Below are 72,089 nucleotides of genomic sequence, written 5' to 3' on the forward strand. Positions count from 1 at the left end.
TCATGGCACAATACAACTGCACTACAACATGTCATGTAATGTATCATAGTCAGCCTGTGCATCAGACACATATTTGCATGTCCCTGCATCGATGGTATGGATGGCACGAATATGGCACAGGTATGATCACATGCACAGGGTGTGATGTGGGGGTGCTAGATGCCTAGGCTGTGCCAATTAGTTGACATTGTGTGTGGAAGTCAGGAAGGGGTGCTGGTTATCTAGACCATGGAGAGGTGCCGCATGTGCCTGTTGGTGACCTGCATGTGAGAATGATGTATGATGCGTACACAATCAAGCCATGTGCTTGCCCTACAAGTGGGTATGTTGGACAGCTGTGGACTGTACATGGCAGAATGGACAGTTCACCATCTCTGGCCATAAACATGGGAACTGGCTCTGCCAGGAGTGGCACTGGCACCACCATGCCCAGGGTCAGATGCAGTACTAGTCACTGACAGTAGCTGGTGTCTGCTGGGCCTGTATCCCTCATGGAACTACCCAGGACCATGTGCCCATAGCCTGCCATGTCATGATGTGTACAACACCCTCCCTTCTGTAGTGCTGGAGCTACTGCTAGATGGGAGTGTGAGTGTGCACGGCCATGTGGACTCTGAATGGATATTGTTGCTGACCTATGGCCACATGGCTGCCCTATTCCCACCATATGTTCTAGTGCAGACAATGTGCGGTCAAGGACTGACAATGTCCCACCACACCATCTGTCCACTACATCAGTCAAATGATGCATGGCATCACCAATCTGATGGAGAGAATCACGGATGTCAGAAAGTGATGCATCCATGATCCTGAGCATCTGTCTGGTGTTGCATTCATAACATACCTCTGCCTCCATGATGGATTTAAACATGCATCGAGTGACTCGTGATGTGACACATGTGACAGGTGATGGATGGGCAGCATTCCCCCGAGAATCCCTGATAATCTGCCTGTGTGAGACCGCTGGTTATGGCAAGTGTCTACACTCACTGATGCCATTGTTGCCATAACTCTCTTGTTTGATGCCACCACACTCTAACTGTCTGATATCTGTGGTTGCAGGGCACTGGGTATGTGTGGGCATACTGACTCTGTGCAGGGACAAATGGGACACACACACACACACACACACATACACACACACACACACACACACACACACACACACACACACACACACACACACACACACACACACACACACACACACACACACAGGTGAGGTGCCACAACTGCATTACACATACCACATCTTATTTCTGATCTTATGCACAACACACAAGCAAACTACAACATACACAGACAAGATGGCCAGTTAAACCACATGCACTGCAGCTACATCCAGTTAATGTTGCTACTACTATACAGCTGTAAGATAAGCAATATGTCAGTGTATGTGATAGACCTACATCTAAAACACAGTGCACCCGTCTTGAGTATATTATTACCCCCTGTATAGCAGACTGCATAGACCTTCACAAAAATAAGTGTAAATATGTTACAGCTCCTGCACATACACTACTGTGACTATCAATTCAATGCCCTTCAGTAGGGAATATCAATTGTGTATACAGCAAAATGGCAGCTGTTAACATTCGTAGGCCATATATGATCCATACAAAATCAGTATCACACTCACCGGGAACAGGATGTTGGACTACAGCCACACCTGACATACCTCTGGAAATGTGAGGAAGAAGTATTCTTAGCAATACCAAATGTGTCATCGTTACAGGATATGTGCATATATCAACATGTACAATAGGTACTGTGATACTGCCTACATTGCTGATATTTTGAGTATGTGTGCACAGCTGTCCATTACAAACAACTCCCCAATGCAGACTGACCTGACATCTGTGTAATGGTAGGCAGAGGCTGCCACCATGACTGACACAGTATTACAGTGATGAACATAGGAGGCTTACCTGGACACTGCTCTGCTGTGGATGCTGTGGCACTCACCTCCATTACAAACAACTCCCCAATGCAGACTGACCTGACATCTGTGTAATGGTAGGCAGAGGCTGCCACCATGACTGACACAGTATTACAGTGATGAACATAGGAGGCTTACCTGGACACTGCTCTGCTGTGGATGCTGTGGCACTCACCTCCACAATGTATGGGGTGATGGATGCTTGGGAGCTGGTGGTTGATCTCAAGTTCGCCAGGAATTCCGCTGTGGCTGAGAGTAGTTCTACTGCTGAAGGCCCTCTACCGGTGGCAGCACAGTCCCTGGCCACAGCATTGGCCCTCTGCTGTGCAGCATTTACCATGTCTGTTACCTTGTGGCAGACCTGCTTGTAGCTTCTGTCCTGTAGCCCTACATGGTTTACTACTGTGATGAGGTCAGCCCACAGTGCTGCTCATTGCTCACAATTCTGGTGCGTCCTGGACAGCAGAATGTCATGATGCAGTCTGAGGTCATCCAGGATAACATCATTTTCCACAAATGAAAATGGTGAGTGCCTCCGTCTATACATCCTTTTGAAAAACAAGAATAGGAGAACACATCAAAGGACCACATACATTGTTCTCCCCTATGTACAGACCCTGCACATCCAAATCGGCCTACACTATCCACTGCTTCCTCCCACTTCATACCCTGCCATCTATCAACACAGTATGTATGTGGCTATCAGCAATATAGTAGCAATACCGATTATGTCCTTGTGTGTCATGATGGAGTATGCTGTATGCCTCCACTCCCATCAATGCCATCTACTGTGGTGTCTATAGGCAACATCCAAGTACCATGTCAGACAGCCACTGTTTGAAAAATTGGTGTATGTTATTACGAGTATATGGGGACAGTCCTGCAATATCCATGTGCCACAATGACAGACGGCAATGCACATGTGCTGTAGCGCATATTCTCTGTAGGTGTCAGACTTCCCCAGTATGCAGATATTTGCAGAATGTGCACGTGTGCTTGATATGTGTGGTCCCTTTGCCAGAAAAATGTGGATGTCTGGCAAATAGTTGAACAATAATTGATGATTGTTCTTAGAATGTGGAGAATCTGGCTGTCACATGCCAGAACCCTCAGAAAATAGTTATGCTACATTAATAACTGTTACTATATTCATACTCTTACTTTGTATGATCAGTACGTACACTCTGTCACTGAGGTTGGGCCTGTGTCCTCCACTACTAATGGCTATGACCTGCAGTCCTGTTAGCTGTAAAGAGATGAGATAAGAATGCCAACAAACCAGTGACCTAGTCAGAGTACATCAGGAACAGTCAGGTGCAATGTGTGAACTATTCTGGTGTGACATTCACAGAGTGAGAGGAGCTGAATGACCGTAGGTCATGTGATATGCCAACTCTGTCCACCATTACTTACTGTCACTATGTCTAACACACAATCCAGTACATTTGTACAGGAGCCAATCATTGTAGAAGGGAGTAAGAGTTGTGATCTAAGTCACAGCAGGTAGAGTTAAATGGCATGCCTGTACCTGTTGAACAGCAGACTATCAGCAACATGTCATTCCCAGAGATGTACTAGATGCCTACTGTTGTAATCCTTACTCCCAATAACTGCATCCTCCCATCTTTGTCCCATTATATGGGGACTTGTGCTACATAACTGGTAGAGTGCTGTAATCCTTTTGTGCAGAACTCCTGAAGAAAAATGCTTCTGAAATCAGTCTGTCTTGGTAAATCAAGTTACAGACCTGTTTGCCACAGGCAGCTGTTTGCCTTTTTTAGGTAATGCTCAATAAGAGGTGATTATTTGTGCACCAATCCATGACTCAGACTTGCTAATTGCATCAAGAACAGCTGGGTTGCACTTTCAATAACCAATGACATGGCACAACATTGCAATATTTAAGGCCTTCATGTAGGCCTTGGCCCCTTTCTTAGTCTTTGAGATGGACATTACTGAGGTGTGGAGACTACAGCATCACAGAAGGTAGGTACAAATACTGTCCAGTGTTGGGATTTATGTGGTATGTCCACAGTTTTGCATGCTATGGTTGGGCATTGTCAAATGACTTTCTTATTATGTGGCAGTTCAGTGTTAAACAGTGTGGGTTGAGGTCAGTAAGAGGGAAGACACATGTGAGTATCATATGTCATACACATCAGAATATGCATGCTGCTGCAGTAGCTGCTGGTCTATCAGCTGTGTACATTGTAGGGGCAGACTGTGACAAATGCCCCTGTCCCATAACCTTTTCCCCATCCCTTTATGTATACGTGTTGTGTGGCTCCCTTGTTCTAGGGGGGTTGTGAGGTATGGTAGGTCTGTAGCAGGTAGCTGAACATACTGCTGCATATGTTGCAGGCTGCAGCTGCTGCTTTTTGCCCAGGACTGGTACTGGGGAGTATGAACACACTAGAGGACAGCAAGCTGTAAGTGTTAGTGAGGGATCAGTGTCAGCTCTGACATTACAGCAGAACCAGGGTGAAGGTACTCATAAAAGTACAGGTGATGCATGTGCTCACGGTGCATATGTTATGTAACAGTGCCAACGGGAGAGTTGTAGGAAACCTATAGGTAGCCCATACATATTTGTGCAGTGTTTCCCTACCTACAGGCCTTTGATGTCTTAACATGGGTAGCAGTGAATGCAGTAGCAACAACCTGTTTTTGGTTAAAATTGCAGAAGTCAGTCATTATTTGTTGTATTCAGAAGCATGTAATTGAAGTGCAACATACTGGATTCAAACCTGGGACTGTTGGTGGCAAAATGTACAGCATGCTAGGCATTTAAAAGTCTGAGCTAGTGAGTCAATACTGCAGCAGGTGTATTTGAAAGATATATGTGTATGCATAAAGTCTTTTACACAGGATTCACATTAGCATGTATGTTTGGATGGGTATGACGTGTAACACTGAACTGTCTGCCATGATTTTCAAACCTGAATCCGCACTGACTTGTCAGTACTTTAGTGCACAAAAAAGGTTTTGTGAAAACCGTGCCAAAAGTATGAGGTACAACTGTGGACATTCTGCAACATGCAACAGTCTGTGCAGTTGGCAGCTATACCTACTATCTCAGGCCTCACGTACATCCATCATTATTTATTTGACTGTGTACTGGTTTGGTGTCTGCATCACAGTCCCAAGTGCACTGCCAATTTTCCCATTATATGTACATGCAGTGTGTCATTGTCAATCACGATATGTTTATGGAAATACCTAGTTTACTTCAGAGCTGACTGGCCTAGTGGACTAATGCACTATACTATAGTTCACAGGGGCCTGGATTTAAGACTTGGCCGGGGGTGATTATTTTGTAGATGTGCCTAACAGGGTCAACAACACAGAAGATGATTAAGGCACTTTTAAGCAGTTTTAAGCGGGTTTGTGTAGGTTTGTGCAGCACACCACTCCACTTAGTTCCACTTAAACTCATGCTAATTATAAAAAAGAAAATAAAAAAGGGGTGATAGAAAAGTGGTGAAATGGGGGAAAGCAAGGGGAAAACATACTGAAAGGCAGGTAGAGATGTGCATGAAGAGTTTAGGAAAGGACCATAGCTCTCCATTTCTTGTACAGCAACAGCTGTGCAGGTTGTAGATAATTTGGAATTTGGAGCCTCCCACCACAGAGAGAGGGCTGAGGGCAACATAACTTTATTGATTGATTCATTTAATAATTGATTGTGTCCACTGGACACATGTGCAAAATGGAGAGCTATGTATGGGACATTTTTTTTTGGGGGGAAGGTGCCCATTTTTTTTTTTAGGTGAGATTGAATGTTGAGAAAAGGCCATAGGTACATGTAGAGGAGGTAAGTTGGATAGGTGATGATGCATTTTCAAACAGACAAGACAGCAGACAGGGGTGGTGTGTGACACATGAGGGGGAACACCTTCAATAGAAAGGGTGTTGCAGAGTTCAAGTCCCATGAGCCTCCAGATGGCAGCAGTGTGACCTACATCCCTACCCATGGGACTATGAGACTACTCCTTCACTGCCCCAGGGTGGCAGTGCTGGAAACTGGGCACTATGGTGAAGCAGCCCCATCAGATTGGCCAGCATGTCCTCAATTCCATCGCAGGTGGCGGTCATTGCCATCATGGACTATTCTGCACACCAGGACTGGCAGCTCAGCCCAGGTGACCGGTCCCAGAGGGGGCTCCTGCCCCATCCCATGGCTGGCACTACCCGATGCTGCAGGTATTGCAGGGGCAGCAGAGGGAGCACCATCAGTCTGGGTCCCTGACATGCTGGGATCCGGTGCTGCAGCCAGTTGAGGCAAGGTAGGAGGATCAGCCAGAACCAGCCTAACTTGATGTTCTGTGGGAAATGAGGTATAGCAATAAGTTGAGGTTAGTTATGAACCAAATATTATTAGTATTAACAGCATGGAACATCATATTAACTCATTACATCGAAGTGACACCTCCAGGTGCATCTGCAGTTAACCCCTACTGGCACCTCTAGGTGTTAAATATTGTTTGTTTATATTTGCATCAATAATTCCAAAGCCATACTATGTACAATGTTTTAAAATATTTTATCTTAAAGCTTACACAATGGCAAACTGAGTGCATTAATATTTGATCTCTGTCTAGTGAAGGTAAATAGACATTAACTATTGTTTTTATGATAATTTATATAGATATAATTTTCACATTTGTCTAAATATCTCAACAACCCAGTATTGGAGACATAACTCCTTGGCCTCGTATGAAAGGGCTCAGCTAGATGAATAAAATCCTGCTAGCAGTATATGTGTAACTTGAGTGGTTGCTGAGCTATTGTAAGTTGTTTACAAAGTATTACAAATGTAATATTTACTGTATTTACTGTGAGTTATAAAATTTGATTTTAGACCTAGAACCTAAATGCTGCCACTGTAAAAATAGTTTGTGCTGAAGAGTTTGCCATTTTATACTTCTATTATAATTCCTATGGTTTCAGAGATATGAACATTTGTTTGAAATGTGAGGACATAATTTGATTCTGTAAAAAGGCTTAGGCTCTGCCCATTGACTTTACAATGCAAACTTCCTGAGATCCACTGGAGTGAATGAGATAATTAACCCAAATACATAGCAATGTATATTATGTATGACACAGCATGAAATAACAGAACAGTCATTATGTTAACACAATGCCAGTAACAGTTAAAGCATAAGGGCAACCACATGGTTAACTTAACAAAATATGTTAATACGACAGCATAATAACACAATAATAAACTGCATAAGGCCAACAAAATGGTTAAGTTAACACGATGCATCAATATGAAAGCATAATAATACATAACCATAAACCATATTTCCCATACCTCTCAAGTTGTTTCATGGGACAATATGGGCCATTAGTTTTGCATTCCACAGCTATTACAGCATCACACTTGACTGCAGCAACATTACCATAGACAAGCAATGCATACAGCTCTACTGCCATGGTTATGACAATACAATCCTGCTGAACTCCATTTTGTTTACTGTTATTGGTATTGTTTATTGTTTATTGAACATCAGTTAGTTTTGTTCATGTATTGCACTACAGCTCTAATTGTCCATTTATTGCACTACAGGTCTACATGCTCATTTATTGCAATACAGTTTTTCTTGTGTATACTTTATTGCAGTAAATGCTTTAGTCTTTCTTGTTTATTGCACTACAGTTAATAAATTAATTATGCACTTACCACACTCATGGTGCAACCTGGTCAGGCGTCCAGCATGGGACTTGACCTTGCAAGCTCTCTCAGCTGCAGTTGTTAGGAGAGAAGCACACCATTATGCATACCAATTTTGTAGACATTCATCTTGCATATTAGTAAAACAGAGGAAAAATTACTTACATATTTGTGGGGCATTCCCTGCTCTTGCCTCTTGGACTTAGGTGTCCAAGGTTCCCCTCTTCCTCCTTTCAGATCATCATAATGGTGATGACACTGCTCACCTGTGCAGTGGATACCAGTAACAATGGTGAGTTCCCCTGGTCAAAGGTACCCAAGCCTTAAACTTTGAGCACTTGGCTCCACCCTGCATCAGCCAGGGTTCATGGTTTTTAACAAGGAGCCTGATCATGAACATGGACTCCTGAATACCCCACCTCTGTGCTTGAAAGTGCACACCTTCACCAACAATGCCAGCTGTACCAACGGTTGACTGAACTCCAATGACTGTTGCAGAACTCCCACTTATTGGGCTTAATATACACTGCTTTTCCACCCTTACACATCATTCAGCAACATTCAAAAAAGTGCTGCATCACTTAGCACTCAAACCAGCTAAAAAAAGCCCAGCAGTGCAGAAACACACAGAACCATAGTTTTAGTGAGGCTTAGCACTGTGCAAACATTGGTGGCCATACGCATGTTTATGCACTGCTTAGGATGAATGAGCAGTGCTTAGCAAAGTGCAGCAGTGCCAAAATAAACAATAGTCTAATAAAATTGAAGAAAAATATTACATTAATTTACAGATATATTCTGCCTTTTAAGGACTTGAATCCAGGACCTACTACACATAAGACTGTAAGTCTACCCATGTAGCTAGTTGAATATTATAAAAACTAGTATACCTTCACATATACTACTAGACTACCTGTTAGCATTGCTGAGCACTGCTCTGCAGCATGAAAACACACTTAAACACACCTATACTTAATTAATTAATTACATCCAGTTTCTATTTTTAGATGTCTGCCAGGTGTTGGCCATGTATGTATAAGCTCTTCTGCACTCTGTACCTCACAGCGCAAACGAAAATTAAAAAAAGAAAAACATTTAATTATGATAATTAATTACATCTGGTTTCTATTTTAAGATGTCTGGCAGGTGTCAGCTGTCTATATGTGAGCACAGCTTGGCATTACTGTGTTTCATGTAGCACCACACAAACATGCAGTTAAAAAAAAGAATATTAAAAAAAAATAACACATCATAAAAATTACATATTATAAATTTGACACACTTCACAACATTACAAAAGTGGTAGGGAGCATTACAGAAGCTTCAGACTCACCTACAGCCATGAGTAGCCACTACACTTCTTCCTACACTGATTCAAAATCCATGTTCCATGGCTTTCCCTCAGCAGTGCACCATCATTAGTATGCATGGCATGCTGCCAATGGGGAACTGTGGCTGTGTACATGGATACATTCCATGTAGGCTCTACACTGCGCCTACACAGATTTTATTAAATCCTGGGGCCAGTCTAACAACCAGCCATGTTCAATGCAGTGGCATCCCTTTTGTGTATCATCCATATCTCCCCAGAACAGAGTCTCTGTTTCTCAGTCCTGATAATTTTTTACTAAATATATCTATCTATCTATCTATCTATATATATATATATATATATATATATATATATATATATATATATATATATATATATATCAAATACTAAGTGAAGGTCATAAATGCATTCATCTGGCTGTCTCATTTCAGTTCACCATTCTTATATTTTGCCTTGTCTCTTAGGATTTCCAGTAGTTTTGTTCACATTTCTTCCACTTTCCTATAGAAAGTGCGCTCATCTTAAAAACAGCTAATGTTTGGTTTATTTATGTGCACTTCTACTTTACTTAGCACATTTGATTCACAAGAAAACATTCCCTGTTATTCATAAACACAGTGTATATTTGCATAAATGCATTCAGTGGGCTGTGCTTTGTACTCTTACCTGTCTTTATCATGATTCATAAACATGGATTATGATAATGATAAGTAGCGTCAAAAGAACAGATGTAAGTTTAAAGTGTGCACAGATATGCATAGGCATACGTTACCACAAACTGAATCACTGTGTGATATATCAGAACAGCACGGTACAGGAGAGAACTCAGTTGGAAGAATGTTAGACCTTCTGGCTTTAAAGTGTTGGAAGCATTGCAAATGAGTGCTTAACAGGGATTGATTATTTCTTTTTCTTACTTTTTAGGTTCATAGCTATATCAGACATTACACTTATTGATAATTGTATTTCATAGAAATTTTGATAAGAATAAGTTAATGATTCAAATGTCAAGGAAACAAAATTCACATAATTATTGTATTTCCTAATTTTGTTTATTTTTGCGGTTATAAATTTTTATGTTACCTTATTCTGTTTTTCCACCCATTTTCACTATATTTTGCAACATTTCCATGCCAGTTTCTTCTTCTTCCCATCAATCCTTTATCATGTTGATTTACATTCTTAGTTCTTCCACATGATTCATCCAAATTTAGTTCTTTCCTCCATCTTTTATTTCTCTGCTTATCCCATACTCTTCAAATTTAGATTTTCATACACTTTGTATGCCTTTACTTTGTTTATTTTTAATAACCCCTATCAATAACAAAACCATAATGATATAAAAAATAAAACATTGACTATAACAATTTTGAACCATTCTTAATATTCTTTACACAGAAAAACGTTTTTGCTAAAGTTTAAAAGAGATTCCCAAATTACATTGCAAAAAAAAAATCTACAGTTGATCTACAACTGATCTAAAAGTTCTGAGAAATTATATACATCAGCAACGTATTTAATAAATATACCAGTCTGTTAAATGACACTACATACATTACCAAAACACCATATATTTGCATCATTTTAAAGCATACTCCTTCCTTGGATTCCCTATGTTTCACACCCCCCCCCCCTCCAAAAAAAAAAAAAAAATCACAAAATCTGTATTATTTTATGATTTCTCTACAGGTGGCTGAGGTGAAATTCCCTGAGTATCTATTGACTGAAGCATAAGACTCTGAAGAACAGAATACTGATCTCTGTTCTGCATAGGAACTCACTGCTAATGCAGTTTTGAAATTTGCATTGGCAGTAGTTCTTTTGAAAAAATGTACTTGTCCGTTTGCTAAAAAAAGTTATTTAACATCTTAAACAGGTGACCCCCAAACCCCCTAATTAAATATACCAACTCAGAGATTGCACTATAGGGAAGGGAAGGAAAGGGCAACTCTGTGAAGTTGGCCAACTATCTCCTTGCCCTATGACATATTCATGTGATTCGATGCAAATCGATGAATATGTGTCGCCCATTCCGTATTCGCTTAGAAACATTTTTGTGCTTCAAATATAGACCCTATATATATATATATATATATATATATATATATATATATATATATATATATATATATATATATATATATATATATATATATATATATATATATATATATATATATATATATATATATATAAAGAGAGAGAGAGAGATATATATGGGTCTACTTTGAAACCTCAAAAGCTCACAACATCGAGCGTTGCAACGTCAAGATCACAATGTTGGAAACATTAAATACAGAGAGTACACAACAGCGAGCAACAGGACATTAAAATAAACACACCACAACAACGTAACCCATAACATCGAAAAGTACTGTGCAGAAATCAGGGTCTATATTAGATCATCAAAACAGCAGAATTTCGAATGATCTAATATCGAACCCAATATCGCAAATGCTGAAAACAGCAAAGCTGCACAAAACCAAATTCTTTTCTAGGGAAATAATTTGGTTGGCCGCTGTTGTGGCTTTGCTGTTTTCAGTGATGCGGTGGAAAGTTACGGGTTGAGTTAAGGTAAGTGTGTTATTATGCGGACATTCTGGTTAGGGCACGGGTTGGGTGTTAGGGTTAGGGCGCGGGTGAGGTGAGTGTGCAATAGTGAGAATTTGGGGTTAGGGGAGGGTTAAGTGAGTTAGGGTTAGGGCACGGGTGAAGTTAGTGTGCGATAGTGACGGACCTTAGGATTAGGGTCTGGGCTAAGGTAAGTGGATAGATAGTAGTGTATGTGCAGTGTAGTGTAGGGTTAGATGTAACTTTTAAATGTATGTGTGTGGACTGTTGCTTTTTAGTGTGCTTGTGGTGTGTGTGTGTTTCTTGGAACAGCAATTTTTTTCCCTGGGAAAAAATTCACTGTTTTGAGGTTTCGACATTGTTAGGGTTCGGGTTTTGCAGTTCGACATTATGGCATTCGATAATGAGCTGTTTCGATGATCTGATATAGACCCCAGAAATCACTCCTCTGGTGTGCCAAATGTGCACATATTGACCAAAAATAAGCAGACCTCCACAACTAATAGTCTGACACTACAGAATCAGTACGTCCGCCTCCTTTTAAATATACTTGCAGGAAAACAATAACCCTGTGCCACTCTGAAACACATAAACACTCTTCCAGTGCATATCATAATCACACATCGACTTATGCATACTGTAAACATAAACTGTACTTGTAAATAAGATAGTGACATCTAAACTACACACCATGTTTGTATCACGCTCCACTACTGGACACATAGCATTACAGCTTCAGTAGATTAGCGATAGCTTGCAGGAAATGAACCGTAGAGTAGGAGCCCTTGTGGTTAAGCACATGCTCAAACTGTGAGTGGCGGAACACTGGCTTCCTCTTCTTAGGTGATGGAGGGAACCGTTTCGCTAAATGGATTCTAAGCTCCTCAACCCTGTCTTGTCCCTGTGCTAGTGTTGTCAGCAACACAGCCAAATCTGTTGCCCAATTCCCAAGCAGTATCTTTAGTCTCCTGTGCCATGCCTCAGTACTATTCTGCATCCGGGACAGACATAGGCTGTTTAGATCTAATATGTTCCAGAATGTGATGGGGAATAGTGGCGGGAACCATGTAAAAGGTATACTCCTAGTTGTGAACTTGCTAGGCTTGCCAAATAGGTACCATTCACTGAAGTACCATAACAGATCTCTACCCTCTGCAGGGAATACATCCCATAAGACATTGAAGCCTGATACCACCTCATCCTCCTCTAAGAACACCAATGCCACCATGCATTTTACAGCCACCTGGAATTCCTGGCTAGAGTTATAAAGGGTAGCTAAGCCCAATGATTGCACTTTATGCCAGATATTCTAGCCAAAGTGGAAAAAACAGCCTTTGGGTTTCACTCCTCCTAGATTGTTATGTACACTCTTAATCACTGCTATGTCATAGTCACACATTACATATTTCACAGCTGGCTCAAAGTCATGCTCTTGTAACAGCTGAAATATGCATTCCCACATCACATCGTATGATGGTAGTGATTTCTTTGACATTAAACAATACAACAGAGGGACTGTCTTGTTATAACCTCCATACTTCAGGATTCCATGAATGCTGTATAACTTCCTGCAGATAACTCCCTTATAGAAAAAGGTCCCATCCATGAGCCATATACTGGAGTGACTTAAATCCTACAGATTAGAAACAGTTGTAAACACTAACACTGTTAATCACTTGCTGGGTCTGCATAGTGCTTTTCTATGAACTCACCATCTTTCAAGTCACTTAGGCTAACTGTCTGTAATGTTATCTGCATGTCAGCCTGACCCCTGCTATGCTTCCTACAGATCCTATCCTCTTGTTGCAGAAATGCCTTCCAGTTTGGGAGACTGGAGATAAATTGAGTGGAAGTAGACGCCATACCATCATCCACAATCAAACAAGGAGTATCCCTAGGCAGTTCAGCCTTCTGTCTTAACTCATAACTCATGAGATATCTTTCTACTTCAGCCAGGCTTGCTATGTGATGGTGTGCTACAGGTTTACAGAGCTCTTCCCCATTAGGTGCTGTCATAGTGACTGCACTACCTTTGCATTTCTCTGCGTGTTTACATTTGCAGCATTAGTACTTCTTAGTAGCCATAGTACTTTCCAGATTGTAGATGTAGCCAACGATGAGTATTTCCCAGCACTTCTGGGATTTGGTGTTGGTATAGACACATCCTAACACTCCAGGGCTTTCTAATTTGATTTTTGCTATAGTGAAGACATTGGATACGGAATTGATATTGGAGACTGAGTATTTGTACTGGCTTCTATTTGTTTTGTACAGTCCATACAATGTTTTAAAGTGGCAGCACCTAGTTCAGCTATGCAGTCATCTCTGTTTCAGCAAGTCTACTCTCTTTACATATACTGACATAAGCATTATTTTGTTTTTCCTGCTACTAACAGAAGCAGAGAAGCAGTTGCTGACAGCAACAGCTGTGGTACAGTACATGCCATTTATTTGCTTTGTACAGTTAGTGTTGGATAACAGTAGCTATGTTTAATTTCTCTACTTGACAGTGGTTGTGTATTCCATTTCCTGCTACATGACTGCTGTCGATGTTCTGTCACTTGATCATATGACAGTCAATGTTTTGGATGCAGGTTTTTGATGTCCTGTCGTTGTGGTCTTGACGTTGTAATGCTTGATGTGAGCATTCAAGGTTTCAAAGTAGACCCATGCATATATATATATATATATATATATATATATATATATATATATATATATATATATATATATATATATATATATATATATACATATATATATATATATATATATATATATATATATATATATATATATATATAGTGTTCTAGAACTAATTCTCTTGCACATGCTGAAACACTAATCACAATCACTAGTGGTAAAGTTGGTTGGATTATGTAATGGTCAAATTTCAGCAGATCAACCGTTGCATAATTCAGGGTTATTTTATCTCCACTTTCTGTGACCTTGGAAGTAGTATACTTAAATTATGAGGTCATGGGGGCTGAAAAGCTCCCCCCATGTAAAAGTTATTTTTTATGTTTGGTAATCCCAAATGTAACCTATTGTTTTACATTTGTGATTACTCATAGATTCATAGATTATTACTAGGCGAACTGCCCTTGTGAGCTATTTTAAGCCTAGCTAATTATCTCTTGTGAGACTCAAACCCTGTGCCTTGTGTTTGTAAGGCAAATGCCTTAACCATTAGGCCATCCTCCCAATCCCACTCTTTTTGGATGTTTTAGTTGGTGATAATGATAATTGTTGATGAGTTTGTTTGATGTCTTATATTTTAATCTCATCCATGATTCATCACTCTAGACTTGTCCACACATCAGGGAGTGTATGGGAGTCTGTCTGTTAGCAAAGAACACTTGCAGTTCAATTTTTTGATAATTTCAGTTTAGACATTGGTCTTCAGTGTATGGGTTCTTTAGCATTCCAGTGTTCAGGTTTCCATTGTAGAACCCAGTCATGTGATACACTTTTGGTGATTAGTATGTTTCCCCCAACCAAGACTCTTGTTTTGTTTTTATTTTTTTTAAGTTTTTATTTGATTTTAAATGCTCCAACAATAATTCAACAATTTGAAACAAAATAAAATAAAACTATAAAGTCCATAAAAAGAATTATATACACAAAGCCATTAGTAATTTTCTAATAGATCATTAAATTTCTGCCAGGCAATGCATTAATGAGTTACATTTCTAGTTCTTGTTTTATGGTTGATAATTCAGTTTTACAAACAGATATGGCTAGACAGATAAATTCACTAGTAAGAGAGAGAGTAGTTTTGCTTTTCAGGTTTTTACTTTTAACCTTCCTAGCTAGGACAAACCAAAGAAGAGATATTGTGATACTGGAATAAGGTCTGGGATTGGGGCATTAACAAAATCAAGCAATCTGTAATAGTACAATTATCTGACCACAATGCTTGGCAAAAGCTTTTAAAATCAGTCCAGAAAGATGACACTATGTTGCATTCTATGATCATATTAATCCAGTCTACATCAAGGCCTTCATTGCATCTCAAACATTTTATTTTTTTTCTGATTTATATATATATATATATATATATATATATATATATATATATATATATAAAACAGCAAATTTGTGGAGTTTTACAAAAATGCTGTGAAAAAAATTCCATCTATAAATCTTCCAGTATAGAGAGGACATTGATTTTCCTGCAGATTTTAAGGATAGTGTCTTACTTTTCTCAGAAAGTTATTCTTTATTTATTTGTTGTTGAGTAATTCCAGTATGATGATTCATGGGGGAACAGATTTAATTCTAATAATCTTATATATGATTGACAAGTATGACTTACCTTTAGATGGATTATTATTTATATTAGAAAAGAAGTCTAGAATTTTTGGAACAGTTTTAGATTGTATGTCTAATGCTATTTTAATGTTGTCTTGAATATATTCTTTACATGCTTGTATATCTAACCAGCTACTATTATCCAGACTATATCTAGCAGTTGGATAACCAGCTGAATCTATTTTATTCCCATTCAAAAATCCATCCCAATAAATTGAAGTACTATTCTTTAAATCAAACAATTTCCTTGTATCAAAAGATATTAAGCATTCATTTGTGAAAGCTATAGAAAATAATATCATTAGTAGATCTTTGATTAGATAATTTGAATTCATAAATCTGTTAAATATTAATAGAACTTGATTTATGAAAGGGAAGATAGTAAACATTTTTCATTTAATATATAGTCTTTTAAAATCCAAGCAAAGGTACTGATGTCCAATTTGTATACATTTCTCTTATACATTTGTTATTATCTATTACTATATTTTCATGCATTGATTTCCATCAGGATGTATAAGAGGAGTCAAGCCACTGGAGTATTAATAATTACATATTTATAATATAAGTCAATATTGGGGAAAGCAATACCTCTCTCCTCCCAACTTTTGATGTGCCAATGTAAGGAGATTATTGCTTTCTGGGGAGATACCATAAGAACTTTAGTGAGAAATAGTTTATTTTTCTATACTTTTTTAGAAGGAGAAAGAATTAATAATTGACTAAAGAAGAAGATTTTGGTAAGATTATTATTTTGCTCAATTTAAGTCTATCCTCATATGTGAACAATAATTTATTCCAATTGTCTGTTAACTTGGATATTTATCAGTTATGCTTTTTAGTTAACTAAAATTGATTTTTATTATTAGTCTCAATAGTAATTCCTAAGTATTTTAAATGTAAATTGTCCTAGCCAAATGTTTTGTATGAGTGCTTACCCATTTATTTATAAGCAAGGTTTTTTGGTTTTATTGTGATTAAATTTCAGACCTGAAACCTTTTCAAAATAGTCCACATACCTAACTTTCAAAAGTTCAATATTACCATTAGTGAACAGAATGTCAACAGCAAAAAGTTTAATTTTAGAATTTTTTTCATTTATTTTCAAACCTTTAATGTTTATGTTAGATCTTATACAGTTAGTAAACAACTCTATAATAACTGCAAATACCAAAGGGTTAGAGGGCATTCCTGTTTGTTAACTTATTAAGATATCTAAGGGGCTAGATATAGAGGAGCTTATTTTGACAACATAAATTTAGTTATCATAAAGTGTTGTAACTAACTTTATGAAATGATTAGACAATTAAATTAATTTATTACTCTGAACAAGTATGACCAATTTATAAAGTCAAATGTTTTATCCATATCTAAGCTTATTATGGATAACTCTTTTTTTATTTTTGTTTACCATATCCATCAAATAAAATAATCTTATTATATTATTTTAAACTTTCATATTAACCATAAACCCAGTCTGATCTTCATTTACTAAACCAATGAGCATTTGATTTACTCTTTTTGCTAATATAGACATGAAAATCTTGTAGTCTACATTTAAAAGTGATATAGGTTGATAAGAACAACATTGAGCAGGGTCCTTATCTTATTTAAAATTGTGTGTATTAAGAGAATATATCAAAGACAGGAGACTATTAGCTGGACTATAACTTTTTCAAAAGTGTTTAATAAAACTTTCAAAATATTATCAGGTAAAAGTTTATATAGCTGAGGAATTATCCCATTTATACCTGGTACTTTAATACTTTTCAGATCTTTAATTTGATATTTCAATTCCTTAAAGGAAAAAGACTTATCAATCTTGCTTTTCTGTTCTTTTGATAGTTTATTAAGCATGTTTCCTTTTAAAAACATATCAAATAAGTTGCTGTTACTCAGGTTTGACTTTGTTTTATTAATTTCTTCTGAATATTTGCTAAAACATTTTAATATATTTTTCAGATCCATAGCTTTAATAGTCTTTTTTCCCCTTCTTTATAAAACATCTCCTAGATATGGTTTGTTTTATTCTTGATTTTCGATCTAATAGCTATTCTGTGAAAGTTCTTTGTTTTTTTGACTATAACTGTAATTTAATTTTTTCTAGATTACTGGAAATCTTATGATGTAAGATGTCTAGGTATTTTTATTTAGATTTTTCAACTGTGTGCTTGTAGCTTTATCATTAGGTTTAAGATTTAGTTTTAATTTATCAATTTCAGCTTGGAAACATTTAACTCTTTATCTTATTCCTTTCTTTTACAAATAAACCAGTTCTTTACTTTATTATATAAGTAATCTTTTAGTGTGCCCCATGGTATGATGTCAGTCACCTCTTGCCTTTTGGCTAAGATCAAGTGTAGTACCATTATTGTTAAAATTCCATAAACTGATTTATGTCTTTTAATAACCGTTCATTTAAGCCTTTTAATTTAATTAAATATGCTGGGAGTCTTTGGCAGGAAATTGCATTCTTTGGGCTTATTGTTAATTTAAATGCAATAACACTGCGATAAGATAAGGAACATGAAGCTATTAGTACCGCCTCAATTTTGGAATATAATACATTGGATACCAATACTTTATCAATATTGGTTTGAGTCTCAAATCTAAAAGTATAAGTATATTTTAAAGAACCAACTAGTTTTAAATCTGACATATCTCTCATGTACTTTGTTTTAATATAATAATTTAAATGTTTCACTACTGAAGATAGCCTGATTTGTTTAACATTTGTAGTGTCTTTGTCTGACTATATGCAGTTAAAATCACCAGCTCTCAACATTTATCCTTTACAGTATACTGTTATAATATCTAAGTTTTTCTTAACTATTTTCAAACAAATCCCAGGGATTCAATAGGTATTTATAAAGGTATACCATTTTTCTCCACTCAATTTTTTTTTAATTGTACTTTTCCATTAGACATTAACAATCAAAATATTTCAAAACATGCAGTAAATACTGAATAAACAACTATTTACACTATACACAGTCATCCATGACAAATATTAACTTTATCAATGGGTGCCATTGATATTTATCTAATAAGTTTTGCAGTTTCTGCCAATATATTCTTTTACGGGCTACATTAGAAGTCCTATAACAAATGGTTTGCATTTCTTTTTTACATACATATTTTGCTAGTCTAATAAAATCAGCAAACATAAGATCTTGCTTATTAAATCCAATTCAATATAAGAATATTTCTGGCATTAGCTAAAATTGACCAAAGAACTGGTAACTGATGTTTGGGAATCACACTTGGGGTAGGTACATTTAATAAAGTCAAAGAACTAGTAATTTGACAGTTTGACATGGTTTTATTGTGATTAAATTTCAGACCTGTATATGCTGGGAGTCCTTGACAAGAAATTACATTTTTTGGTTTAATGTTAATTTAAATTTAATAGCATTGTGGTTAGATAAGGAACATGAAGCTATTAGTATCACCTCTATTTTGGAGTATAATGCATTGAATACCAATACTTTATCAATATTGGCTTGAGTCTCAAATCTAAAAGTGTAATAAGTATATTTTAAAGTACCAGCTACTTTTTAAATCTGAAATATCTCTCATATACTTTGTTTTTATATAATGATTTAATTGTTTCACTACTGAACATAGCCTGATTTGTTTAACATTACTGTTATAATATCTAATTTTTCTTAACTATTTTTGAACTAATCCCGGGGGTCCAGTAGGTATTTATAAAGGTATAGCATTTTTCTTTGCTCAACATTTTTTATTTTATTTTTCCATTAGACATTAACAATCAAAATATTTCAAAACATACAATATATACTGAATAAACAACTATTTATACTACATACAGTCATCCATGGCAAACATTAACTTTATCAATGGGTACCATTAATGTTTATCTGATAAGTTTTGTAGTTTCTGCCAAGCTATTCATTTACGTGCTACATTAGATGTTCTATATCAAATGGTTTGCATTTCTTTTTTATATAAGCATTTTGCTTGTTTTATAAAATCAGCAAACATAAGATCTTGGTTATTTTTCCAATCCAATGTAATAATATTTCTTGCAATAGCTAAAATTGACCAAAGATCTCATAACTGATGTTTGGGAATCACACGTGTGGTAGGTACATTAAATAAGATCAAAGAACTAGTAATTTGACAGTTATCTGACCACAAAGCTTTTATACAATGTCTAAAATAATTCCAATAATGTGTAAGAGTTCTACATTCGATAAACATATGAACCCACTTGGCTTCCAGAATTTCACCACATCTCCAACATTTTATTTCTTTACTTTTGGATAGAAATGCTATCTTGTGTGGGGTATAAAACTTCTATGAATAAATTTCAGTTTATATAATTTCCAATATAGTGATGATGTGGTGTTACTTATTGATTTTAGTAACTGTTTCTTATTTTCATTTGACAAAGATTCTCCATTAACCTTTATAGAGCAATTCCATAAAGCTGGGTCAAATGAAAGCAGTTCCTCAGGTAAAATTTTATATATGTGTGATATGCTCAGTTTATGTTCAATGTTCATCAAATTACAGCACATGAATAATTGTAACAGCCTTGGTATAGAATCTGTTTCTAGATTAATTGATACTCTCACTTTACATTCAATACATTTCCATAATGATTGTACACACAGCCAGTTATCTTGGCTAACATTATATCTGGCTAAAAGAAAGTTTATTGATTGATTTTTGTTTTTATCTATAACTTGGTGCTAGAATTTTAAGTTGTTATCTTTAAGATTTAACATTTTATTAACATTAAGGGAATCTAGACAATCGGAGTGTAGGCTATGGGAAATATAAGAAAGAGTGTTTGTTTTAAACTATAATTATTATCTATTATATTTTTGAAGGTGCAAAAAATTTGATTTCTACCATATGAGAAGTGGCTAAATCTCTTATTATATAGACAATATTCATGAAGTACCAAGTATATTTTATTGATTCCGAATGAATCATTAAATTAGGTTTCCACATTTCTAGTAGCAGTTATATGAATCTCATGTAGCTGTTTCAAATTAGAAGTATATATAGAGATTATCCAATGTAATACTATATTAATAACAGATTTAGAGTATAAATCTATATTAGGGAATGCAATCCCATTATTATTCCAGGCCCTAACATGCCATTTGTATGCTACTCTTGTTTTTTGTGGAAACCAAAGAAATGTAAGTAATAAGGAATCAATTTTTTAAAAGAATTTTTAGATGGGCATAAAATCAGTGATTGTGTATAGAATAAAATTAAGGGGAAAATAATCATTTTTATTAATGTGAGCCTGTCTTCCATAGTGAAAAACATTGTGTTCCATTTGTTAGTTAAATCACTGATTATAGTTAATAGATTGGTATAATTTAATTGGACAGTCTCTTTCCATGTAATTTTTACACTAATCCCTAAATAATTTATTATATCATATTCCAATTAAATAATTTGTACTTTAGTAGAGTTCCATTTATTTTCTCATTGCTATATAATGTTTTGGTTTTATTTTGGTTGAATTTTATCCCTGAGATTTTCCAAAATTGATTCATAACTTCTATAATATATAACATGGGAAAGTCTATATCATCAGATGTTAGTAAAATATCACCTGCAAATAATTGACTTTTTGGAGAGTATTCCTTATTTAAATAATATCCTTTTATGTTTGTATCTTTTTAATATATGAAGTAAAAGGTTCAACTGATAGAGAAAATAATAACAGAGACATCGGACATCCTTGATTAGTCCCTATTAGAATATTTAATTGACATGATAAGCATGAACTGATTTTAACATATGCTTTCGATAAATATGACCACCAACTAATGGAGACAAAAGCCATTTTTATATCCAAACTTATAACAGTTAGTTGCTGCTTGGTTTTGTTCACAGTATCTATTAAAGATAATAATTTAATAATATTATCAAGGTCTTTCCTATGTAAGGCAAACCTGTTAGGTAATAATGTATTAGAGTAGGTAGTATGTTTTTTGAATATTAATAGAACTTGATTTATGAAAGGGAAGAGAGTAAGCTTATATTTTTCATTTATTATACTGTCTAAAATTTAAGCAAAGCTATTTATGTCCAATTTGTATAAGTTTCTCCTATACACTTTTTATTATCTATTACTATATTTTCATCCATTGATTTTCATCAGGAAGTATAAGAGGAGTCAAGCCACTGGAGTATTAATAATTACATATTTATAATATAAGTCAATATTGGGGAAACCAATGCCTCTCTCCTCCCAACTTTTGATGTGCAAATCTAAGGAGATTCCTGCTTTTTTGGGGGGGATACCATAAGAAGTTTAGTAAAAAATATTGTATTTTTCTAAACGTTTTTAGAATTAGAAAGAATTAATAATTGACTAAAGAATAAGATTTTAGTAAGATTATTATTTTGGTCAATTGAAGTCTATCCTCAAATGTGAAAAATAATTTATTCCAATTGTCTGATAATGTAGATATTTATCCCTTAGTTTTTTTAGTTAACTAAAATTAATGTTTTTATTATTAGTCTCATAAGTAATTCCTAAGTATTTTAAATGTAAATTGTCCTAGCCAAATGTTTTGTATGAGTGCTTACCCCTTTGTTTATAAGCAAGGTTTCTGGTTTTATTACGATTACATTTTGGACCAGAAATCTTTTCAAAATAGTCCATAGACCTAACTATATGATCCACCAAGAGTTCATTATTACCATTAGTGACTAGAATGTCAACAGCAAAAAGTTGAATTTTAGAAGAATTTTTTTTCATTTATTTTCAAACCTTTAATGTTTATGTTAGATCTTATATAGTTAGTAAACAGCTCAATAATAACTGCAAATACCAAAGGGGTAGGGGGCATTCCTGTTTGTTAGCTTATTAGGATATCAAAGGGGATATACATAGAGGAGCGTAATTTGACAAAAGAAATTGAGTTATAAAGTGTTGTAATTAACTTTATGAAATGATTAGAAAATTAAATTAATTTACTACTCTGAACAAGTATTCATAGAGCCAAAAGCTTTATCCATATCTAAGCTTATTTTGGAAAACTCTTTTTTTATTTTTGTTTACCATATAAATCAAATAAAAGACTCTTATTAAATTATCTTGAACTTTCCTATTAACCATAAACCCAGTCTGATCTTCATTTACTAAACCAATGAGAATTTGATTTAATCTTTTTGCTACTATAGAAATGAAAATCTTGTAGTCTACATATAGAAGTGATATAGGTTGATAAGAAGAATATCAAGCTGGTCCTTATCTTATTTACAGTTGGGTGTATTAAGAGAATATAGCCATGACAGGAGAATATTAGATGGACTCTAAATTCCTCAAAAGTGTTTAATAAAATTTTCAAAATATTATCAGGTAAAAGTTTATATAGCTGAGGAATTATCCCATCTATACCTGGTACTTTAATACTTTTTAGATTTTTATTTTGATCTTTCAATTCCTTAAAGGAAAAAGACTTATCAATCTTGCTTTTTCTTTTGATAGTTAATTAAGTATTCTTTCTTTAAAAAAAAACATATCAAATAAGTTGCTGTTTCTCAGGTTTGACTTTGTTTTATTAATTTCTTTATAATATTTGCTAAACCATTTTAATATATCTTTCAGATCCATAGCATTAATAGGCTTTTTTCCCCTTACTTATAAACAATCTGCTTGATATGGTTTATTTTATTCTTGATTTTTGATCTAATATTTATTCTGTGAAGGCTCTTCCCTTTATTGAATATAACTGTAATTTAATTTTTTCTAGATTACTGGAAATCTTATGATGTAAGATGTCTAGGTATTTTTATTTAGATTTTTCAACTGTGTGCTTGCAGCTTTATCATTAGGTTTAAGATTTAGTTTTAATTTGTCAATTTCAACTTGGACAGCATTTAACTCTTTATCCCAATCCTTTTCTTTACAAATATACCAGTTCTTTACTTTATTATATAAATAAGCTTTTAGTGTGTCCCATAGTATGACGTCAGTGACCTCTCGGCCTTTTGACTAAGATCAAGTGTAGTACCATTATTGTTAAATTCCATAAATTGATTTATGTGTTTTAATAACTGTTCATAAAAGCCTTTTATTTTAGTTATATATGCTGGGAGTCTTTGGCAAGAAATTACATTCTTTGGGCTTAAAGTGAATTTAAATATTATAGTGTTGCAGTCAGATAAGGGACACAAAGCTATTAGTACCGCCTCTATTTTGGAGTATAATGCATTGGATACCAATACTTGATCAATATTGGTTTGAGTCCTAAATCATAAAGTATAATGATTATATTTAAAGACCAACTACTTTTAAATCTGACATATATCTCATATACTTTGTTTTAATATAATGATTTAAATGTTTCACTACTTAAGATAGCCTAATTTGTTTAACATTTATGTGCCTTTGTCTGACTAGATGCAGTTAAAATCACCAGCTCTCAACATTTCTCCATTAGAGTATATGGTTATAATATCTATATTTTTGTAACTATTTTTGAACCAATCCCAGGGATCCAATAGGTATTTATAAAGGTATAGCATTTTTCTTTGCTGAAATTTTTTAATTTTATTTTTCCATTAGACAATAACAATAAAAATATTTCAAAACATACAATATATACCAAATAAACAACTATTTACACTATATACCGTCATCCATGACAAACATTCATTTTATCAATGGATACAATTAATATTTATCTAATAAGTTTTGCAGTTTCTGCCAAACTATTCTTTTATATGCTACATTACATGTTCTCTAGCAAATGGTTTACATTTCTTTTTTACATACACATTTTGCTAGTCTATTAAAATGAGCAAACATAAGATCTTGCTTATTTTTCCAAATCAATGTAATAATATTTCTGACAATAGCTAAAATTGACCATAGAATTGGTAACTGATGTTTGGCAATCACACTTGGGCTAGGTACATTAAATAAGGTCAAAGAACTAGTAATTTGACAGTTATCTGACCGCAAAGCTTTTATACAATGTTTAAAATCATCCCCATGATGAGTAAGAGTTATACATTCGATGAACATATGAACCCAGTTGGCTTCAAGAATTTCACCACATCTCCAGCATTTTATTTCTTTACTTTTGGGTATAAGTGCAAGCTTTTGTGGGGTATAAAAACTTCTATGAATACATTTTTAGGTATAGAATTTCCAATATAGTGATGATGTGGTGTTACTTATTGATTTTAGTAACTGTTTCTTATTTTCATTTGATAAAGCTTCTCCATTAACCTTGAGAAAACTGGTAGAGAAGGGTGAAGGTTGCCAGCCTAGTCAAATAGAATTTGATACATAATTCTGGCATTTGTAAATATAAATGTAAAATACAGGCTTGTGTCTTAAATGTAAAGAAATGCTGTTTCAACAATGTGGCAGCATTGCCATATGCTGTAAGGAAAACGAATTCAAGCATTTCTTATTGGTCCTTTGAAATTAAAATTACTTTATGTCTGTTCCTTTGAAGTTAGAATTTGGAGTCGATGAGTCTGAAGGAAGCATCCTGCCTATTGTTTTAAGGCTAAAGTTAATTACCATATAACTTATAACATAACGCAGTTAATAGCATGCAAAAATAAACTACTTGGGCAGAATATTGATGGAAATTACATTTTCACTAGGAATTATGATCTGAGGTGTGATATTTACACTCAAAGAACTCATGATGAAGAAAAGCAGTTTTATGTAACTAGATAGTCTGCTTTCTCTGATAAATTGGTTTCCTTAGTCAGAAAATATTGGTATATTATTAGTGAGGATGAGACCATTGGTCATCTTTTTGTAAAACATATTACATTCTCTTACAAAAGAGGGAAAATCTTAAAGAATTGTTGAATAACAACTTAATTGAAAGAAACTACAACACTTTTTCTTCAGTATGTGGAACTTTTTCTTGTGGCTCTTGTAGTATTTGTCATAAGGTTAAGAATTTGAGTATCATCAATGGTATACCTTTACTTGCTAAATATTATTTTAATTGTAAATCCACTGGGGTAGTTTACATTTTGGGTTGCTCATGTAATAATATGTGGTACATAGGACAGACCAAACATATGGTCAGAATTCGTATTCTGGAGCATTTAAAAGATATCAGAAACAAGAATTTAAATAGCCCAGTTGCACAACACTTTCAAGAAACACATAATAGTTCTTCTACTAGTTTAATATTTTGTGTATTGGGAAAGCCCTTTATTAATAGAGGGGATGACATTGTAGTTAAGCTATTGGAGTTAGAAACTAGAATGATTTTCAAGTTTCAGACTTTAAAACCAAATGGCATGAATCAGGAATTGGGATTTAAGCATTATTATTATGTTTAAGTGATAAATATTTATTTATTTTTAGTAATTCATGGTCACTTTAAAAATATTTGAAAATGTTAATTAATTAATTGATTATGTAATGTAATTATTGAATAATGTTAATTGATGAGAGTGTGTGTATATATCCACACTCAATTAAGTGTGATCCTTGAAGTCGAATTGCCGAGGTACCAGATCGCTGTTATTAAAGTATACTGGTAAAGTGCTGGCTTTTGTATTTTTTTCTTTATCTTTTGCTGTGGTGTTTATTGATGTTGATCGGTTAGCCAGCACTTTATACCGGTATTATTATGTCGCAAGTTAATGGAAGCCCTGAACAAAGTAATCCATCAGGAACTTTGCTTTTCACTGATATCATGAGTGAGTGAGAAAGAAAGTTTACTGCTATGGATCCCTGGAATGTAGGCAGCAATCAAGATGCAGATGGGCGGTTCGTTCAGCTGGAGAGGCTCATGGCTAAGGAAATAGCATTGTTTTTGGATACGCGCCTCCTGGAGAAATATGTAAGTCTAAATATTACTCCAAGGGGGTTGCGTATTGATAAACTTCCTGCTACACAATTTTTGGAACAAGAATTTGATCTTTTCGAAGAGTGGAAGCAGACTTCATTGTCATGTACCATTAATTGGCTCCGTATTTTGATTAAACGTAATATGAGAGCACATGAAAAATTCAAGGCTGAAATTTTGCATCTACAGGATGAGTTGGTGGGGGAGTCCTGTTATAGGATGCATATTTCCAAAGTAAATGAAAAAAATTTGTAAGTTGGAAAGTGAGATAATTCAACGAAAACGAAGTAAATTGGTGCGTGACTTAAAGGACTATGAGACTGGTATTTTGTTCTCATGGCAACATGAGCCTGCACGTAGCAGGTCAAAGGTGAGAAATGAAAGTAACAGTCAGAGAAGCACTTCAGCTTTTTCTATAGACAGGAACATTTCTAAAAATGTAACTTTTGCCAGTTCTGCATCTGTGATAACTAATAATACTGGGGCTAATAACGTTGCACCAGTTCCACCCAATACCGAAGATTCCTTTCAGACGAACAAGTCGAGTAGGGGAAGGAATGGAAGAAAGGGAAGGAATTGTTTCAAACAATGAACTGGTATGTGGACTTGACACAGAGACTCTAAAGTGTGTTAATTTATCTAATTTGGAATTAACTCATGACATGGAAAATATTTTATTCAGAGGCAGTAAATTTATACCTACTTTTTTTCCCTCTCTAGCAGATTTATATTTAGAACTTAAAGCTTTCATTAGAAAATTATTGCTGAAAGTTTATTTTAACAGAGAGGATGAATCTGCTTCTGGAAATGTTAATTCAAATGTTTCTCTTAATACTGTTGATTTAGATGAAAGTTTATTAAATCTATCTGTGTATGAGTATGAAGGAGCTGAATTTTATGAATCAGATGAATTAACTGATGAAATGGAAAATGTCAATGTTTATCATACTGGATATGGGAAGCTAGTTGAGCCACATTTTATGAGTAACAATAAGTTCACACCCAACATTCATGTACCTGCCATTTCGGTATTTTTCAAGGTTCTCTTTAAAGAAATTGTTACAGAATGCAATGTATTTAATAAAGAGAGAAAATGTTATAATTTGAGTAAAAATGAATGGTTGGCTTTGAAGGCTTTAAAAAAATACAAGACCAACTATATATTTAAATGCGCTGACAAAGGTGATAACTGGGTTATCATGGAAAGAATGGATTATTGTGATATGGTTCATAATTTACTGAAAAATGGTGAAGAATATAAACAGTTAGACAAAGACCCTACTACATTATTTAATGATGAATTATTATTTTTGTTGGAAAGAGGCGAACGCCTTGGTTTTTTTGAGCATAAAGATGTTTATAGATTGTTCATAAGGAAACCTGCTATCCCCATTTTGTATGCCCTGCCCAAGGTGCATAAACATTTAAATAAACCTCCAGGCAGACCAATAATTTTGTGGATAGGTTTATTTTTGAACAATGTTTACATTTTTTTAGATTTTCATCTTAAGGTTCATTTACATAAAATAGTAGCTCACATTTCCAACACTCAAGATCTTATCAATAGTATATCCCAAATTAAATGGTGTAATAATTATTATTGGGTTACTATAGATGTAAAATCGCTGTATACCAATATTGAAATTAGATGGGGGTTGGAGTCTATTACTGATATGCTGGGTGTAGGGCCAAGGACTACCTTTTTAGTGGCTTTATTAGAATTTTGCTTGACTCATGATTATTTTTTGTTTCAGAACAAATATTTTTTGCAAATAAAAGGTACGGCAATGGGGGCAGCTTTTGCGCCCTCATATGCCATTATATACATGGGTTATTTTGAAAGGATGTTTATTTATCCTACCTCTTTTTTTAAGAATAATGTCATATTACATAAGCGTTACATTGGTGATCTCATCTTTATTTGTAAGGGAGAAATAGATGATTTTTTGTATTTTTTGACAATCTTCTTAATAATGAGCACCATATTGGTTTTTCTTAAGAGTTGGATAGAAAACAGATTAATTTTTTGGATTTAACATTGTTTGAAGATGGGGAAAATATAGGGTTTAGGCCCTTTAGAAAACCTACTTCTGTCAATATGTTTTTGCATGCAACAAGCATGCATCCAGGTCACTTATTGAAGGCGTTACCTTATGGTGAGTTTAAGAGAATTTATGACCACACAAGTAATAAAAATGAAAAAATCAATGAATTGAACAAAGTTATATTGAGATTAAGTGAAAGGGGTTATAACATAACGCAGTTAATAGCATGCAAAAATAAACTACCTGGGCAGAATATTGATGGAAATTACATTTTCACTAGGAATTCTGATCTGAGGTGTAATATTTACACTCAAAGAACTCATGATGAAGAAAATCAGTTTTATGTAACTAGATATTCTGCTTTCTCTGATAAATTGGTTTCCTTAGTCAGAAAATATTGGTATATTATTAGTGAGGATGAGACCATTGGTTATCTTTTTGTAAAACATATTACATTCTCTTACAAAAGAGGGAAAAATCTTAAAGAATTGTTGAATAACAACTTAATTAAAAGAAACTACAACACTTTTTCTTCAGTATGTGGAACTTTTTCTTGTGGCTCTTGTAGTATTTGTCATAAGGTTAAGAATGTGAGTATCATCAATGGTATATCTTGTGTTGCTAAATATTGTTTTAATTGTAAGTCCACTGGGGTAGTTTACATTTTGGGTTGCTCATGTAATAATATGTTGTACATAGGACAGACCAAACGTATGGTCAGAATTCGTATTCTGGAGCATTTAAAAGATATCAGAAACAAGAATTTAAATAGCCCAGTTGCACAACACTTTCAAGAAACACATAATAGTTCTTCTACTAGTTTAATATTTTGGGTATTGGGAAAGCCCTTTATTAATAGAGGGGATGACATTGTAGTTAAGCTATTGGAGTTAGAAACTAGAATGATTTTCAGGTTTCAGACTTTAAAACCAAATGGCATGAATCAGGAATTGGGATTTAAGCATTATTATTATATTTAAGTGATAAATATTTATTTATTTTTAGTAATTCATGGTCACTTTAAAAATATTTGAAAATGTTACTTAATTAATTAATTGATTATGTAATGTAATTATTGAATAATGTTAATTGATGAGAGTGTGTGTATATAAATTTTATGTCCACACTCAAGTGTGATCCTTGAAGGCGGATTGCCAAGGTACCAGATCGCTGTTATTAAAGTATACTGGTAAAGTGCTGGCTTTTGTGTTTTTTTCAGTAATTCGACAGTTATCTGACCACAAAGCTTTTATACAATGTCTAAAATCATCCCCATGATGAGTAAGAGTTCTACATTCGATGAACATATGAACCCAGTTGGCTTCAAGAATTTCACCACATCTCCAGCATTTTATTTCTTTACTTTTGGATATAAGTGCAAGCTTGTGTGGGGTATAAAAACTTCTATGAATACATTTCTAGGTATAGAATTTCCAATATAGTGATGATGTGGTGTTACTTATTGATTTTAGTAACTGTTTCTTATTTTCATTTGACAAAGCTACTCCATTAACCTTGAGAAAACTGGTAGAGAAGTGTGAAGGTTGCCAGCCTAGTCAAATAGAATTTGATACATAATTCTGGCATTTGTAAATATAAATGTAAAATACAGGCTTGTGTCTTAAATGTAAAGAAATGCTGTTTCAGCAATGTGGCAACATTGCCATCTGCTGTAAAGAAAATGAATTCAAGCATTTCTTATTGGTCTTTTGAAATTAAAATGACTTTATGTCTGTTCCTTTGAAGTTAGAATTTGGAGTCGATAAGTCTGGAGGAAGCATCCTGCCTGTTGTTGTAAGGCTAAAGTTAATTACCAGAATTTCCATGTGGAATGTCCTTTATTGCTCTAAGTGTAAAATAATGTAAAGGCAGTTTCTGTCAGCCTGGGAACCAGCAAAGTGTAAATAAATGATGTAATGTTTTATCAGAACTGCAATTTCAATTTAAACCATGAAAACCAGAGATTATTAAGCATTTTTGTCTTGATATGCATCTCATCAACACTCTGCCTGTTGTCTTAAGTAAGTTACTTTAAAATTATGTTTTCTTGTGGAAATAGCTAGGACTATAAAGATTAGACTAGGTGTTTTTCTGTTATGTCAGAACTGTACTACAGAATTATGTTATGTTTCTGTGTGATCTCTGAACTCTTGCATAGCACTGTGGTGTAGTAGTATTGTCTTGTGTTTAAATTATTTATTATTAAATATTTTAAAAACCTTTTACCTGTGGCTGGTTTGTGTAGAGATAAGTTAAGTTCTAGAGTACATTGCATATTTATAGAGTTTATTGTACAAGGCCACTCTAATATGCCTTCATTGATTAGTCACACTTAATTGGATAATAATATTGCACAGTAATAATTGGGCACCCTTTTAAGGGCCTTTGGGTAGCTGATAATTGTTAGCTGGTGGTAGCAGTAATTACTACCATATAGTCTTGGAAAAAGGGGCACAGTTGGATAATCTGTGTCAGCCTATCCCAGGAGTATCTGTGAAGTTGTATAAATACTTATCTCAAAGTGTGTGTGCATCAGCTACTTGGGCAGGGACACAAAGCACTGGTTGGACAGAGAGGGTACTGAAGGTTAGCTTCCCAGCTAGGCTGAGATATGAACATTAAGACTGTGACAGTGGGGAATCTTATTGGGGACCTGGAGAGCAAGGGAGCAACCAGCCCCAGACTGACTGTGATCTCTGTAAGCACTTAAGGGAAATTGTACTTTAATGCGTGTATTTGTTATCCTTTCATCATATATGAAAAGCCCTCTCTGGCATTAGTGGTGAGGATTGAGGCTCATTGATTGCTGGGCCAGGGTGCGGGTGTCACAAACATTTATAGAGTAATTCCATAAAGCTGGGTCAAATGAAAGTAGTTCATTGGGTGAGATGTTATATGTGGGTGATATGCTCAGTTTATTTTCAATGTTCATCAAATTACAGCACAGGAATAATTGTAACAGCCTTGGTATACAATCTGTTTCTAGATTAATTGATACTCTCACTTTACATTCAACAAATGTCCGTAATGATTGTGCACATAACCAGTTATCTTGGCTAACATTATATCTGGTTAAAGAAAGTTTATTGATTGAATTTTGTTTTTATCTATAAATTGGTGCCAGAATTTTAAGTCGTTATCTATCTAAAAGTTTGTATAGCTGAGGAATTATCCCATCCATACCTGGTACTTATACTTTTCGGATTTTTAATTTGATCTTTCAATTCCTTAAAGGAAAAAAACTAATCAATCTTGCTTTTCTGTTCTTTTGATAGTTTATTAAGTATGTTTTCTTTTAAAAAACATATCAAATAAGTTGCTGTTACTCAAGTTTGACTTTGTTTTATTAATTTCTTCAAAATATTTGCTAAAACATTTTAATATATCTTTCAGCTCCATAGATTTAATAGTCCTTTGCCCCCTCTTTATAATCTGCTTGATATGGCTTATTTTATTCTTGATTTTCGATCTAATAGATATTTTGTGAAGGCTCTTGGGTTTAATGAATATAACTGTAATTAATTTTTTTCTAGATTACTGGAAATCTTATGATGTAAGATGTCTAGGTATTTATATTTAGATTTTTCAACTGGTGCTTGCAGCTTTATCATTAGGTTTAAGATTTAGTTTTAGATTATCAATTTCAGCTTTGACAGCATTTAACCCTTTACCCCATTCTTTTCTTTTACAAATATACCAGTTCTTTATTTTATCATAAAATAAGCTTTTAGTGTGTCCCATAATATAATGTCTGTCACCTCTTGGCCTTTTTGCTAAGATCAAGTGTAGTACCATTATTGTTAAATTTCATAAATTGATTTATGTCGTTAAATAACCGTTCATTAAACCTTTTATTTTAGTTATATATGCTGGGAGTCTTTGGCAAGAAATTACATTCTTTGGGCTTAAAGTTAATTTAAATGTAATAGCACTGCGGTTAGATAAGGAAAATGAATCTATTAGTACCACCTCTATTTTGGAGTATAATGCAGTGGATACCAATACTTTATCAATACTAGCTTGAGTCTCAAATCTAAAAGTATAATGAGTACATTTTAAAGAACCAACTACTTTTAAATCTGACATATCTCTCATATACTTTGTTTTAATATAATGATTTAAATGTTTCTCTACTGAAGATAGCCTGATTTGTTTAACATTTGTATTGTCTTTGTCTGACTAGATGCAGTTAAAATCACCAGCTCTCAACATTTCTCCTTTAGAGTATACTGTTATAATATCTAAGTTTTTCTTAACTAATTGCAAACAAATCCCAGGGATCCAATATGTATTTTTAAAGGTAAAGCATTTTTCTTTGCTCAGTTTTTTTATTTTATTTTTCCAATAGACATGAACAATCAAAATAGTTCAACACATACAATATATAATGAATAAACGACTATTTACATTATATACAATCATCCATGACAAACAATAATTTTATCAATGGGTACCATTAATATTTATCTAATAAGTTTTGCAGTTTCTGTCAAGCTATACTTGTATGTGCTACATTAGATGTTCTATAACAAATGGTTTGCATTTCTTTTTTACATACACATTTTGCTAGTCTAATAAAATCAGCAAACATAAGATCTTGCTTATTTTTCCAATTCAATGTAATAATATTTATAGCAATATATAAAATTGACCAAAAACTGATGTTTGGGAATCACACTTGGGGTAGGAACATTAAATATGATCAAATAACTAATAATCTGAGAGTTCTCTGACCACAAACTTGTTATACAAAGCCTAAAATCATTCCAATAATGTGTAAGACTTCTTCATTCAATAAACATATGAACCCAGTTGGCTTCCAGAATTTCACCACATCTCCAACATTTTTTTTACTTTTGGATATAAGCGCAATCTTGTGTGGGGTATAAAAACTTCTACGAATACATTTCAGCATATATAATTTTCAATATAGTGATGATGTGGTGTTACATACTGATTTTAGTAACTGTTTCTTATTTTTGACAAAGATTCTCCATTAACCTTTATAGACTAATTCTATAAAGCTGGTTCAAATGAAAGAAGTTCATCAGTAAGAGTTTATATATGTGTGATGCACTCAGTTTATGTCCAATGTTCATCAAATTACAGCACATGAATAATTGTAATAGCCTTGGTATAGAATCTGTTTCCAAATTAATTGATACTCACACTTTACATTCAATAAATGTCTGTAATGATTTTAGACACAACCAGTTATCTTGACTAGAATTATATCTGGCTAAAAGAAAGTTTATTGATTGAATTTTGTTTTTATCTATAAATTGGTGCCAGAATTATAAGTCATTATCTTTAAGATTTGACATTTTATTAACATTAAAGGAATCTAGGCAATATGGAATGTTGGCTATGGGAAATATAAGAAATAGTGTTTGTTTTAAACTATAATTATTATCTATTAGGTTTTTAAAGGTGCAAAAAATTTGATTTCTACCATATGAGAAGTTTCTAAATCTCTTATTATATAGAGACTACTCATGAAGTACGCAGTATATTTTACTGATTCCGAATTAATCATTAATTTCTAGTAGCAGTTATATGAACCTCATTTAGCTGTTTCCAACTAGAAGTATATATCTATAGATGTTATCCAATGTAATAATATATTAATAATAACAGATTTAGAGTATAATTCTATATTAGGAAATCCAATACCATTACTATTCTAGGCCCTAACATGCCATTTGTATGCTTCTCTTGGTTTTCGTAGAAACCAAAGAAATGTAAGAAATAAGGAATCTATTTGTTTAAAGACTTTTTTAGATAGGGTAAAATCAGTTGTTGTGTATAGAATGAAATTTGGGGCAAAATAATAATTTTTATTAATGAAAGCCTGTCCTCCATACTGAAAAACATTTTGTTCCATTATTTTAGTTAAATTACTGATTATAGTTAATAGATTGGCATAACTTAATTGGACAGGCTCTTTTCATATAGTTTTTATACTAATCCCCAAATAATATATTATATGCTTTTCCCAATTAAATGCTTTATACTTTAGTAGAGTTCTATTTATTGTCTTATTGCTTAATAATGTTTTGGTTTTATTTTTGTTGAATTATAGCCATGAGATTTTCCCAAATTGATTCATAGCATCTATAATATATTTCATGGAAATGTCAATATCATCAGATGTTAGTAAAATATCTTCTGCAAATAAGTTAATTTTTGGAGAGTATTTCTTATTGAAATTAAATCCTTTTATATTTGTATCTTTTCGAATATATGAAGCAAAAGTTTCAACCGATAGAGTGAATAATAATAGGGACATGGGACATCCTTGTTTAGTCCCTATTAGAATACTCAGTGGAGATGATAAGCATGAACCAATTTTAACATATGCTTTTGATTCATAGCATAGTTTCAAAATTAAGTTTGTAAATCGTTGGGAAAAATTATAACCATCAAAAATGTTATGTAAATATGACCTCCAACCAATGGAGTTGAAAGCCATGTCTATATCCAAACTTAAGCAGTTAGTTGCTATTTGGTTTTGTTCACAATATCTGTAAAAGATAATAATTTAATAATATTATCATGGACTTTCCTATGTAAGGAAAAATCTGTTTGATCATAATGTATTAAAGTAGGTATTATATTTTTTGAATTTTAATAGAACTTGATTTATGAAAGGGAAGAGAGTAAACTTATATTTTTCATTGAATATATAGTCTTTTAAAATCCAAGCAAAGCTATTGATGTCCAATTTGAATATATTTCTCTTATACATTTATTATCTATTATTATATTTTCATGCACTGATTTCCATCAGGAAGTATAAGAGGAGTTAAGCCAGTGGAGTATTAATACTAACATATTTATAATATAACTCAATATTGGGGAAAGCAATGCCTCTCTCCTCCCAACTTTTGATTTGCCAATCTAAGGTTATTATTGTTTTTTTTTTTTGGGGGGGGGGATACCATAAGAACTTTAGTAAATAATACTTTATTTTTCTACAATTTTTTAGAAGGAGTAAGAATTAATAATTGACTAAACAATAACATTTTCGAAGGATTATTATTTTGCTCAATTTAAGTTTTTCTTCATATGTGAAAAATAATTTATTCCAGTTGTCTGTTAACTTGATATTTATCAGTTAGGTTTTTTAGTTAACTAAAATTGTTTTTTTTATTATTAGTCTCAATAGTACTTTCTAAGTATTTTATATATAAATTGTTGTAGCCAAATTTTTTATGCGTGCTTACCCCTTTTGTTTATAAGCAATTTTTTTTGTTTTATTGTGATTAAATTTCAGACCTGAAATACTTTCAAAATAGTCCATAGACCTAACTATATGATTCATCAAGAGTTCAATAGTACCATTAGTGAGCAGAATGTCAAAGTGCAGAAAGCTGGATTTTAGAAGAATTTTTTCATTTATTTTCAAACTTTTAATGTTTATGTTAGATCTTATATAGTTAGTAAACAGCTCTATAATAACTACAAATACCAAAGGGGTAGAGGGCTTTCCTGTTTGTTACCTTGCAAAATGCCACGATCCAAGTTATTTTCCAACCTTTTATTAGACAAATAAAGACACAAAGTTGAGCGCTTTCATCTACAATAACGTAGACTTCATCAGAACAGCTAATGCATATACCAATAGGGTTTATATACTTCAAAAAGCCCGCCATTCATTAATTGAATAGTCATCTAATGTACTTTAAAGTAACATTACTAGATTCCGTATATCCATGTGATAGAATTTCTTAAAGCCAATATGCATAGATTGACATTTATACTCATCACCCAACTAATATTTTTGGGCATCAATATTTATATGAATACACATAAAACACACCATCTAAAAACAATACATGACATCACAATGATACTTTAAAAAATACATCAACATAAAAACTGCATAATAAATTCATTTTGTTATATACATATAATATATTATGCTATCAATTCCAAATGGCAAATTATCAAAACTGTATTCAAATATTATGAATTATTAAAAAAATACTTTAATAATAAAACATATATAAATTTTGATAGTGGTTAATAATATTAAAATTGATTTATATTAATTTATGCTACAAATAGGTATAACATTTGACGATTATATTATACTTAATTCCTAATAAGTGGTTTTGTGGGAATAGTGTCATTTAAACCAGGGGGACAGGATGCATTTAACCTAATTAGTCATTTAACTTCCTTTTCTGCCACCAATGCTTTAATATTGCCTCCCCTAGGGTTCTGTTGTATCACTTCCAAGATACCAAATTTAAAGGTAGCACAACCTTCATTATTTGATATGTGTCGATACAGAGCATTGTTAGTATCTTTTTTTCTAATACAATAAAAATGATCGTATATTCTATCTTTAAGCTTCCTGTCAGTCTTTCCCACATAAAAACAATGACATGAAGAGCACAGTGCTAAATATATCACATGTTGTGACTGACAGTTGCCTCTACTAAAGAAGATTTTACTTTTCATAATATTGTGTAAAACAATGTTCTCTTTCTCAACAATATTGTGACATTGACTACAATGTCCACATTTCTTAGTCCCCCCCCCCTCTTTGATGTATATCTACACTATGGGACTTAGACCTAATTTCTATTATTCTTTTAATATTGTTGTCGGTTTTATACACATACTTGGGTTTCAAACCTAATTTATCATTAATATTGTCATCACTGGTGATAATATTCCAGTTTTTGTCAATGATATTTTTTATGTCACCGACTTGTTTACCATACTTCATAATACATGCTTTATAAAAATCTTCCCCAGTATGACTATTACAGCTACCAGAATCTTTAGTCATTCGTACCGGGCAAGGTCCTTTGCCCAATACTGGGGTATATTTATTACCCCATTCTTTAATAACATATTCAGTCACATCCTTAATCAAATATTCTGGATAGCCTCTATCCTTAAATAGTTTTGCTATAAATATCATCTCATTGATAAAGTCCTCTCTTACAGTAGTCATTCTAGCAACCCTAATACATTGTCCCTTAATAATACTTTTTTTCTGGGAAAAAGGACGGTTGCTAGAATATTCTAAGTAGCTATTGCAAAATGTTTGCTTCCTATATATTCTAGACTGGAATTGGCTATCATCAGAATAGACAAAGGTGTCCAAATAGTTTATTCCCTTCTTATTAATGTTATGGGTGAATTTTAAATAGGTAGTAGTATTATTGATGTAATGGATAAATAAATTAAGTTCTTCCTCTGTCCCCTTCCAGAGAATGAACAAGTCGTCCAAGTATCTAGTATATAAAATCATATATTTCTTCCATGGTGATTCTAACACAAACTCCTTCTCCCAGTCCAGAAAGACCAAGTTGGCATATATGGGGGCGCAGGCTGCCCCCATAGCTACTCCATTATTTTGCTTGTAGTACTCACCCTCGAAGTATATGTAATCATTGTCAAGAACAATATTAATAAACTCTGAGATTAATCCCATCCTATCCGGTATCATATCAGCATAAGTGTTAACACTATTCATAAACCTATTTACCCCATCATTCTTAGGTATACATGAGAAAAGATCTTGTATATCAATCGATACAAATATGAGATGTGGGTCCCATATATCTTGTGTAAATTTACCCAGAAATTCCCAAGAATCTTTAATTATATGCGAGACCTTCTTATATACATGTTTCAACCAGTGGTCCACAACTTTCCCAAAGGGGAATGCTTTACTATAACGTCCTGAAATAATTGGTCTAAGTGGGGGATTATACACATTTTTATGTATTTTAGGTATGCCATTGATTGTAGCAAGTGTGGGGTATTGTACTTTCAAAAAATCATATAATACTTGATCTTTTCGTTCATCCAAAAGAAATTCCTCCAAATACAGGTCAATACATCTGTGTGCAATATTGACTTGATTTAAAGGGGATATCTCATAATGGTCAGTATTATTTAAAATATCAAAAATTTTTTCATTATATTTTAATAAATCAAAAAGCACTACCCCACCCCCCTTGTCCGGTATTAGTATTTTAATATTGTCAGCATGCATTTGTTCTAACATCCTTTCAAAATTTTTAGTCCACTGATATGCATTATCCTGCCATTTACTCCTATTTTTAAGTTGGTAAATCTGTTTATTGATTTTTTTTTCAAAAATCGCTAATGTACTATGCATGGGGGGGGGGTAAAATTGCTTTTTTCTTAAGAGTAGGTGGAAGTGAAGATATATTAGTACTATTCTGGAAAAAATAAACCCAGATTCAACTTCCTTATAAAAAGTTTGATTTCCACTAAAGTATCCACTAAATCAAATGTTCCTTTAGGAATGTATTTCATTCCTTTAGAGAATACATTAAAGTGTTCCTCATTAACTGGTACCTGCGAATAATTATATATCTTAAAATCCCCTAAAGTGTTAATTACACCTTCACAAACAATATTGGAAGTGTTGTATCTAATATCCCTACTACATACACCATTGGCCTTTATCACTTCCAATGATTTCCTTCCCTTTGGTTCCATCCTGACATCTGTCGTCTGTAATTCCCCCTGGTTCGGTGTTCTTCCACTAAAAAATCATCATTATATTGCCTATCTACCTGATGTTCCTTTCTCTCATGTTGTTCATTATCTTTGTAATTGTAACTTTTATTGTTTATATTCCACCTATAAGCTGTGGAATTAGCATACTGATTAGTATCTCTTAAGAAATGTTTTACATTTTCTATCAACAATTCTTTTGCAGTTGCTTTCTGCATATTGGAATTGTTTCATATGCAGCTGTTCCCACTGAGGAAACAGTAGGTCATTAGTGATTTTATTATTAATATTTTCAACCTCTTCCAATAATGCACTAAGCTTAGTATCATTACATGTGATAATAAATTCCATGAATTGTTTACCGAAATTATCAAATAAATTATTACACATTTTAATATTGTTTTCATTCATTTCAATACCTATGGGTTGCTTAAAAAAGCGTAGCCCCATAGGTACAATTAAGATATCAAAGGGGCTAGATATGGAGGAGCATATTTTGACAAAAGAAATTGAGTTATCATAAATTGTGTAATTAACTTTATGAATTCCTTAGAAAATTAAATTAATTTAGTACTCTGAACAAGTATGACCAATTCATAGAGTCAAAAACTTTATCCATATCTAAGCTTATTATGGATAACTCTTTTCTTTATTTTTGTTTACCATATCCATCAAACAAAATGGTCTTATTATATTATCTTGAACTTTCCTATTAACCATAAACCCAGTCTGATCTTCATTTACTAAACCAATTAGCATTTGATTTACTCTTTTTGCTAATATAGAGATGAAAATCTTGTAGTCTACATTTAAAAGTGATATAGGTTGATAAGAAGAACATTGAGCAGGGTCATTATCTTATTTACAATTGGGTGAATTAAGGGAATATCTCAATGGCAGGAGAATATTAGATGGTCTCTAATTTCTTCAAAAGTGTTTAATAAAATGTTCAAAATATTATCAGGTAAAAGTTTATATAGCTGAGGAATTATCCCATCCATACCTGGTACTTTGATACTTTTCAGATTTTTAATTTGATCTTTCAATTCCTTAAAGGAAAAAAGACTTATCAATCCTGCTTTTCTGTTCTTTTGATAGTTTATTAAGTAATTAAAAAAAATCTCAAATAAGTTGCTGTTACTTGGGTTTGACTTTGTTTTATTAATTTCATCATAATATTTGCTAAAACATTTTAATATATCTTTCAGATCCATAGTTATAATAGTCTTTTTTCCCTTCTTTACAAACAATCTGCTTGATATGGTTTATTTTATTTTTCATTTTCAATCTAACAGCTATTCTGTGAAGGCTCTTGGGTTTATTGAATATAACTGTAATTTAATTTTTTCTAGATTACTGGAAATCTTATGATGTAAGATGTCTAGGTATTTTTATTTAGATTTTTCAGCTGTGTGCTTGCAGCTTTATCATTACATTTAAGATTACATTTTAATTTATCAATTTCAGCTTGGACAGCATTTAACTGTTTCTTTCATCCCTTTCTTTTACAAATATACCAGTTCCTTACTTTATCATATAAGTAAGCTTTAGTGTGTCCCATATTATGATGTCAGTCACCTCTTGGCCTTTTGGCTAAGATCAAGTGTAGTACCATTTTTGTTAAATTCCATTAATTGATTTATGTGTTTTAATAACCGTTCATTAAAGCCTTTTATTTTAATTATATATGCTGGGAGTCTTTGGCAAGAAATTTCATTCTTTGGGCTTAAAGTTAATTTAAATGTAATAGCATTGCGGTTAGATAAGGAACATGAGGTTATCAGTACTGTCTCTATTTTGGAGTATAATGCATTGGACACCAATACTTTATCAATATTGGTTTGAGTCCCAAATCTAAAAGTATAATGAGTATATTTAAAAAAAAACAACTACTTTTAAATCTGGCATATCTATCATACACTTTGTTTTAATATAGTGATTTAAATGTTTCACTACTGAACATAGCCTGATTTGTTTAACATTTGTAGTGTCTTTGTCTGACTAGATCCAATTAAAATCAACAGCTCTCAACATTTCTCCTTTACAGTATACTGTTATAATATCTAAGTTTTTCTTAACTATTTTCAAACAAATCCCAGGGATCCAATATGTATTTATAAAGGTATAGCATTTTTCTTTGCTCAGAATTGTTTTTATTTTATTTTTCCATTAGACGTTAACAATCAAAATATTTCAAAATATACATTATATACCGAATAAACAACTATTTACACTTTATACAGTCATCCATGACAAACATTAACTTTATCAATGGGTACCATTAATATTTATCTAATAAGTGTTGTAGTTTATGGCAAGCTATAGTTTTATGTGCTACATTAGATGTTCTATAACAAATGGTTTGCATTTCTTTTTTACATACACATATTGCTAGTCTCATAAAATCTGCAAACATAAGATCTTGCTTATTTTTCCCATTCAGTGTAATATTACTTCTGGCAATATCTAAAATTGACCAAACAACTGGTAACTGATGTTTAGGAATCACACTTGGGGTAGGTACATTAATCAAAGAACTAGTAATTTGACAGTTATCTGACCACAAAGCTTTTATACAATGTCTAAAATCATTCCAATAATGTGGAAGAGTTCTTCATTCAATGAACATATGAACCCAGTTGGCTTCCAGAATTTCAACACATCTCCAACATTTTATTTCTTTACTTTTGGATATGAGTGCAATCTTATGTGGGGTATAAAAACTTCAATGAATAAATTTCAGGGTATATCATTTCCAATATAGTGATGACGTGGTGTTACTTATTGATTTTAGTAACTGTTTCTTATTTTCATTTGACAAAGATTCTCCATTAACCTTTATAGAGTAATTCCATAAAGCTGGGTCAAATGAAAGCTGTTCTTCAGGTAAGTTTTTATATATCGGTGATATGCTCAGTTTATGTTCAATGTTCATCAAATTACAGCACATGAATAATTGTAACAGCCCTAGTATAGAATGTGTTTCTAAAGTAATTGATACTCTCATAGGTTCATAGGTTCATAGGTTCATACTAGGCTATCTGCCCGAGGGCATTTATAAGCCTAGCCCATAGTTTTGTGGCTTACGCCACCCCTTTAGTTTGGAGAAACTATGCCCATTATTTTGCTGTGCCTTTGTCGAGCAGTGACACTGAGGTAACCCCTGGGGTGTATCTGCGATCTCCCAGCCATTGGTCAAGATTCCTCTTGAACAAGGCCAGCGAGGTGCTCTGCCTCACATAAACCGGGATTTTGTTCCACAGCATAGGGAGTCTTTGGATGATGAATCTATCCCTCCAGCACGTCCTATTAATAGCCGTGTCGAGGTTTAAGTCTCCCGCCCTTGTGGCTCTGAGGGATCTAGATTTTTTGAGATGAAGCATGTTCATCAAATCTGGGTTTGACATGGCCTTGTATGTCAGGCATAGGTCACCTGTGAGCAAGCGGTAAGCAACTGAATATAACTGGAGTTCTTTCAGTCGGGCAGCATAAGACAGATTTTTGAGACCCTTTATCCTTTTGGTGAGGAACTTTTGTGGCCTCTCCAGCTGCTGCATTTACATTCAATAAATGCCCATAATGATTGTACACATAACCAGTTATCTTGGCCAACATTATATCTGGCTAAAAGAAAGTTTATTGATTGAATTTTGTTTTTATCTATAAATTGGTCCCAGAATATTAAGTTGTTATTTTTAAAATTTGTCATTTTATTAACATTAAAGGAATATAGACAATCTGGAGTGTAGGCTATGGGAAATATAAGAAACAGTGTTTGTTTTAAACTGCAATTATTATCTATTATGTTTTAAAGGTGCAGAAATGTGATTTCTACGATATGAGAAGTGGCTAAATCTCTTATTATATAGAGAGTACTCATGAAGTACCCAGTATATTTTATTGATTCTGAATGAATCATTAAATTGAGTTTCCACATTTCTAGTAGCAGTTATATGAATCTCATTTAGCTGTTTCCAACTAGAAATATATATAGACATTATCCAATGTAATATTATATTAATAATAATAGATTTTGAGTATAATTCTATACTAGGGAATCCAATCCCATTACTATTCCAGGCCCTAACATGCCATGTGTATGCTACTCTTGGTTGTCATGGAAACCAAAGAAATGTAAGTAATAAGGAATCTATTTGTCTAAAGAATTTTTTAGCTAGGAGTAAAATCAGTGATTGTGTATAGAATAAAACGTGGGGCAAAATAATAATTTTTGTTAATGAAAGCCTGTCCACCATAGTGAAAAAAACATTTTGTTCCATTTTTTAGTTAAATCACTGATTATAGTTAATAGATTTGTATAACTTAATTGGACAGTCTCTTTCCATGTAGTTGTCATACTAATCATTAAATAATGTATTATATCATACTTCAATTTCATGTTTTATACTTTAGTAGAGTTCTGTTTATTTTCTTATTGCTTAATAATGTTTTGGTTTTATTTTGGTTGAATTTTAGCCCTGAGATTTTCCCAAACTGATTCATAGCATCTATAATATATTCCATAGAAAAGTCTATATCACCAAATGTAAAATATAATCTGCAAATAATTGAATTTTTGGAGAGTAGTCCTTTTTTAGATAAAATCATTTTATATTTGTATATTTTCTAATATATGAAGCAAAAGGTTCAAACAATAGAGTGAATAATAATAGGGACATTGGACATCCTTGTTTAGTCCCTATGTGAATACTTAGTGGAGATGATAAGCATGAACCAATTTTAACTTATGCTTTCAATTCATTTTATAGTTTCAAAATTAAGTTAGTAAAATCTGGGGAAAAATTATAATCATCAAAAATGTTATGTAAATATGACCTCCAACTAATGTTGTCAAAAGCCATGTCTATAGCCAAACTTATAACAATTATAGGTTCATAGGTTCATAGGTTTATACTAGGCTATCTGCCCTAAGGCATTTATAAGCCTAGCCCAAAGTTCTGTGGCTTACGCCACCCCTTATGTTAAAAAATACTGTGCCCATTAGTTTGTTGTGCCTCTGTCCAGCAGTGACACAGAGATGATTCCCAGGGTAAACCTATGATCTCCCATCCACCGGTCAAGATTTCTCTTGAACAGAGCCAGTGAGGTGCACTGCCTCACATGGACTGGGGTTTTATTCCACAGCATAGGGAGTCTCTGGGTGACAAATCTATCCCTCCAGCATGTCCTATTTATATCTGTGCTAAGGTTTAAGTCGCTTGCTCTAGTGGATCTGGTAGATTTGGATTTTTTGAGGTGGAGCATGTCCATTAATTCCGGGTTGGACATGGCCTTGTATGTCAGGCGCAGGTCACCTCTGAGCAGGCGGTATGCGACTGAATAGAGCTGGAGTTTCTTCAGTCTGGCAGCATATGACAGATTTTGGAGTCCCTTTATCCTTTTGGTGAGGAACTTTTGGGGTCTCTCCAATTGCTGCAGGTGTCGGGTGAGATACATCCCGAATGGAGCATTGTACTCGATCATTGGTCTGATAAGTGAAGAGTACAGGGGAACAATGACCTCACTTGATCTGGATGTGAATCCCTTCATGATCAGGTGGGCAATGTAGAAGGTCTTTCTAACCACTTTAGCAATGTGAGTGTCAAAGAAAGGCCACTGTCAACCTGGGTCCCCAGGTCCCTGATAACCTCTTCTGTGCTTAATGGATTGGCACCTATATGGTAGCTTGGGGTTACCTTGTTTTTCCCAAAGGGTATGACTATACATTTTTTGGCATTTAACTTCAGGCCATGGCTCTGGCACCAGTTATCAGTTTCCGTGAGACCCCTCTGAAGGATATCTGTGTCCGATGTACTTTCCACTATGGCCCAGTTTGCAGTCTTCTGCTTACTTTGTCAGCCATACTCCTCCTATGTTTGCCTGTACTTCTGAGAAGTAGATCCCGAACAACAGGGGGCCAAGGACTGAGCCCTGTGGGACCCCACTTGTGACCGGCTTGGAGTCTGACATGGCGCCAGCAACTCTAACCCTGTGGGTTCTGTCCTTTAGCCAGTTTGCAACCCATCTTGTGACATATGGGTTTACATTTAAGCTGGTAAGTTTCTCTATAATACCCGAGTGGGGTATTGTGTCGAAAGCTTTGCAAGGTCAAGGTAGGCTGTATGGACTGCCTTTCCCTCATCAATGGCCTTGGTGACTGTTTTGAAGAAGTCGACCAAGTTCAAAAGGCATGATCTGCCCTTGACAAAGCCAAACTGGGTCGAGTCCAATGTCTGCAAGTCCCCTATGTCTTTGTTTATGAGTTCCATTATGATCCTCTCCATAGCTTTGCAGACCAGGCTTGTTAAGCTTATGGGGCGATAATTTCCAGGGTCCGTAGAGGTACCGCCTTTGTGGAGTGGGACCACAGTTGCCGTACGCCACTCCTTGGGCATGTATCCTGTGGTAAGGCTAAGATTAAATAGCTGCCTTATTTGCGGGTTTAGTTCCTCGTTGAGTTCGTGTAGCACACAGCCGGGGACACCATCCGGTCCCATTGATGCTGTGTTTTTATCTTTAGAGAGAGCAGCTTTCACCTGCGCATTAGAGATGTCTGGAAGGCTACACTCCGCTGGGATAGTTATCTCTCCTTTTGGGGGGGAGAGAGGGGTGAAGTTTGCACTGAACCTGTCTGCCAGTATGTTGGCAATGTCTGTGGGTTCAGTGATTTTTGTACCATTTTGGACTAATTCTGCGCATATCTGGGAGTTTCCACCCAGGTTTATAACATAGCTGAAGAAGGCCTTATGATTGTCTTTTGAATCTATTGCAATTTTTCTCTCAAATTTGGCCTTGGATGATTTTATGAGTGCTCATATTTTTTTACTAATAATGATCAAGGGTGTCTTCTCTTTTATGGATTTTGCTCTATCATGTAACAGCTTTCTCCTCTTATTGTAAAGTTTGTTTATGGCTGGGGTCCACCAGACTGGACGTTTGCGCTTGGTGGAAAGAGTCTTGGTTTTATTACGGATTGCCTGATCCATGCAGTCCTGGAGGTGTTCGTAGAAGGCATTTATAAGGGCTTCCACAGCTTGGGTTGTGGTTTCCACTGGCTCGGGGGCCTTGAAGGATACCACACCAGTCTTGAGTAGTGTGAAGTTTGCTTTAGAGAAGTTCTTCACTGTGGTCTTTTTTGTTTGAGGTGGGGGCGGGATGTGGATTTCCAGTGAGATGAGTTTGTGATCTGATCTCACCAATGAGGGATATACTTCCGGTGTGGAGCATTTTGTCCCCATGTTTGTAATGATGAGATCTAGTATATTTTCTCCTCTTGTGGGAACGGTGACTAGTTGTTCCATGGCATTTGAATTTATGAACTCCGGGAACCTTTGGGCTAGAAAGTTGGGGCTACTTTGGGGGTAAATTAGTTGCTGCTTGGTTTTGTTTGCAATATCTATGAAAGATAATAATTTTATAATATTATCATGGACTTTCCTATGTAAGGCAAAACCTGTTTGGTCATAATGTATTAAAGTAGGTAGTATATTTTTTTAATATTAATATAACTTTATTTATGAAAGGGAAGAGAGCAAACTTATATTTTTCATTTAATATATAGTCCTTTAAAATCCAATTTAAGATATAGATGTCTAATTTGCATACATTTCTTTTATACATTTGTCATTATCTATCACTATATTTTCATGCATTGATTTCCATCAGGAAGTATAAGAGGAGTTAAGCCAGTGGAGAATTAATAATTACATATTTATAATATAACTCAATATTGGGGAAACCAATGCCTCTCTCCTCCCATCTTTTGATGTGCCAATCTAAGGATATTCTTGCTTTTTTTTTTTTGGGGGGGGGGATACCATAAGAACTTTACTAATACATAGTCTATTTTTCTAAACTTTTTTAGAAGGAGAAATAAATATTATTTGACTAAAGAATAAGATTTGGGTAAGATTATTAGTTTGCTCATTTTAAGTCTATCCTCATATGTGAAAAATAATGTATTCCAATTGTCTGTTAACATGGATAGTTATCAATTACTTAAAGTAAAATTGATTTTTTATTATTAGTCTCAATAGTAATTCCTAAGTATTTTAAATGTAAGTTGTCCTAGCCAAACTTTTTGTATGAGTGCTTACCCCTTTGTTTATAAGCAAGGTTTTTTGGTTTTATTGTGATTAAATTTTGGACCTGAAATCTTTTCAAAATAGTGTATAGACCTAACTATATGATCCACCAAGAGTTCATTATTACCATTAGTGAGCAGAATGTCAACAGTAAAATGTTGAATTTTAGAATAATTTCTTTTTCATTTATTTTCAAACTGTTAATGTTTATGTTAGATCTTATATAGTTAGTTAACAGCTCTATAATAACTGCAAATACCAAAGGGGTAGAGGGGATTTCTGTTTGTTACCTTATTCAGATATCAAAAGGGCTAGATATAGAGGAGTGTATTCTGACAAAATAAATTGAATTATCATAAAGTTTTGGAATTAACTTTATGAAATCATTAGAAATTTTAAATAATTTAGTACTCTGAACAAGTATAATCAATTCTTAGAGTCAAAAGCTTATCTATATGTAAGCTTATTATGGATAACTTTTTTAAAAAAATTTGTTTACCATATCAATCAGATAAAAGAGTCTTATTATATTATCTTGAGCTTTCCTATTAATCATAAACCCAGTCAGGTCTTCATTTACTAAACCAATGATCATTTGATTTAAACTTTTTGCAAGTATAGACATTAAAATCATGTAGTCTACATTTAAAAGTGATATAGGTTGATAAAAAGAACATCGAGCAGGGTCCTTATCTTATCTACATTTGGGTGTATTAAAAGAATATCTCCATGACAGGAAAATATTAGATGGACTCTAACTTCTCCAAAAGTGTTTAATAACATTTTCAAAATCTTATCCGATTAAAAAAAGGTTATATAGCTGAGGAATTATTCCATCCGTAACTGGCATTTTAATACTTTTCAGATTTTTTATTTAATCTTTCAATTCCTTAAAGGAAAAAGACTTATCAATCTTGCTTTTTTTCGTCTTTTGATAGTTTATTAAGTATGTTTATTTTAAAAACATATAAAATAAGTTGCTTTTACTCAAGTTTATCTACGTTTTATTAATTTCTTCATAATATTTGCTAAAACATTTTAATATATCTTTCAGATACATAGCTGTAATAGTCTTTTCCCTTTCCTTATAAAAAAATCTGCTTGATATGGTTTATTTTATTCTTGATTTTTGATCTAATAGCTATTCTGTGAAGGCTCTTGGTTTATTGAATACAACTGTAGATTAATTGTTTCTAGATCACTGGAAATCTTATGTTGTAAGATGTCTAGGTATTTTTATTTAGATTTTTCAACTGTGTGCCTGCAGCTTTATCATTAGGTTTAACATTTATTTTTACTTTATCAAGTTCAGCTTGGACAGCATTTAACTCTTTATCCCATTCCTTTCTTTTACAAATATACCAGTTCTTTACTTTATCATATAAGTAAGTTTTTAGTGTGGCTCATACTATGACATTAGTTACCTCTTGCCCTTTTGGCTAAGATCAAGTGTAATACCATTATTGTTAAATTCCATAAATTGATTTATGTCTTTTAATAACCGTTCAATAAAGTTTTATTTTAGTTATTTATGCTGGGATTCATTGGCAACAAATTACATTCTATATACATATATGAAGCAAAATGTTCAACTGATAGAGATAATAATAATGGGGACCTCAGACATCTTTATTTAGTCCCTTTTAGAATTCTTAATGGAGATGATAAGCATGAATCGTTTTTAACATATGCTTTCATTTCATTGTATAGTTTCAAAATTAAGTTAGTAAAATCTGGGGAAAAAATATAACCATCAAAAATTGTATGTAACTATGACCACCAACTAATGTAGTCAAAAGCCATGTCTACATCCAAACTTATAACAGTAAGTAGTTTCTTGATTTTGTTCACAATATCTATTAAACATAATAATTTAATAATATTATTATGGACTTTCTTATGTAAGGCAAAACCTGTTTGATCATAATGTATTAAATTAGGTAGTATATTTTTGAATATTAATAGAACTTGATTTATAAAAGGGAAGAAAGTAAACATATTTTTATTTAATATATAGTTTTTTTAAAATCTAAGCGAAGGTATTGATGTCATGTTTATATAAGTTTCTCTTATACTTTTGTTATTATCTCTTACTATATTTTCATGCATTGATTTCCATCAGTAAGCATAAGAGGAGTCAAGCCACATGAGTATTAATAATCACATATTTAGAATATAAGTCAATCTTGGAGAAACCAATGCCTCTCTCCTCCCAACTTTTGATGTGCCAGTCTAAGGAGATTCTTGCTTTTTTGGGATACCATAAGAACTTTAGTAAAATAGAGTTTATTGTTTAAACTTTTTTAGAAGGACAAAAATTAATAAATGACTAAAGAATAAGATTTTGGTAAGATTATTATTTTGCTCAATGTAAGTCTATCCTCATATGGGAAAAATAATTTACTCCAATTGTTTGTAAAACTTGGATATTTATCAGTTAGGTTTTTGTAGTTAACTAAAATTGATTTTTTATTATTAGTCACAATAGTAATTCCTAAGTATTTTAACTATAAATTGTCCCAGACATACTTTTTGTATGAGATCTGTCAAAGGAAAAACAACTTCAAAAAGATCAACACACGGCAGGTTCAGGTTAAGGCACTTTAATCTTGCAGCAAGGAGAGAAAAACGGGCTAATACAGAGTTTGTCTAACTAGAATCAGGAAGTGAAGCCATTCTTATACATTTCTTACAAGACATTGCCTATTAAGCTGATGTAATAAATCACAAGTTCTTTCAATATTATTTCATTGCAGCTGTTTGTCCATGATTTTCTGCTGGCATATCAAGTTTACAAAAAAACTTCCTAAGAAAAACAACGTGGCCTTGATGACCACCGGTCAGATACAACTTCTCACTATGCAATGTTACCATTCAAGGTACTATGGCTAATTCGAGTGCAAAGCAAGTACAGATTATAGTTCATTTCTTCAAGCAGTCTTTGTTCAACTGTATGTATCTTTTCTGCAGCTGTGCATGTTCTTATAACACGAACAGAGCTCATTGTTCAAGTTCAATAACATTATAGAAAACAGTATTGTTCTATTCATTATTTTCCTGACCTAGCAGATAATCACCTGCTTCTCAGTAAATTTCCAAAAGGCATAAACATGAATTTTGCTGTGCTAGTAAATACTAGGTCAGAGAGCATCTTGCAGTTTCAGAAAGCATATTGCAGTTTGAAAAGCTGCTCTCTCTAAAGCTAAAAACACAGCATCAATGGGACCGGATGGTGTCCCCGGCTGTGTGCTACACGAGCTAAATGAGGAATTAAACCCGCACATAAGGCAGCTGTTTAATCTCAGCCTTACCACAGGATACGTGCCCAAGGAGTGGCGTACGGCAACTGTGGTCCCACTCCACAAAGTCGGCGCCTCTACGGACCCTGGTAATTACCGCCCCATAAGCTTAACAAGTCTAGTCTGCAAAGCTATGGAGAGGATCATAATGGAGCTCATAAACAAAGATATAGGGGACTTGCAGACATTGGACCCGACCCAGTTTGGCTTTGTCAAGGGAAGATCATGCCTTTTGAACTTGGTTGACTTCTTCGAAACAGTCACCAAGGCCATTGATGAGGGAAAGGCAGTCCATACAGCCTACCTTGACCTTGTAAAGGCTTTCGACACAATACCCCACTTGGGTATTGTAGAAAACCTTACCAGCTTAAATGTAAACCCATATGTCACAAGATGGGTTGCAAACTGGCTTAAGGACAGAACCCACAGGGTTAGAGTTGCTGGCGCTGTGTCAGACTCCAAGCCGATCACAAGTGGTGTCCCACAGGGCTCGGTCCTTGGCCCCCTATTGTTTGGCATCTACTTCTCAGAAGTACAGGCCAACATGGTAGGACTTTGGCTGACAAAGTTTGCAGACGACTGCAAACTGGGCGCCATAGTGGAAAGTGCATCGGACACGGATATCCTTCAGAAGGGACTCATGGAAACAGATAGCTGGTGCCAGAGCCATGGCCTGAAGTTAAACGCCAAAAAATGTATAGTCATACCCTTCAGGAAAAACAAGGTAACCCCAAGCTACCATATAGGTGGCAATCCACTAAGCACAGAAGAGGTTATCAGGGACCTGGGGACCCAGGTTGACAGTGGCCTTTCTTTGACACTCACGTTGCTAAAGTGGTTAGAAAGACCTTCTACATTGCCCACCTGATCATGAAGGGATTCACATCCAGATCTAGTGAGGTCATTGTTCCCCTGTACTCTTCACTTATCAGACCAATGATCGAGTACAATGCCCCATTCGGGATGTATCTCACCCGACATCTGCAGCAATTGGAGAGACCCCAAAGTTCCTCACCAAAAGGATAAAGGGACTCCAAAATCTGTCATATGCTGCCAGATTGAAGAAACTCCAGCTCTATTCAGTCGCATACCGTCTGCTCAGAGGTGACATGTGCCTGACATACAAGGCCATGTCCAACCCGGAATTAATGGACATGCTCCACCTCAAAAACTCCAAATCCACCAAAACCACTAGAGCAAGTGACTTAAACCTTAGCACGGATATAAATAGGAAGTGCTGGAGGGATAGATTTATCACTCAGAGACTCCCTATGCTGTGGAATAAAATCCCGGTCCATGTGAGGCAGAGCACCTCGCTGACTCTGTTCAAGAGAAATCTAGACCTGTGGATGGGAGATCGTAGGTTTACCCCGGGAATCATCTCTGTGTCACTGCTGGACAGAGGCACAACAAACTAATGGGCACAGTATTTTTTCATATAAGGGGTGGCGTAAGCCACAAAAATTTGGGCTAGGCTTATAAATGCCTTAGGGCAGATGGCCTAGTATAAACCTATGAACCTATGAACCTAAAAGCATCTTGTAATTTCATACAAAACTAAGCTGTACATAAAATAGAATAAAATGTGTTAACCCTTTTAGCTTCTAATAAGCACTAAAAATATACATTAATACATATTTTCTAACATTTCCCCCGTTAATACTTTTCATTCTTTTTTCAAAAGCATAAACACTTTGCTTCTTCTCCTAACCTCTTCTGTTCAGAATTTGCAGTTAAGAGAGTCATTAAGTTTAAACTTATGAAAGTGTTTCATTTTTCAACAGTTCTTCAATTTCAGTACTTTGGTACAAAGTCGCAGAAACTGACATGTCTATAAAATTTTTAATGAAGCTTTTCAGGCAGGGAATACCACAACAAACACACACTCCTAATAGGAGTAATCCCACACAAATGGCAATCAGGATGTTCATTAGGATGCTACCCCACCCCCTAAACAAATTCTGGAAAAAATCTGTCAGTGGGTTTGGGCCTGGTTTGGTCATGGCCGACACTTGCTGAATCACCTCAAGATGGTCGTTTATCTCATGCTGGTTTGTCAGGAATATATGAACAGCACTCCTCTTTTATTAAAGCACACGTACCACCTTTCACCACTAGGGTGAAGTCGAGAGCCATGCGGTTTTGAAGCACCACAGTTCTCATAGCGTTCAGTTCATCAGTTACTAATTTGAGAGCAGAAAAAGTTGCATTACTCATTACTTCGAGAAGTTTGGACAGTTTTCTCAGCTCCCAAATCAATTTTACTGCGCCATATGCAGGGACTATACCTGCCCACGATATAATAATGTCACTCAAGTCCATGTGTGTCAGTTTATATTTGTTTTTCATGGAGTTATGGTTTCTCCAGCCTGCTTCAATTCATCCCATTGGATTCTCAGGTCTCTTGATTGGATTTCCAGGTTTCTTGGTGACCTCTCTGACATTTCAAATTCTTCCCTGAGGCAAAACTGCAGTGTGTCGTATGGCCGGAACCAGGTAACCCAAAAAACAACTGCCGGACCAATTCTCAGGTAACCAATTGTATGCCTTTTTCCCACACACAAAATAACAATGCTCTACTTTAGTATTAATATATACTTGCCCTGCATGAAACATTTTCTTATCAATGATAGATAGTTGTTTAAAAAGAACACGATTATGTTGTACTTCATCAACCGTTTTGTGCATTGATTCAAGATATGAGTCATGGTTTGTATCACAAATATAACCTGCATTATTAGCTTTGGTGTAACATTTGTAAGGAACAGTCACATTACAATTTCTCCAACCCACCTGAACAGTATAATTTTTGTAAAAACATACAATTCCCTTTTGTGTAACAGGCAGGTACAATGCTATTTTGTCTTGTGATTTCACAGTCGTAGTATCAAAAATCAAATGTTCCCAGGTCTCATTGACCCCTAGGGGAACAGCAGTCATTAACAATCCCCTGTATGCTGTTGGTATAGCTGTGTAAATCCAGCAATTTGAAACATTAAAAGTTTCAGCATACACATATTTAATTGCTTGGTAAGTGTTAAAGTTTGGATGCCAGTCTATGAGTAACGCATCTCGTTTATTCAGTTCAGCTCGTGTGGCTGGAAAAAGGAAAGGCCACAGCAAAAAGATTAATGTTATCAGTATAGTTAACAGAATGATCATGCAATACTTCTGAGGTTGCTCTGTATTTCTATTTGCTCCATATCTGGTCATTTTGTTCTTGTGTAACAGTAACAAGTTTTTTGTCCAGTTTAAAGTTTTTAACTAATTTACAGTGTGTCAGATGAATCCAGGAAGCTCACTCTGCAATCTTGACTGCAGTGGGTGTTGACAGTAGCACTTGTTATGGCCCTTCCCACTTTGGTGACATCCAATTTTTTTCTCTTGATGACTTTCACCCAAACCCACATGTCTGGGACTACTGCTGCTTCCAATGGTCTGGTTTGTTCTTTAACTGAAACAGAATTTAACTGCAAAAGTTGTTTATTACTTAAAAGTCATCTCATATATTCTGTGAGTGAACTGTCAGCCTCCTGGTCTGCAGGCATGAGAGGTTTCCATTGAGGTATATAGTATGCCCTCCCAAATAATTTTTCAAAAGGAGTTAATCCCTTTGCATTTGGAACAGTTCTCATGCTCAGCAATGCCAGAGGCAGGCAGTACACCCAATTCTTTTGTGTCTCACTAATTAACTTCCTAAGTTTATTTTTCAAAACCCCATTATGCCTGTCTACTAGTCCTGTGGATTGTGGATGGTATGCACAATGGTTCTTTAAGGAAATTCCGAAATATCGGCTCAACTGTTGTATAGTTTGATTTACAAAGTGTGTGCCATTGTCACTGTAGATCTTTTCCGGTATGCCAAATCTAGGAATAATTTCTTTAACAAGGACTTTTGCAACAGTAGCTGCATCTGGATTTTTGGTTGGAAATGCTTTCACCCATTTGGAAAACATATCTATAATGACAAGACAATACTTCTTATTTTCGCATTTGTTCAGTTCTATGAAATCCATACAGATAGTATGGAATGGGTACAGTGGTGCAGGGAAACTCCCTTGTTTAGGCTTCAATGCCCCTTGTGCATGATGCTTGTTACAAACATGGTATGCCGCACAAAAATGTTTTTGTGTAGTTTGTAAATCCATATGCTGTGAACACTCGATTCACTAACTGTACCATCCCCCCTGTTGAGACATGGCACTGCCCATTGCTCAACAAAGCTGCATATCTAAACAAATTAGACGGCAATATTGGTTTTCCTTCTTTGGAGATGTACGGCCCTTTCTCAAGAATTGCTCCCCATTTTATCCATTTCTGTTTTTCTACTTTTGTAGTAAGTGTCTGCATTGTTTTCAACATTTCTTAATCTAAAATCTCAGAAAGTTGTAATTCCTCACTCAAAAGAAATATTTCTGAAGCTGAAGCTGCCTGCTTTGCAGCTGTATCAGCTCTCGCATTACCTTTTGAAATCCTATCCTGTTGCTTGGTATGAGCCACACATTTACAAATAGCTACTTTCTGAGGTAACTGAATAGATTCTAACAAATCTAAAATAAACTGCACATGATTAATCGGTTTACCAGTAGATGTTATCATTCCTCTATTCTTCCACTGTTGCGCAAAAACATGTACAGTAGAAAAAGCATACTGGCTGTCAGTAAAAATGTTTACACATTTACCCTTTGCCAAGGTACATGCCCTTGTCAAGGCAATCAATTCTGCTGCTTGTGCAGATAAGTTGTGTGGTAAAGACTTTGCTTCTAAAATCTCAGTAGCAGAAACTACTGCATACCCCACTAGGTTCTGCCCTGTAGGACCCCTTCTGCATGAGCTGTCCACGTAATATGTCACCTCAGCATCATCCAAGGGAACATCCATTAGATCTTTTCTAGGCAGTGTCTTTTGCTCAATCTCCTGCAGGCAGCTGTGTGGTGTGCCATCTGCAGGGGTCGGGAGCAAGGTAGACGGGTTCAAAGTTGTACATTATTCAATTGTCATATGAGGTTGGCTCAACAGTATAGTCATACATGAAAGATGTCTAGCAGGCGAAAGATATGCTATTTTTCCTTGCAGTAAAATAATTGTGACTGCTTGAGGCACTCTCAATGTGAGAGGGTGGAATAACACTACTGAAGCTGAAGCCTGTACTGCCATTGCAGCTGTGACTACTGCTTGTACACAGTGGGGCAGGGATCACACCACTGGGTCCAGCTATGATGAATAGTAAGCTATGGGGCGTTGCTTGTCCCCATGTTGCTGTGTTAACACTGATGTCATATAACCTTGCTTACAATCTACAGTTTGGAAAAAATGTTTATGATAGTTTGGTAATCTTAAAACTAATAAGGATGCTATCAATTGTTTTAGTTTGCAGAAAGCTGATTCTGCTTCTGGTGTCCATTGTAATAAATCTTGTGCTGCCATAGGCTTCTTGTATATCAAGTTGGTCAGTGGAGCAGACTCCAAGGCATAGTTTGGAATCCAACTCCTACAGAAATTAGTCGCACCCAGGAAGGACATAATTTCCTTCTTGTAGTCGGTTTGGGTGCTTGTAAAATTGCTATTTTCCTATCTTCATCTAATGTTCTGCCTTCTTTGGATATTACATATCCAAGGTATTTAACTTGCTTTCTCCAAAGCTGCAACTTGTTTTTGTTTACTTTATGTCCTTGAGTGGCTAGAAATTGTAGTAATGCTATGGTATCTTCTCTGCATTCTTGCTGGGTGGGGGCTGCCAGCAGGATGTCGTCTACATAAAGTAACATCTGACTGCCTCTTGGTGGGCTAAATCCTGCCAAGTTGCTTGCCATCTCTTGTGAGAATATTGTTGGACTTTCACAATATTCCTGTGATAGTTGCATGTATGTATACCTTTTCCCTTGAAATGTGAATGCAAACCAATGTTGGCTGTCAGGGTGTATCGGTATCGAAAAGAATGCATTGCTAATATCTACCACAGAAAAATACTTCTGTTGAGGCTTCAAATCATTCAATAGGGTGTGTGGATCTGGCACCATAGGTGCTCTAGGTATTACTGCATCATTTACAGCTTGTAAATCTTGGACCATACGCCATTCTCTGTTTGCTTTTCTGACAGGAAATAAGGGTGTGTTACATGGTGAATTGGGAGATTCTAGCAGTACTCCTTCCTTAAGTAAAGCTGCTATTATTGGTTTGATTCCTACTTCTGCATCTTTCCTTAAGGGATACTGTCTCTTTTGTGGTCTAAATGCTGATTTTGGTGTAATAGTAACTGGTCCTGCTGTACGAATTAATCCTACAACTGATTTCCCTGTTGACCAGAGAGTTTCTGGTATTCTCCGTAAGGCATTTTCTTTCTCTTCTAGTAAGAGTGCTATTCAGCTGTCCTCGCTAGACAGCAAGTCTACAGCTGGGTGTGTCTGTTATCCAATTTAACCTCTGCTTCTGTACTCCCTGTTCTGACAATTCTAACTCTGTTTTTCCCACTTTGTGACTTTTTCTCCTAGGTCTGCCCATTTCACATTCTTGTCAAACTAACATGTGGTAATCGATTAGATTTATAGAGTGCAAAGAATTCCTGGGGCAATGAACAGCTAACTACACTGTTCCCTTCTGTGTTCCAGTACAGATTACCTAATACTAATCTGTTTGCATAGTTTTTAAACAGTTCTTGCTCATATTCCTTATCAGGTCCTGGTGAGCTACAATAATACAAAGTACAGTGCAACAAATGCTGTTTATCAGTGTCAATGGAGGGGGACTTACTGATGGCTACGTTCATCAGTTCTTCGGTTACTGACCCTGGACCAGTCGTGACCAAGTCCTGGCTGTACCAATAAAATGTTTCGCCCTTCGGTCACACCACAAAAGTATCCATTTGTCACTGTGCTTCCATGCCATGCATAGTTGGAACTACTGATATGCCAAATATCTGCATAAGATCTCTGCCCAAAAGGTTTACCGGGCATTTTGCAGAAACAACAATTTTGCTTTTCTGGGTCATCCCTGAAACAGGGTCAGTTATTGCTATGTTATGGGAGAGTGGCTCCCGATACAGCTGTCCATTGGCTGCTTTCACTAATATGTAATCAAATGATTCTGAATTTTCTGGTAGTTTGGAAGGATGTATCAGTGTCCGTGATGCACCTGAGTCACACAGTAATTTTACTTCCCTCCCCTCTACCAGAAGTGTAACTTCCGGTTTTGTGTCTGCTAAATAGAGCTCTAGGCTCAATAATGCTAAGTCTAAAATTTCACTTTCTTCACTATCTGCGATTTCTTGCACTTCCTCTATTTATTCTGTCACATTCTCTACTCCCTCTATCACATTTGTATTTATCTTTTCCTGGTTACTCCCTTCTAGTGATTCTTGACTATCATATAGTCAGTCCTCACCCTCCTTATCTTCCATGGCTACCTTCTTGTTTTGCTTGCAATTCCTTGCTAAATGTCCCTTTTTCCCGCATTTGAAACATTTAACCCTTTTCTTTCTCTCTTCAAACTCCTCTGATCGCTTATCAGATTGTTTGATCCCTGGGCATTTTTCTTGCCCTTTTTCCTGGACTGTACTACATAAACCTCTGCTCCATCTTCTACAGAAAATACTTGGGTTTTCTTTCTCTTTTTACTGTTAAAATGCCTTTCGGCATGTCTAGCATATTCAAGTAGTGACTGTAATCTACTTGTACGATGGTCTACCATGTGCTTTGTAATAAAGCTGCTTATAGGCAAAATACTGCCTTTCAAAAATGCATTCTTTAGTTGCTGCTCATATGGGGAATCATGCGATTGGTCTTCAAGTACCTGCATTCCACAATGGTTATTAAAACACTCTAGTAATCTAGCATAATATCTGTCAACAGTTTCACCCTCCTGTTGGATGCATTGATTAATGCAAGTCCAGTCTGCTCTAGGCTTCCATTTCTCAGAGATTCGGTTTGTTAGACCTTTCACTCTGTTATGCAGTTCTGCGTTGCTATGTGGGAGTGGCCTGTGTTCTGCGTCACAGGGATTCCAGTTGTCACTGATCATGTGCCAGTCTGGACCTACGATTTGTCTAATTACTTTTTCTACTTCTTCTCCATTTAAATGATAACTTAACCTCATGCCCTGTAAGTCTTCTAAGAATTTTCTAAAATTAACTTTTGGATGGGGAATTCCCTCTGTGGCTTTCAGGATGTCTTCCGGTGTCCATGGTCTATAAACTAGGAGAGTCGGGTCCTGCCCTTCCTGTCCTGCCTGAGGATTTGGTACTTCTATGAGCAGACAAATCTCTTCTTCACTCATAGCTCGTGAATTTTTGTTCATTTGATATAACTCAGTATCCCCTTTTAAGTTACGTGTTCGAGACCTAGTCTCGATGGGATCTCTGACATACGATCTTGGCTTCGCGGAGACAGCCGGGTATAGCGGAGGTGGACCAGCTTGTCCACTCACTTCATATTCTGGTAAGGGAAGCAGAGGGGGCAGAGGGGCTGATGCTATTACTAAATTATTGTCTTCTTTATCTAGAAACATAGCTTTTGAATTATTACTTTTTTGTTCCCTACGGTTTGCTTCCTCAGTCCACCTGCGTGCCTGAGGAATGCCTACTTGACGTTGTTTTTTCACCTGACCTTTTGCGTCAGTTTTAAGCTGTTTGACAAGTTTAATAAGTGAGGATTTTTCTAATTTGCCATGAAATTCATATTTATTAACCCATTTTGTATAGTACCTAACATTGTCGGCACGCTGTAATTGCATATATTTTGCATCTTCAGTTAACGGTGGATCTTGGAATCTTTTTGTGCACTTATTTCCCATATTGTTCTGACTGTTAAAATGCTACGTAACCCTTCTTATCTTTACGTGGTACCACAATTTCTCTTTTTCACAGTTTATCTAGAATAACTGCCTATTCTGTTTCCCTGATCTATGACAAGACTGCAATCTTCCTCTCCCTGACTTGTACAAGACAAATCTCCTGACAGATGATACAAATCAAGTCCCTGATCTAAAACAGAAAAAAAGGTAAATCTCACCTTACCTGAGCCTCCGTGATTGATCACCTGGTTCGAAGGAAAACCGTTAACTCGTCCTCCAGTCGCAGATCAGAAAAGTGGCTGGCCTCTTTTGAACGACAATTCAGTTGGACATCTTTCAGAGCAGATGAACTGATGTGGTCTCTTCCCAGTATGGTTTCATGCCACCTGGCCCATCTGACCTGAGGCAAAGTGAGAGTTTCCGGTCCGAAGGACCAATCTGTCAAAAGAAAAACAACTTAAAAAAGATCAACACACGGCAGGTATAGGTTAAGGCACTTTAATCTTGCAGCAAGGAGACAAAAACGTGCTAATACAGAGTTTGGCTAACTAGAATCAGGAAGTGTAGCCATTCTTATACATTTCTTACAATACATTGCCTACTAAGCTTACATAATAAATCACAAGTTCTTTCAATATTATTTAATTGCAGCTGTTTGTCCATGATTTTCTGTTGGCAAATCAAGTTTACAAAAAAACTTCCTAAGAAAAACAACGTGGCCTTGATGACCACCGCTCAGATACAACTTCTCACTATGCAATGTTACCATTCAAGGTACTATGGCTAATTTGAGCACAAAGCAAGTACAGATTATAGTTCATTTCTTCAAGCAGTCTTTGTTCAACTGTATCTATCTTTTCTGCAGCTGTGCATGTTCTCATAACATGAACAGAGCTGATTGTTCAAGTCCAATAACATTATAGAAAACAGTATTGCTCTATTCATTATTTTCCTGACCTAGCAGATAATCACCTGCTTCTCAGTAAATTTCCAAAAGGCGTAAACATGAATTTTGCTGTGCTAGCAAATATTAGGTCAGAGAGCATCTTGCAGTTTCAGAAAGCATATTGCAGTTTGAAAAGCATCTTGTAGTTTCATACAAAACTAAGCTGTACATAAAATAGAATGAAATGTGTTAACCCTTTTAGCTTCTAATAAGCACTAAACATATACATTAATACATATTTTTCTAACAGTGCTTATCCCTTTGTTTATAAGAAAGGTTTTTTGGCTTTATTCTGATTAAATTCCAGACCTGAAATCTTTTCAAAATAGTCCATAGGGCTAACTATATGATCCATCAAGAATTCAAAATTACCATTAGTGAGCAGAATATCAACAGCAAAAAGTTGAATTTTAGAAGATTTTTTTAATTTATTTTCAACCCTTTAATGTTTATGTTAGATCTTATATAAGTAGTAAACTTCTCTATAAAAAGTGCAAATAGCAAAGGGGTAGAGGGCATTTCTGTTTTGTACCTTTTTAAGATACCAAAGGGGCTAGATATAGAGGAGCCTACTTTGACAAAAGAAATTGCCTTACTATACTGTGTTGTAATTAACTTTATGAAATCAGTAGAAAATTAAATTAATTTAGTAAAATGAACAATTATGAGCAATTCAGAGAGTCAAAAGCTTTATCCTTATCTAAGCGCATTATGGATAATGTCAAAAGCTTTATCCATATCTAAGCTTATTATGGATAACTCTTTTTTTATTTTTGTTTGCCACATCAATCAAATAAAAGACTCATATTATCTTGAATTTTCCTATTAACATTAAACTCAGTTTGATCTTCATTTACTAAACCAAAGACCATTTGATTTAATCTTTTTGCTAATATAGACATGAAAATATTGTAACCTACATTTAAAAGTGATATAGGATGATAAGAAGAATGTTGAACAGAGTCCTTATCTGCTTTTAAAATTGGTTGTATTAAGATAATATCTACATGACAGGAGAATATTCAATGGACTTGAACTTCTTCAAAAGTCTTTAATAGAATTTTCAAAATATTATCAGGTAAAATATATAGCTGAGGAATTATCCCAGCCATACCTGGTGCGTTATTATTTTTCAGATTTGTAGTTTTATCTTTTGCTTCCTTAAAGGAAAAATACTTAGCAATCTTGGTTTTCTGTTATTTTTTAGCTTATTAAGTATGTTTTCTTTTTTAAAAAAAATATCAAATAAAGTTGCTGTTACCCATTTTTGACTTTGTTTTTTTAATTTCTTCATAATATTTGCTAAAACATTTTAATATATCTTTCAGATCCATAGCTTCACTAGCCTTTTTTTCCTTTCTTTATTAACAATCTGCTTGATATGGTTTATTTTATTCTTGATTTTTCAATCTAATAGCCATTCTGTGAAGGCTCTTGGGATTATTGAATATAACTCTATTTTTTTTTTAGTTTAATGGAAATCTTATGATGGAAGATGTCTAGGTATTTTTATTTAGATTTTTTTCAACTGTATGCTTGCAGCTTTATCATCAGGTTAAATATTTAGTTTTAATTTATCAAGTTAAGCTTGGACAGCATTCAACTCTTTATCCCATTCCTTTCTTTTACAAATATACCATTCCTTTAGTGCATCATATAAATATGATTTTAGTGTGTCCCTTAGTATGACATCAATGACCTTTTGGACTTTTGGCTAAGATCAAGTGTAGTACCATTATTGTTAAATTACATAAATTGATTTATCTATTTTAATAGCTGTCCATTAAAGCCGTTTATTTTGGTTATATATGCTGGGAGTCTTTGGCAAGAAATTACATTGTTTGGGATTAAAGTTAATTTAAATTTAATAGCATTGTGGTCAGATAAGTAACATGAAGCTACTAGTACTCCCTCTATTTTGAAGTATAATGAATTGGATACCAATACTTTATCAATATTGGTTTAATTCCCAAATCTAAAATATAATGCATATATTTTAAAGAACCAACTACTTTTAAATCTGACATATCTCTCATATACTTTGCTTTAATATAATGATTTAAATGCTTCACTGCTGAAGATAGCGTGATTTGCTTAACATTTGTGTGTCTTTGTCTGACTAGATGCAGTTAAAATCACCAGCTGTCAACATTTCTCCTTTAGAGTATACTGTTACAATTTCTAAGTTTTTCTTAACTATTTTCAAACAAATCCCAGGGATCCAATATATATTAATGAAGGTATAGCATTCTTTTTTGCTCAAAATTTTTTTATTTTATTTTTCCATTAGACATTAACAATCAAAATACTTCAAAACATACAATATATACCGAATAAACAACTTATTACACTATATACAGTCATCCATGACAAACATTAACTTTATCAGTGGGTACCATTAATATTTATCTAATAAGTTTTGTAGGTTCTGCCAACCTATTCTTTTATGTGTTACATTTGATGTTCTATAACAAATAGTTTGCATTTCTTTTTTACATACACATTTTGCTATTCTAATAAAATCAGCAAACATACTATTTTGCTTATTTTTCCAATTCAATGTAATAATAGTTCTGACAATAGCTTAAATTGACCAAAGAACTGGTAGTTTATGTTTGGGGATCTCAGTTGGGGTAGGTACATTAATAAAGCTCTAAGAACTAGTAATTTGACAGTTATCTGACCACAAAGCTCTTCTACAATGTCTAAAATCATTCCAATAATGTGTAAGAGTTATACATTCGGTGAACATATGAACCCAGTTGGCTTCCAGAATTTTGTCACATCTTCAACGTTTTATTTATTTACTTTTGGTTTTAAGTGCAGTCTTGTGTGGGGTATAAACATTTCTTTGAATATATTTACAGGTATATAATTTTCAATATAGTGATGATGTGGTGTTATTTATTGAGTTTAGTAACTGTTTCTTATTTTCATTTGGAAAAGATTCTCCATTTACCTTTATAGAGTAATTCCAAAAAGCTGGGCCAAATGAAAGCAATTCATCAGGTAAGATTTTATATATGGGTGATACTCTCAGTTTATGTTTAATGTTCATTAAATTGTAGCACGAGTAATTGTAACAACCTTGGTATAGAATCTGTTTCTAGATGAATTGATACTTTCACTTTACACTCAACAAATGTCCATAATGATTGTACACAAAACCAATTATCTTGGCTAACATTATATCTGGCTAAAATAATGTTTCTTGATTGAGTTTTGCTTTTATCTATAAATTGCTGCAAGAATTTTAAGTCATTATCTTTAAGATTTGACATTTTATTAATATTAAAGGAATCTAGACAATCTGGAGTGTAGGCTTTTGGAAATATAAGAAACAGAGTTTGTTTTAAACTATAATTATTGTCTATTATGTTTTTAAAGGTGCAAAAAATTTGATTTCTACCATATGAGAAGTGGCTAAATCTCTTATTATATAGACAATGCTCATGAAGTACGCAGTATATTTTACTGATTCCGAATGAATCATTAAATTGGGTCTCCACATTTCTAGTAGCAGTTATATGAATCTCATGTAGCTGTTTCCAAGTAGAAATACATATAGACATTATCCAATGCAATATTATATTAATAATAACAGATTTAGAGTATAATTCTATATTAGGGAATCCAATCCCAATACTATTCCAGGCCCTAACCTGCCATTTGTATACTTCTCTTTTTTTGTGGAAACCAAAGAAATGTAAGTGATAAGGAACCTATTTGTTTAAAGAATTTTTTTAGCTGGGGGTAAAATCAGTGATTGTGTATAGAATAAAATTTGGGGCAAAATCATTTTTATTAATGTAAGCCTGTCCTCCATAGTGAAAAACATTTTGTTCCATTTTTTTTATTTCTATTACTGATTATAGTTAATAGTTGGTATAATTTAATTGGACATTCTCTTTTCATGTCGTTTTTATACTAATTCCTAAATAATGTATTATATCATTTTCCCAATTAAAAGCTTTATACTTTAGTAGAGTTCTGTTTATTTTCTTATTGCTTAATAATGTTTTGGTTTTATTTTGGTTGAATTTTAGCCCTGAGATTTACTCAAATTGATTCATAGCATCTATAATATATTCCATGGAAAAGTTTAAATCACCAGATGTTAGTAAAATATCATCTGCAAATAATTGAATTTTTGGACAGTATTTCTTATTTAAATAAAATAATTTTATATTTGTATTTTTTCTAATATATGAAGCAAAAGGATCAACCGATAGAGCCAATAATAATGGGGACCTCGGTCATACTTGTTTAGTCCCTTTTGGAATTCTTAATGGAGATGATAAGCATGAATCGATTTTAACATATGCTTTCGATTCATAGTTTAGTTTCAAAATTAAGTTAGTAAAATCTGGGGAAAAATTATAACCATCAAAAATTTTATGTGACTATGACTACCAACTAATGAAGTCAAAAGCCATGTTTATATCCAAACTTATAACAGCTAGTTGTTTCTTGAGTTTGTTTACAATATCTATTAAAGATAATAATTTAATATTATCATGGACTTTCTTATGTAAGGAAAAACCTGTTTGATCATAATGTATTACATTAGGTGGTATATTTTTTGAATATTAATTAATTAATTATTTATTTATTTTACATTTGTTGACTGGGAAAGTCCGACTGGATATATGTCCATTTTCAGCGGAGGCCCGGGGAGAAAAGCTCCAGCATTGACAAATAGGTAAATACATGTTCATAGAATACAGATTGTTCTCCTATGGTAGTTTAAACAAAAAAAGAGGAGACATCATAAAGTGATTAAAATACAGATTATACACTAAGCCAAGTATATAAAAAGTTACAGACACATATTATAACATGCTTTTTCACTTTCTAGGCTGACCATTAAAAATAGATTGATAGGATTTGAATTTAAGAGGAAAAGTAGAGAGATTTACATGGAAGAGGTGATAATGAGGGGTCAGAAGAGAGAAAGGTCAAAAGGTTAATAAGGTTAGACCTGATAGAGGAAGAAGATTACTAGCTGAGGCGGAGTCAGTCTGGACTTGTGCATTGGCAAAGCCAATGTGACTTGAGATGGTGAGTTAACCTTTTTTTGAAAAGCTTTATGGAGGGAATGATGGTGAGCCTGGGTGGAAGCGAGTTCCATATTTTTCCGATTGCATTGGCAAAGAGTGCATCACCTCCTGCGTTGTTGGATTTTACTGTTTGTGCTAGTATCTTGTTTGAGGAGCGTAAACTATTGAGATTGTTGTAAGGTTTGATTAAGTTTTTCAATGCAGGGGTTTTGTCGGGTTGTTTAAGAATTTTGAATGCTACTATAAGTTGGCTCTGCTGGAGAAGGTTTGGGAATTCTATCCAGCCCAGACTTTGTAGGTTGATACAATGATGGGTTCTGTAAGGCATGCCAGTTGCAAATCTGGCAATATGATTATAACAACATGATAGTTTATTTAGGTCAGATATGTTAAGGTTTGTAAGGATAGGGGAGGCATATAGGAGGGTAAAAAGGAGATGAGAGCGGGCAGTAGCCATTTTTGCGATTGGAGTAAGAAAGGATTTTATACGATAAAGTGACCCGAGTTTTTTATTAACAGTTTTAATAGACTGATTGATGTGGATATCAAATCTAAGTTTATTGTCAATGGTGACTCCCAGTAGTTTTGTGTAGGAGTCAGGGAGATAATTGTACCATTTTTGGATTGTATAGAAAAGGGTGTGGGGATGGTCTTATGAGTGGGGTGGAAGAGTAACAATTTGGTTTTATTTGGATTAAGAATCAGTTGACGACCCAATAGCCAATTCTCTACTGCCGTGAAACAGGTTTGTGTTTTTGATAATAGATTGATTGGAGATGGATCAGAACAAACTAGTGTTGAGTCGTCTGCGTATTGAATACAGGTGGCATCAGGGATGGCTTTGTAGAGGTCATTTATGAAGGCTGAGAAGAGAAGAGAACCCAATATAGAACCTTGAGGAACCCCTATGGTATTAGGTAGGAGGCTAGAGAGCTTATTCTGCCAGAGTACAGCTTGTTGTCTTTCCGAGAGATAGGCATGAAACCACTCCAGAGTTTGGTTGTCTAGATGGAGATTTTTTAGGGTATTATGAAGTAGTTGGTGGTTAACCATATCAAAGGCCTTTGATAGGTCCAGAAAGAGAGCAGAAGATATTTTTTTCTTATTCCGGTTGTGGTTAATTGTGTCAGTAAATGAGAGAAGGGCAGTGGTTGTACTATGGTGGGGTCTAAAGCCATGTTGAGAACTGGTTAGTAGGTTGTTCTGGATAAGATAGTAGAGAAGTTGTTTGTGTATGCACTTTTCCATGATTTTGGCCAATGGTGACAATATAGCTATGGGCCTATAGTTTGACAGTTCCGTTGATGAGCCACCTTTATGGAGTGGTATTACATAGGATATTTTCCATATTGAGGGGATTTTGGCTTCTGCCATGGTACGATTGATGAGTATCGAGATGGGGTGGGCTATGACATCAGCAGCTTTTTGTAAATATTCGGCTGGGAGAAGGTCTGCGGAGAGAGTAGTTGGTTTTAGTTTCTTCAGTAGAGATCGTATATAGGCAGTTGGGACAGGTTGAAATTTAAAGGTGGGTAAGAACCTTTGGGTGATGTCTGTTGCAGGGGAGTTGGTAGCTTGTAGTTGGTTAGCTAGGGATTGTATAGTGTCAGTAAAGAAGGTATTAAAGGAATTGGCTACTTCTTCTGGGATTTTATCAGATAGTTTTTCTGGGGTAGGGGTTGAGCTTTTACCTGGATGGAGAAGATTGTTTAAACTGGCCCAGAATTTTTGAGGGTTATTTTGGTGTTTATATTGTAGTTGACAATAAGAGTTTTTTTTGTCAAGGGATATAGCTTTTTTGGTCTCATTTCTTTGCTGTTGGAATTTAATGCGGTCGAGAGGAGACTTGGTTGTGCACCATTTATCCCAGGTTTTGTTTCTAAGTTTGATTAGGGATTTGGTGTCTTTTGTTAGCCAGGGTGCTATGTTTGTTTTAATTCTGATTAATCTTTTTGGGGCATGACTCAAGTATTGCTAGAAATGTAGTATTAAAATTTAATACTGCCTCCTCTAGGGGGATATACTTAAGGGATGCCCAGTTGTAGGATTTAAGTTCTGTCTGAAATTTTGTGAGGTCAAAGTGTTTCCTGTTTCTAACTGACCTGTACATGGGCTGATTAGCGCATGTTATCTTGTTTTTCTTTACATAAGTGATGAGGTGGTCACTAAGGTCATTTGGAAGGGTCCCAAATACGTAGTTATGAGGTTGACTGTTTATAAGGATCCAATCTAGGATACTCTCTTTTTGTTTATTATTACCTATTCTCATAGCAGAAGATATGGTCTGTTGGAATCCATGGAGATTTATTGGTGTGGGGTTGAACTCGGAGGAACATTGGTTCCAGTCTAGGTTCATGTCACCTAGTATAATAGTTTCTTGAGGGTAATTACTTGATAGCCAGCTAAGAAGGTTCTCAAGTGTATCAGAGTTTTTCCCGGGGGAGATGTAGGTCACAATTAGATTAATTTTTTTTTTCTTTATTTAGTTGTAGTTTTAGTGCTAGTATTTCGGCATTGGAGATCTGGGGTGGCTGAATGGGGTTGATAGTTACGTTTAGTGTGCTTTTGTAGAGCACAGCAATACCGCCACCCTTTTTGTTTAATCGGTCAGCTCTGTGTATATTGTAGCCAGGTGGAATAATCTCATTATCTTTGGTCCCTGGTTTTAGCCAGGTTTCTGTTAAACACATTATTTCTGGGAGGTACATTGCTATTAGAGCATGTAAGTTATGTATCTTGTTATTTAGACTTATTATTATTATTATTTATTAATCCATATATATTTATTAATCCAACTTGATTTATGAAAGGAAAGAGATTAAACTTATATTTTTCATTTAATATATAGTCTTTTAAAATCCAAGCAAAGGTAGTGATGTCCAGTTTATATACGTTTCTCTTATACATTTGTTATTATCTCTTACTATATTGTCATGCATTGATTTCCATCAGTAAGCATAAGAAGAGTCAAGCCACTGGAGTATTAGTAATTACATATTTAGAATATAAGTCAATATTGGAGAAACCAATGCCACTCTCCTCCCAACTTTTGATGTGCCAGACTAAGGAGATTCTTGCTTTTTTGGGGATAGCATAAGAACGTTAGTAAAATAGAGTTTTTTTTTTTAAACTTTTTTAGAAGAACATAAAATTAATAATTGACTAAAGAATACGATTTTTGGTAAGATTATTATTTTGCTCAATGTAAGTCTATCCTCATATGTAAAAAATAATTTACTCCAGTTGTCTGTCATCTTGGATATTTATCAGTTAGGTTTTTGTAGTTAACTAAAAGGGTCTATATTATATAATCGAATGCTTAAAAAAGTGAACGCTAATTAATCGACCTAATTTAACCGATAGCTTACAATCTTGAACTGTCAGATCAGCGTTTTTTTTCCCCAAGAAAAAAAATCGCTGATCCAAAACACATACACACAATACAAGCACACCAAACAAACAGAAATCCACACACATACACCTAAAATCTGATACCTAACCCTACACTAAACTATGCACACACCACTAACTACCCACTTACCTTAACCCAAACCCTAACCCTAAGGTCCGTCACTATCACACACTCACCTCACCCGCTCCCTAACCCTAACTCACATAAATCCGCCCTAACCCTCATGTCTACTCAATTGCACACGCACCTAACCCGAGCCCTAACCCTAACTCACCTAAATCACCCTAACACTCATATCCACACAATTGCACACTTACCTGAATCCAACCGGTAACTTTCCACCATAACACTGAAAATACCGAAGCAACAGAAACGGACAACTGAATTCTTTCCCTAGGAAAAAAATTGAGTTTCTGCTGCTTTGATATTTTGCAGTTTCACAAAAATAAGTTTGATCAATCAGCGTTCACTTTTTTAAGCATTCAAGGATATAATATAGACCCAACTAAAATTGTTTTTTTTTTATTATTAGTCTCAATAGTAATTCCTAAGTATTTTAACTTTAAATTGTCCCAGAGATATTTTTTGTATGAGTGTTTATCCCTTTGTTTATAAGAAAATGTTTTTGGCTTTATTCTGATTAAATTTCAGACCTGAAATCTTTTCAAAATAGTCCATAGGGCTAACTATATGATCCATCAAGGGTTCAAAATTACCATTAGTGAGCAGAATGTCAACAGCAAAAAGTTTTTTTTTAATTTATTTTCAAACCTTTAATGTTTGTGTTAGATCTTATATAAGTACTAAACTGCTCTATAATAAGTGGAAATAGTAAAGGGGATAGAGGGTATTTCTGTTTGGTACCTTTTTAAGATATCAAAGAGGCTAGATATAGAGGAGTCTATTTTGATAAAAGAAATGGAGTTATCATAAATTGTTGTAAATAACTTTATGAAATCAGTAGAAAATTAAATTAATTTAGTAAACTGAACAAGTATGACCAATTCAGAGAGTCAAAAGCTTTATCCATATCTAAGCATATTATGGATAATGTCAAAAGCTTTATCCATATCTAAGATTATTATGGATAACTCTTTTTATATTTTTGTTTGCCACATCAATCAAATAAAATACTCTTATTATATTATCTTGAACTTTCCTATTAACATTAAACTCAGTCTGATCTTCATTTACTAAACCAATGAGCATTTGATTTAATCTTTTTGCTAATATAGACATGAAAATCTTGTAGTCTACATTTAAAAAGTGATATAGGATGATAAGAACATTGAGCAGAGTCCTTATCTTCTTTTAAAATTGGGTGTATTAAGAGAATATCTCCATGACAGGAGAATATTAGATGGACTCTAACTTCTTCAAAAGTGTTTAATAAAATTTTCCAAAATATTATCAGATAAAAGATATAGCTGAGGAATTATCCCAGCCATACCGGGTGCTTTATTACTTTTCAGATTTTTAGTTTGATCTTTTACTTCCTTAAAGGAAAAAAAAACTTATCAGTCTTGCTTTTCGGCTCTTTTGTAGCTTATTAAGTATTTTTTCTTTTAAAAATCATATCAGATAAAGTTGCTGTTACTCAGGTTTGACTTTTTTTTATTAATTTCTTCATAATATTTGCTAAAACATTTTAATATATCTTTCAAATCCATAGCTTTACTAGTCTTTTTCCTTCCTTTATAAACAATCTGCTTGATATGGTTTATTTTATTCTTTATTTTCAATCTAATAGATATTCTGTGAAGGCTCTTTGGATTAATGAAAATAACTGTAATTTGTTTTTGTTTTTAGATTAATGGAAATCTTATGACGGAAAATATCTAGGTATTTTTATTTAGATTTTTCAACTGTGTGCTTGCAGCTTTATCATCAGATTTAAGATTTAATTTTAATTTATCAAGTTCAGCTTGGACAGCATTTAACTCTTTATCCCATTCCTTTCTTTTACAAATATAAATTTCTTTACTTTATTATATAATTAAGCTTTTAGTGTGTCCCATAGTATGACATCAGTGACGTCTTGGCCTTTTGGCTAAGATCAAATGTAGTACAAGTATTGTTAAATTCCATAAACTGATTTATGTCTTTTAATAACTGTTCATTAAAGCCTTTTATTTTAGTTATACATGCTGGGAGTCTTTGGCAAGAAATTACATTGTTTGAGCTTAAAGATTATTTAAATTGTGGCCAGATAAGGAACATGAAGCTATTAGTACTACTTCTATTTTGAAGTATAATGCATTGGATACCAATACTTTGTCAATACTGGTTTGATTTCCAAATCTAAAAGTATAATGCGTATATTTTAAATAACAAAGTACTTTTCAATCTGACATATCTCTTATATACTTTGCTTTAATATAATGATTTAATTAAATGTTTCACTACTGAAGATAGCCTGATTTGTTTAACATTTCATAGGTTCATAGGTTCATAGGTAGGTACTAGGCTATCGGCCCAAGAGTCTACATATGCCTAGCCAACAAGGTTCCCCGGCTTACGCCACCCAAGAAATTAATTTTCCTGTGCCACTGTCAAGCAGTGATACAGAAATGATCCCCAGGTGTATGTTCTATTTCCCATCCGATCATCAAGATTTTTGTTGAAGAGTGCTAATGAAGAACTTTGCTAGACATAGATGGGTAGCCCGTTTCAGAGTATGGGAAGTGTCTGGGACAGGAGTCTATCCCTCCAGCATATCCTGTTTATTGTGGTGACAAGGTTTAGCATGTAGCTTGGAGGGATTGGGATTTCTTTAGGTGTAGCATGTCCAACAGCTCTGGGTTTGACATAGCTTTATATGTTAGGCAGAGATCACCTCGGAGTAGGCGATGTGCTACGGAGTAAATCTGGAGTTTTTTGAGATGGTCAGTGTAGGGCATTTGTTTGAGGCCAGTAATCCTTTTTGTGAGGTACCTCTGTGGCCTTTCCAGCTGCTGCAGATATCTTGTGAGGTACATTCAAAAAGGGGCATTGTACTCTATAATGGGTCTAATGAGTGTTGAGTAGAGGGTAACAATGACCTCTTTTTTCCTGGATGAGAACTCTTTTATGATGAGGTGTGCCACGTAGAAGGACTTCCCGACTACTGTGGTGATGTGACTATCAAAGGAGAGACGACTGTCCACCTGGGTTCCAAGGTCTGTTATCACACATTCGGTGTTAAGTAGATTGCTGCCTATGTCGTAGTTCATGTGTACAGAGGTTTTAACAAAGGGGATGACACTGCACTTTTTGGCATTGAGCTTGAG

This window comes from Protopterus annectens, chromosome 3.part1, assembly GCF_019279795.1.
Source record: "Protopterus annectens isolate FY-2018-M chromosome 3.part1, PAN1.0, whole genome shotgun sequence".
NCBI classification, from domain to species: domain Eukaryota; kingdom Metazoa; phylum Chordata; order Ceratodontiformes; family Protopteridae; genus Protopterus; species Protopterus annectens.